A 72,089-nucleotide genomic window follows, 5' to 3' on the forward strand; every position below is an offset into this window, starting at 1 on the left:
AGTGAAGGGGACTGAAGGAGAGGCAGCTCCATGTGGAGCCACCTCTCGGGCTGGGAAGAAAGTTGGGGCTGCTCGCATGCTACGGTGCAAACAGTCCCTGAGTCTCCACTGGCATAATTCTGTTCGTTTCTGTGGCTGTGTGGAAACAGCCAAAGTGAGCAAGGCAACTGGTGCGGTGCCTCAAGAACACAGCAGAGGCAGCCCTGTGAATCCAGGTGACAGGAGAAGCATGCAGCTGACAGACACATTTGCCACTGGTGCTTGGAAGGATCAGTGGCTTCCCTCCCTTGCCCTTGGGTGAGTGCTGGTGGCTGCTGAGGGGACACTTTGCATGGCGGAGAAGAAGCGGCCAGACAGAAGCTGACAGAGCAGCCTGCCGCCCCACAAAGGGAGGCCTCGACTGAGTGGGGAAGGAGGCAGGCGGCAGCAAAGACAGGAGGCAGCGCTGGGTTTGCCTCCTTTTTTCCCTCTTGCACAAAACTGAGCGGGTCCCTCCTCAGCACTGCACAAAGTGTCCCTTCAGCAGCTTCTAGCACGACAAGGACAAGGGAGGGAAGCTGAGGCAGCTGCCAAGTGGCACTCACATCCATTTGAAATGAAAGCTAGAATCAAATTGTTTAATTGATTTTCAACTCTAATCATTTCATTAAGTGGAAAATAATGATATGTACAAAAATTTGACTGAAAGCACAATGACATTTTTCTCAAATTTGTAAAACATGCATTGTCTTTGATAGTACTGCACAAGCAGTCTAAAAGGCCAGGATCAATTAATGTATCTCTCATTTGTGCTTAGGCTACTAAACTGCACTGGATTAGAACAGCATTTTTATTTGTTTGCTTCTTGTATAGACACAAGAGCCCAGCTGCCATCTTCTTAAATAACAGCTCTTCATGTCACTATTGTTCTTTTTTGACTTGTGAATAAAACATTTGTTACTGGAAGAAAAAGAAAGCAAATGTTCTGGTGAGACTTTTCAAGCCACTCAATACATTTCAAAACAACCCAGGAAAATAAAAACAAAACTGATAAAAGGAGAATCCAAAGTTAAAAGGCCATTGAATGTACCAGGGGGAAAGCCTGATGTTCCCAAGTTGCACATGCTCCAGATTTGTTAACACTGTTTTTCCTGCTCTGTTAAGGAAACAAGTAATAGAAAATGATAGATGGCTATTCTCAAAGTACTTATAGGGCCATCCTATTCACAGAATTTCAGAACATAGCAACATTTTTACTTAAGGGTAAACTTAAACTATTGTGTTATATGTGATTGCCCCAGGATGCATAAATGGGAAAATAATATGTATTTTATTTTATTAGATTTATGCCCTGCCCATTTCTGGCCAGGGTCAATTTACAGTAAATGAAAACACAATATCAATAGCATAAAACAAATTTAGCACTAAAACCTAACGTCTGTGATGGCACACTGTTTAGTAAAAATCCAACCTAAAAATTTATTCTATTCTCTATACTGGCATCAGATATTCTCTATTTGCCAGGAGGGGGGAAAGGGAGGGGGCATGCAAGATGAAAGTACACGAGGTCAGGGAGACTGTTAAACTAAGTTCTATTAAAAAGATTGGTCTGAAGTAACTTATTAAATATCAAATTACTTCAGTGCATCCAGTGTGGAATATTTCTAATGAACTGCCCATTAAGGCTGCCTGTGTATGGCAACCTGGCCCAAAAAGTTAGAACACATAGTGTTGTCATGTCCCATTTTTTCAAACATCCTATAAACACTCACTTTGCCCCCAAGCCAAACAGCCACCAGGGTTCATCTGATGCTTCCTGGCACAAAGAACCTCCCCCCCTCAGACTTTTCTGACCCCAACAGATGACAAACTTGGCTGAAATTCAATCACCACTAACTGTCTCAAGGAGTTTGCCAGAGTTCCCTACCTAATTACATTGTACCTGCCAGCCCTGGTCTTATGACCAGATTTGTTTAATGAACAACTCAGAAAAGACAGTATCAGGTGCATGTGTGTGTGGAGGGGAACCCATCCCAGCCTAGCTGAGGAAATTCCAGAGCATTCATCCTCAGCCCAGCCAATTCCACACAGGCTGGAAGGCAAACATCAAGAGAAAGACTAGGCTTGAGAAACAGAGCCAATTTAAATACTGACTCCAGTATCTCTTCCTTATTATGAGATAATTAAAAACCCATCTTTGACTCATTTCAGATCTCAACTTCATATAAGCCATGTTCACAAGGTACAGTGAAGAAGAAGAGTTTGGATTTATACCCTGCTTGTCTCAACCATAAGGTGTCTCAAAGCAGTTTACAAACTCCTCCCCTTCCTCTCCCCACAACAAACACCCTGTGAGATAGGCAGGTCTGATAGAGTTCTGAGAGAACTGTGAGGGACCCAAGATCATTCAGCAGGCTTCATGTGTAGGAGTGGAGAAACAAAGGTCCTTTCTGCACAGCACAAAATATAAATTAAAAAAAATTAAGTCAGGCAGGAAAAATAACACACGTGGACTGTTTCTGCACAGCCAGAGGCAGCGGCTTCCCACCAACATAAATGAAGTCAGTGGAGCATCGGGACTGTTCACATGGTCTCATGCGGGGCAGTCCCAATGCCGATGCTGCCTGCAGGGGCAGCTCCACACTGAGCCGCCCAGGGTGTCTGCGAGGGACTTACCTTGCCTTCATCTGCAGCTCCGGGCAGCTGGAAAGGCACACCCATGCTGGCCTCCTGCAGGGGAAGGCAAGGTAAGTCCCTTGCAGATACTGGAGGGGCCAAAACCTCACGCCAGTTATTGGTTCGGCAGATCTACAATAAGCCCGTGAGGAAGAGACGCCCACTTTTTTAAAACCTGCAGCTCAGGGAGCTGTAGGGTTTAAAAGTGGCATCTTTGCTCCACTTGGCCGAGCCCAGAATGATGTTTTGACCATTCCTAGGGCGCTGTTTTCCACCCATGTGGAAACAGTCATGGAATGGGGCTGTCTCATCAAACTCTTTATTTTTGTCTGTGCAGTGTGGACAAAAAAAATGAGAAGATGTGTTTGTTTAAGACCTCCTCAGGACGTCTTGTTTTGGTTGTGCAGAAAATATCAAACACATTTCACCAGATTAGAGACCGCAGCAGGAGTGGGGAATCAAACCTGGTGCTCTAGATTACAGTCTACCATTTTTAACCACTTTTTTTCTTACTTCGAACATAATTAACCTCCCTTTTTTTCGTGTGTTCAACATCATACTGAACATTAGATTTTCTAACACTTTCCCTACAAGCACCGGTTATTTGTTTACATTCCTCCTTAGTTACAAAGTCCTCCTCCTATTTTCTAAATGAGGCCTTTTAAAAAATCTTTAAAAAGCTGTTCATGGAACTGCCTCGGCTCCTCCTGTTTTTCCTTCTCGTTGAAATAGTTTGTGATTGTGCCTTCGATACATTGCTTTTAAGAAACTCCACTGTTCTTGAACTCCTTCCTCCTGAAATATACTTAAGTATCCATGGGAGACCAGAACCCCAGGAGGAAATGACAACTTCAGAGTAGACTGTTCGGCATCATATCTCGTTGAAGTCCCTCCCTTCTCATACCCTCCTCCTCTGGCTCCACCACCAAATCTCCAGTCATTTCCCAACCTGGAGTTGATAACCCCAGTCTACCACATGAGAAGCTTGTGCCCAAATCGTTTCTACATGGATAGTTCTAAGAGATGGCACCACAATGAGGATATAGTTCTGAAGGATATAGTTGGTGCCTAGGAGTATACAGAACAAAAAAAGAGGGGTTTTATATATCCTCTAGACCAGTGGTGGCGAATCTATGGCACAGGTGCCAGAGGTGGCACTCAGAGTCCTCTCTGTGGGCACACGCAGGGTCGCCCCCACCCCCACCCCACACATACATCTAGGCTGGCCTGGGCCTCTGGGCTCAATTATTAGCATCAAACCTTAGACCTAGTTTTGGGGAAGCAGTGTAGGTGACCCTGTTAAGCGCTGTTAAACCCCACTGATTTTTCTGCGAAGAACTAAAGTGCGATCCTTTATCTGGGAGTAAGCTTGGTTGCTGGCAATGGGGCTTGCTTCTGAGTAAACCCTCCTAGGGTCATGATTCACCCGTTGGAAGAGTTGCACGGTTGCTTCAGAGCAAAGCCACTGACTGTCACCAAGCTTACTCCCAAGTGACGCACATATCGGAGCCAACCGTTTTTTCTAAACTAAAACCTCAGTATTCAGGTTAAATTGCCGTGTTGGCACTTTGCGATAAATAAGTGGGTTTTGGGTTGCAATTTGGGCACTTGGTCTCGAAAAGGTTCGCCATCACTGCTCTAGACCACCACATGTGGCTAATGACCTGATTTTGGCATAGCATTGTCCACTGATTTATCAATACACTTTGGCATTTACCAGTAGCTGATTTTCCAAACAAACAGATGAAGGGTCTTTTTTTAATGGCATGGATAAAAGAATTCTCACCTGTAATGTCTGCAGCAGCCGCTGTTTAAGGCACAGGAACAGAGGCCACTACAAAATTGGCAGCCCTAACTCTCCTCAGCAAATTCCAAGCTGTGATCATCTGTCCAAATTTTATATATTGCATTGTTCTTGTGCTTTTTTTTAAAAAAAGTTGGCAATTGACCTCTTTCTTTCATCAATAATGTTTCTTTATTGATTCCCTTTTCCCACCTCAGAGGTAGAAATGCAGCTTCCAAGTAATAGCAGGCATGCCATTTGCAGGCACAGTTGCTGCCCTTTGGATCTTGTTTACCGAAACACTGTGTGACTGTCACACTCTCCCCCTCATCCCAAAATCAAATATAATCAGCAGTTTTAATAATGCTCTCGTGTTAAAAGTGATTCATTGCTTTGAATACTATAATGGCTTTATTGCTGTTGATTATGATGCATTAGCCCAACGCGTAATGTAACAAAGCTGGCTTTATCCTTCTATTCTTTTTTTTCTTGCCTTTTAAAACAATGTCATCATTATTAGTGATAGACAAAGCAAAGTCAGCTATAGCCAGGCTTAACTTGGGACAATAAAAACTTCCTGAATGTGTCACCAGATGTCCAATGATAACAAACATGTTTTTAAACCTTGAAATGAAGGGTTAGGAATACAGGTCAGAAAATGCAAGTTTTTAAAATTAAATGTAGTGAAAGTCAAAATATGCTAACAATTTCCCACTCAGTAATGGTTCCAAAATACTTTGTGGAAACTACAGATAGTTCTTTAATCATCAATAAAGGAATAGAAATAGCTTAGAAGTCACACGGAGGTGAGGTTTTAGTAAATAATGTCATGGCAAAAATAGCAGTTACTTCTTTGGAGATTTTTCATATGCAAGTCTGTTTGAGTCAATGATATCACTTCACCAGATTAATTACATATAATGAGGCAAAACTAACTTACTATAACAAAGGTACCCAGTTCCTATACCATAACAAAGACACTTAGTGCCTCACATTGTCAAATTGGAAAGGACTTGAACATCTTCATCAGCTCATATCATTCACTATAAATCAGAGAGCAAGAAGGACTGACATGAACAACTGACAGAGAGGCCGGTGAGGCAAGAAATATGTTTCAGTGAAACTAATCCAGGAAACGCAGGCAAGCAGGTAACAACCCAATCCCATGCAGAGTTAGGCGTGCCTAACAGTGTTACATCTCTAAATCCCTGATTATGTGTCATTGAGTTTCAAGCAGTGTTTTCATAACTTGACCCAGCTTGCATTGAAATCTACAATGCAATTTCTACAGGCTTCAACAGCAGAGAATCAGGTGCATCATGCTGGCATGCAGCCAGCCCGGAAGATGAAACAAAATTGTTCTCACCAGCTATAGAGTCACAGTCATACATCTAAGGAATTCTAAAGGAGCATAGGTTTACCAACAGCAAACCCTACTCAAGTGTTTTGCCCCCACTTGGAGCTTAAGCTGCTTAAAATCAAAGCAACCATGAAACTATTTTATTAAAAATTATTAGCTAGAAGAAGACTGCTTCAAGTACACATAGGGTTGCCAGCTTCAGGTTGGGAAATATCTGGAGATTTTGAAGGTGGGACCTGAGGAGGACAAGAATTGGGGATGTAGGACATTAATGGGATATAATGTCATAGAATTTACTTTCTGAAGTGTTCGTTTCCTCCAAGTAAACTGATCTCTGTTACCTGTAGTTTAGTTGTAATCCCAGAAGATCTTCAGCTACCACCTGGAAGTTGGCAACTCTAAGTAACATATTGGCCCCCAGTTAACAGTTGGCTATGAGTTGCATTCTTCCCTCAGTTTCCATGGAATTCCACATCTGGAACATGAATGCATCATAGAGAAAGAAGAGACTTCAGTCTGCCAAACACCATTTCCCAAACCTAAAGCAGTCCCTTGGAGATGATGTTTAGTTCCTTGCAGAAATCTATGTGTTGCCTAGAATACAAAAGGGTTGTTTAGAGGGTCACATAGTTCTTACATGGGACTATTCTTGATTAGGAAAATGGCACAGGGTAAACCCTGAAGCCCATTCTCCACATGCCATATGGTCCTGATCTGAATCAGGCACTGCACATATGGGAAGTGAGAAGAATCAGCAGTTCACATCTGACTGTTATACTGGGTGGGGAACCCAGATGCAACCCGTGTAGGTCAACATAATGCCAACTGTCTTGTTAATCCTTTAGAAACCAAGCAGGGAGAGTAAGGTAATATCCTTATGAAGACCAATAGTTCCCTTTTCTAACCTGGTAAATTGAATTTTAGGTTAAATTTAGAATTATTCCTCAGGCTTTCTGTTTAAAAAGTTGAATAAAGAAGGGGGGGGGGGCAAAACATGAAAAATATTGCTGGTCAGTGGCAAGGCAGAAACCCAGTCTTCAAAATGCTACAGGTGAACCAGGATATTTTTAACCAACGGGACAATAATAAACAAGATTATAGCAAAGTGGAAAGAGCAACATAGTTGTCTTGGCATAAAGCAGCATCACAAGTTGTATCAAGGTAAGTGGAGGAACAGAAGTTCAACATGTTACTTAAACTAGTTATTAATTTTAGATGATATGATAGGGTCAGAATTAGGTAAAGGTAAAGTTTCCACTTCAGTTGTGTCTGACCCTGGGGTACAACTGCAGGCAGTGATTTCACAGGCAAGCCATTTTTGTGGGGTCAGAATTAACAGAAGCCAAATTAATAACAGGGTCAGAATTAACAGAAGCCAAATTAATAACATCTGCTTATGGTTAGTACTTTACTTTATTACAGTCAAAGACCAGCAAATTACAGTCAGGGACCGACAAATTCTATACAGCAAATTGTAGTCGCGAATCAACAAATTCTATACACACACTCAACCTTAATTCCCTGTGTAATTGTAATATATAAATACCCTAAAATCAACACTGAGGCCTAATTTGTTTCACTTGTCCCATACATACCGTAACTTAGTGTTAAAATACATTCAGTCCATAACTTAGCGTTAAAATGAATCCAATCTATAACGGCATTAAAAATAAATCCAATCCATAACTTAACGTTAAAATAAGTCCAATCCATAACTTAGCATTAAAATATATTCAATCTATAACTTAGTGTTAAAATGAATTCATTCCATAACTTAGCATTAAAATGAGTCACTTAAGTTAAAATTATTCATATAGGCTTGCCTACTTGTTGTCTTTCGGCCTGTTTGCACTCCCATTAACTCAATCCTAGATTAAAATAGTAATAATATTATTAATAATTAATAATGATTATGAGCCATATATATATATATCTGTATCTCTAATACAATATCAGTTGCCTACTCACTGGTCTGCGTTTCTTTATAACAAATGTATAAAATTTGGCAACCAATCTAGACCAGTTTGGATTTTTGTCTTCCAGGAGCTTCCTTATACATACATTTTCTGGATAGCCCCTGAAGTTAATTAATATTCGGTCTAGTATTTTGGCTCTTATTTCTCTAAAGTGCGGGCAACGGAGGAGGATGTGGCCTGTAGTGTCCATTTCTTCTAAATTACAGGAACAGATCCTCCTTTCTTTAGGTATCTTCTTATATCTCCCTTCTAGGTTAGTAGGAAAATCTTTTCCCTTTGACAAAGTTCCATTGTCGAATGGTAAATGATAGTTTTCACTGAAAAGTTCATAGGAAATGGTGGACATTTCCTCCAGAGCATGCTGAATCATTTATCTTCAAACCATTTTACACTGTGTGCCTCTCAGCAGTATGCAGCACAAACTCTAGGAAATCTATGTGGCAATATTATGCTTTCCTGTCGGTCAGCTGCGGTTACATATATATGCGCTACCTGTGTATGGAATTTTAATCTGGCCATGTGGGAGAAAGTTTAAACAGCATCAATTGCTGGCCTTGCTCCAGTGCCCTAGGGAGAGACAATTTATTGTTCATATTCTGTTTGAATGTACCTTTTCTCTCCACTTACAAAGGCTGCATTTGTCAATAGGAATCATGGCACACAATCTTCACAAGCATTCCAGTTATCATACAGTTTAGTTATCAACCCCACACTATGGCTGTTTCCGCATGGGTGGAATACAGCATCCCAGGGACACTAAAAAACAGCATCTCTGGGGAGGGGTTCGCATGGCCACCGCCGCTGCATCACAGCAGCAGTGGCCTTGCAGCCCCTGAGTCACTCGGGGAAAGAGGGGTTGTCTAAAAACCCAGGTTCCTGCAGGAGGTCCCCTCCTTCCCCAACTCATTTGGCAACTACCCCTTCCCCTCTAGTCACTGCTGCAGAAGGTTTGAGACTGGAGGCAGCAAAAATCTGGAAATCCTGGATGCTTTTGGGAAATTTGGTCATAAGGTTTGTGAAAATGCCACAGCGGTTGCAGGATGCCTGACCGTTGATGCTGTAGAAGTGATGGTGGTTCCAATACACCTATGGGTCCTAATGATAGGCCATGATGGCAATGTGGGCGTAGTCCACTGTACCCATAATGTTGGGGAAGCCACTGACAGCTTTGAATCTAGCCTGAGATCCACCCTGGTTCTGCGGTTACTCAGCATTACTGGGTCAACAAGGGCCACTGAGGAACCCAATCCATCCCTAGGGCCGACTTCATATCATCTAATGCTGGCATGGCTCCTGCCTCAGTATCTGCTGGGAAGGGGCAGGTGCCCATCAATACTGCTCAGCTAAAGTATGCAAAAACCATGGAAGAAGTATTGTAAATTTATTTTCTGAGGCAGCCATGCTACTTATATTAAATATATTATCCCCTCTCTTTAATAAACTTCTACAGTGTTAAATTCCTCTAAATAAAAACAGTCTAATTTTACCTAGTCACAAACGGTTGAAGTCAAGCATATTACTATTAAAAGTCCATTTCACACGTAAAAAAAACACAAAACTTTAAAAGCCTGTTTTTAGATTTTTGTAGATTTTTCTGTTGATAATTAAATCAATGAAATGTTGTGAATACTATGTAACACTTGAAATCAAAGCAGATTTCATGCACCTTAGAAACATCAATGCAGTGCAAAGAAGAATACATCCAGAGTCCAAATGAAGGATATAAATCTACCCCTAATGACTTGGTATCACATCTTTCATAAAACAGTTTGAAGGGATAATGGAACCACTCAGCACAAGTGGTCACTGAGCTTCCCTCTTGAAAGTATTTTGAAGCCAAACTGGCTATTTCAAAGGAAAACACCAAGCTGGCATACTTTCATTCAGCCCTTCTACTGGAACAGTTGTTTTGAACTATTTCTCCTGATGTCCAGTGATTTACTTGACAATGAAACAATGTATTCTGAATGCGAGGTGGTCCAGTAATTACAAAAGCTTTTACTAAACACTGTACTCAATGTTCATTTATCCAGGGTATAAAATGACTTCCAACTGCAGTGTGGTGATGAATCCACACTAAAAAGTGCAATCACTATGAATAACCTATAAATGGAAAATTGCTGGGGGACGTGGTGATTGAGTATATTATACTATTGTGAGAAGTTTAAAGGGGGGAAAAATAGTCCAATCAAACTTAGTGCTTATCGACTTTCTTTTGCAAAAGGAAGGGAGGGGGAAGACTACTGACTTCCTCTTCTAGCTGCATAAAGGGAAATGTTCTTCTATAGGAAATATTAAAATGCATTGTTAAAGAAGAGAAGTATTCCAATTGTAACACGATCACTTTTTATTTCTCCTTGGAAAAGTTTCTGGGAAAAGTTAATATATAAAGGAAAGTCAAAAAGTGCAATCATTCTGTACCAAAATTTTGATCTAATTCCATGCTGAACACTAATGGAACAATAAATAGAATGATGACCTTTGTTTCTATGCTAACTGCTAGGCACAGCTCTCTCCTTGCCTGCTGGCTCTATAGGCCTGTTGTGTTATTTGGACTATGAGTGAATCAATGGCTGCCAGATATGTGGGTAACAACTTTCTGAAATCTTTAGAAAGAAAAAAAAATCTTTATTTACTAATATACACTCTATTCTCAAGTAGCACAGGAGCTTAAGAACTTTATTTACTTACATACGGTTTTGTTCTTTAGTAGTGCAGCAGTACAGGATATTAGCATGTTACAGAAGCATAATAAAAAGTAATCAAACCAAGCTAACAAAGCTAACAAAGGTTGATTCCACCCAGGGCAAATATAACAAATAGGATGCTATATAAACCATCAAAGGGCGGGTGGGGGGGGGGGAAGACTTCTCACAGGTTCTACTCCCAAAATGTTTCTGCCCCATTCTATTTCCCTCAACCTGAAATTTTCAAAAATCATTAAGCCAGCGATCCTTTTGAAATATCCTACGTTGGAACCACTCCCACATGAATGGCCAGGCAGGAGCACTTTATTTCCCTCCCTTCCACCATGCCATCCATGGTCAAGGAGACTCCACCTGCCAGTGCCCTGCCATTCCAGAGAGGCCCCTTTTTATTTTTAATTTGCATGTTGCACAAGCATAGCTACACAGGTGCAGCCGATTGTATTGTGGGAAGATCAGCATGGCTGTGGGAGTTCATTTCTGTATGACACATTGATCTTGGACCCATTCCAGTCTGGCTTCCAGCCTGGTCACAGGACAGAGACTGTGCCAGTCACCATCATGGATGAGTTCCGTCTCCAGCTGGACCAAGGTGGGTCAGCACTGCTGGTGTTTCTAGGCCTCACCACAGAAATTGACATCGTCGATTACAATATTTTGACCCACCAACTTGCTGTTACTGGAGTGTGGGGTACGGTCTTGAACAGGCTGGCCTCATTTCTCCTAGTACAGAGATAGCAGGTAGCACTGGGGGATGGAACATCTCAATGGCATCCACTTGTTTGTGGAGTGCCACAGGGAGCTATTCTTTCCCCAATATTATTTAACATCTATATGTAACCCCTGGCACAGATGGTTCTGAACATGAGGCTGGGTTGTCATCAATATGCACCCAGCTTCTTCTGTTGATGGGTGTTCTGGCTCAGTGCCTGGAGGCTGTGGCAAAATGGTTATGGCAGAGCAGGTTGCAATGAAATCTAGAAAAGTCCAACTGGCATATTACTTTGGAGAAAGGTTATTTCAGGAAGAAGAAAATGGGCTCTAGGAAACATATTGGCAGGCACCAGGAAACATATCAGCAGGCACCATAGAACCCAAAGGCACCATGCTGGGGATTACAGCTATCCACAGATATTATAGTGTTCTGCTCTAAGCCATTTTCAATCATCGTTTTAACTGTTTGAAATGAGTTACCATGAAAGGAAAGAACTGGCTCTCCTCTGTCTGTTTAGGAGACTATATAAGACTACAGTATTCTGGAGGGGCTTTTGCTGAGTTTTCAGCTCTTTATATTGAATATGGGCGCAGGCTGCTGTAGTGATAATCATGTGGATCTTGGTTTTATGTTTTATAACTTACATTATCATGCATGTGTTTCAGAATACTTTTGTCAATCACTGCGAGTTGCTATGTAAGAGAATGTAGTTAATAAATATTTTAATAAAAGAATAAATACAAGTGCAATTTAATAAAAGTTAAATAACAGAAACAGAGGCCTTTAGTAGCATTTAAAACAAGTGGTGGAGGAGGAGGAGCTTGGATTTATATCCCCCCTTTCTCTCCTGTAGGAGACTCAAAGGGGCTTACAATCTCCTTTCCCTTCCCCCCTCACAACAAACACCCTGTGAGGTAGGTGGGGCTGAGAGAGCTCCAAGAAGCTGTGACTGGCACAAGGTCACCCAGCTGGCATGTGTGGGAGTGCACAGGCTAATCTGAATTCCCCAGATAAGCCTCCACAATTCAAGCGGCAGAGCTGGGAATCTAGAATAGTTAAACCATCAGAAGGGCGTCCATATTTTTTTACTGTAGAAGCGCTAAGGCAGTGTGAGCGATAACCATTAAGGGTTATATCAGTAGATGCCCAAGTTTCTTGAAGTAGGCAGAGCTGGGAATCAAACCCGGTTCCTCCAGATCAGAGTCCACCTGCTCTTAGCCACTGTGCCAGCCCAAATGGACCTCCTACATTTAAAACAGTCGCATGTCAAGTTACTGTCGTTATAACCAAGCTGTAACTGCTGCTTTAGCTGATCATCCTTTTACTAATTATCTGTTGGTTTCAAAATATCGCAGATGAGCTCTTTCAAACAGTACAGTGGCCAAAAAAGAACCTCTGAGGCTGTCGTCTTCTCATTCTGATCAAACAGAACAATTTGAACAAGTGATCTGTCTAAACTAAAAGCTGAATAAAACCTATGGCAGTAAACAGCATCAGAACAATAGAAATGTCAGCAGCTTGAAATTAGTTCCATTTTGTGGTATAAAACAATCTGGATAAAAGTGCATATTGCACTGGAACACCTTAAGTGAGAAAGCAAAACCATAAAGGTTCCCCCAGGACTGGAAAAATAAAAATGTGTGAACTGACCCTCAGCAGCACAACATCTCCTTGTAGCTGGGGTGTGAGGACAGCAAATACATCATCATCTAAGCCCAAGAAAACACATTCTAAGAAATGTGCAGTCAAAGTCTATGATGGGGCAAATGCCTGAGCATGTCTAGTGAATAACTCAAGATGCAAGAGTGATATTTGCTGTATAATTCTCATGCTCTTTCTGTGCTCATCAAATCTAACTGACAGAGTCTTTCCTGGCTCAGTGAATTCTTTTTGTTAGCAAAAAGAATGCAGGAGCTTAAGTGATATTGAGCATGTAAAGAACACCTCTGTGATTGAACTCACATAAAAGAATGATATATTATATTAGCTACTGTAGGAAGGTGAGCTTAAACATTTAAAGTGACACTGTTTCTGTAATTTGTATTCCTCTTGATTTGTCATAAATACCACAACCAACACTTGTGTCTGAAGCATCTAATTTTTTGAGGTAACCTTTTCCATGTACCACATCAGAAATGCATATCAACTTTTTAATTCCTTTATCAGTAAACTGCAAAAACTTGAAAGTATGTTGTCTTAACCTAATGTTGATTTTAGCAGGTGGATTTCTTGCTGTAATACTACCGGCCATATTTTAATTAGTAGAATTCAGATACTGATCTGAGCAAGAGACAATTTTGATATAATTTTCATAAAGGCAGGGTGTTCACAAACTCTCAGGTGATAATTTAGAAAGGAGAAAATATGTTAGATTCTATCTATTTTTAAGGTGGTAGAACTGTGCTTGCACAGCCACCCACACGACCAGGAGTTCGAACCCCCTGTGGGTCAGATATCCTGGCAGCTGCCTCATGGTCAACTCAGCCAGCCAGCCATTCCTTGGTCTGTAAATGAGTACCTAGTACATAGCTAGGGGGTAAAGAAGGCCGGGGAAAGTAAATGCTAAACCACCTCACAAAAACAGCTTGTTTTAAGTGAAATCACTTATTGCCTTTTGAAGTGGTATTCCAGGGTCGGACATGACTGACTAGCAAACTTTAATTTCTTTAGGAACTCATAAACATTTTAGAGGTGTGGAATAGCATGGTATATAGGCTGATCTCATCAGATATCAGAAGCTAGGTAGTGTTGGTACTTGGAAGGGAGGCCATCAAGGAAGACTCTGGAGATACGGGCAAACATGTCAACAATTTCACCTCTCACTCTGGGCTCAGAAAGCCCTTTGTTTGTGTGTCTAAGAATGAAGTCAGTTGTAACCTAAGAGGCCATACATGCATACATATATCTACATTTTAGAGGCTTACATTAGGAAAGATACACAGAATTTCTTCAGGTAAATTAACCTTTTTTTAGCAGTGGGGATGCTTCAACTTCTTTAAATCTGCTTACACAGTATATATTGTGTGTAAAGTGCTGTCAAGACACAGCTGACTTATGGAAATACAGTAAGGGTTTCAAGGCAAGAGACTAACAGAGGTGGTTTGCCATTGTCTTCCTCTGCACAGTGAATCTAGTATTCCTTGGTGGTCTCACATCCAAATATTAGCCAGAATCAACCTTGCTTAGCTTCTGATATCTGAGAAGATCTTTCCAGCCTGGGCCATCCAGGTCAGGTTCAGTGTATATTACAGGTCAGAGGCTCATTCCGCACATGCAGAATAATGCACTTTCAAACTGCTTTCAATGCTCTTTGAAGCTGTGCAGAATGGCAAAATCCACTTGCAAACAGTTGTGAAAGTGGTTTGAAAACGCATTATTTTGTGTGTGCGGAAGGGGCCTAAGTTTTACTTCTGATTTACTAGAGTTATTTTAAGTGATCAACTGGAAAAGATACTGAAGGGATCCAGGCCTGCAGTAGCTGCCTCTGCCCTCAGTGGCATAGTGGCTGCACATCCTGGGTCTGGTTGGGTCACTGATGGGAGGTAATCTTTCCGAAAGAGAGTCAGCAGCAGTTGTCAGTGGGTAAAGGAGGAAAGCTTCCAGAGTGGGGAAAAGAGGGATCAGCTAAAGTAAGGGAAAGTGGATGATTCCTTCCTGTAATCTCGTGTGTATCTCCGGTCAGGCTACTAATATCCACTGGCCCTCAACAATACATCCCATCTTTGAACTGTTGCATTATTTTTGTATTTTATTGGAGATTCTTGTCATTCTTAGATGCTTCCCATGCATGGGCCCCAACACCTATTATCTATTGATATAGGCTACACTGTTAATGATCTACAAAAATACACGTTACTCTGTTATTCCTTTGTTCCTTACTCCTCTCCAATATCACATTGTTCTGGGCTTTTGTACTCCTTATTCAGCAAGTGTAGCTAAGAGATCATGTCAGCTATGTTTTTTGCCTGCAGAGAAATCCTTTTTTTTTTTTGGTCAAGAGCAGCCACTGCCCCCTTATGTTCCTTGCTATATACATAGGGTTCTGCCCTCTGAGGCTATCCAAGCCACATCTTTGCTTAAGGCTAAAATCTTGTCCTCATGTTTTCAAGTGAGATTGCTTAGAAAAAAAAATCACAAGAAAATAACACTTGAAAATTGCAAGGATTTTTTATTTAACAAAATCTGAACATTTTGCACAATAATTTTGAATGCTGAGAATGACAATGTCCGTGTTCTTCATCTTTTAGTAGTCAAAACTTTCACTCTTTCTCACATGCAGTGCAAGTATTGATTCCAACAAAGGGAATGCCATTTAAGGCACCGAGTGAAAGATCCATTCATGCAGTTTCACATAAATTCAATATGTCTCCCAGCTGTGCTTGGCATACAAAGGTTTAATGCAAATGTTATGCCGCTAATGTGATTCATGTATGAGAATAAAATTGGGTCACAATACTTTTTACTAGGCTGCTCTCAATATCAAGCATACTTACTATTGTTGTATCTAGGAAGCGAGTAGACTTTTTAATGTGCATTAGGAGAAATACAGCATGCAATTTGTAGTTGTGATTCCTCACTGCCACAAGGGGAGGCTCTCATAGATGGCCAGATTAATAGCATACAAATCTCAATTTATTATAAATTTGGTCTGTGATCATTTGTTCCTCCGGTTGGTTCCACACAGGATGCTGCTGCTGTGTTCACAGCAGTAGAAATTTGTCATAATGTGTATGATCATGGTTTTATACCCAGTTTAAGAAAAGATTAATTATCTGTGCAAACGTTGGGCATGGTGGTGGTAGGGAACTCCCTGCTAAGGGGAACAGAAGCAGCAATTTGCAGGCCTGACAAGATATATTGAGAGGTACGCTGTCTCCCTGGGGCAAAAATCTGTGATGTCACAGAGACCATTTTCCCTTCCTTTTAATCCACGTTGGAACAAATGACACTGCTAGACGTAGCTTTCGAACATCAGAAGGATTTTGAGGCTCTCAGAAGGAAGCTGAAGGAACTGGATGCACAAGTTGTCATTTCATCTCTACTTCCAGTTGAAGGACATGGGCCCAGGCAAGAAAGAAGAATAATGGAGGTGAATAACTGGTTTAGCAGGTGGTGCCACCAGGAATGTTTTGGCTTCTTGGACCATGGCCTGCGGTTTTATTAAGAGGGACTACTGGCAAGGGATGGGATACATCCAGGAGTGGAGAGAGGGGGAACTGCGCCCGGTGCATGCTCATGCCTTCACCCCTGCCATGCCATGGCCTGCCATGCCTCAGAAGGCTCCCGCCATGCCTCTGGAATGCCCTTGTCACACCCCTGCAGGGGTGCATGCCTCGTGCATCACCCCCCTGTCCCCTTGGCGCTACACCACTGGATACACCTCACAGCTGTAGGGAAGAGCATTTTTCTAGGAGATTGACAAACCTTATCAGGAGGGCTTTAAACTGAGTGAAGTGGGGGAGGGAGACACTATACAAGTGAGAAGGAGTTCACCTAGTAGTATAGCGAAGGCTGAAGGTTATAGAGAGAACTGAGCAAATCGTTCAAAAACCCAGCAATGAGAGGGGGGTTACACCAAGAACAAGCACCCACAGGGCATGAACCAAAACCTTAGACATCTCTACACTAATGCAAAGCATAGATAATAAACAGGATGAACTGGAACTCTTAACATGGTATAATAAATATGATATAATAAGCATCACTGAAACCTGGTGGGATGAATCTCATGACTGGAATGTAATAATTGAGAGGTACAACCTATTCCAGATAAATAGATCAACTAGGAAAGGTGGAGGAGTAGCACTATATGTCAGGGATGATTACACCTGTGAGCTGGCCCTGACTTAGATCCTGGGAACCATGTTGAGAGCATCTGGGTAAAAATTAAGGGGGAGAAAAACAACAGTGATCTCATTTTGGGGATCAATAACAGACCCCCAAGCCAGACTGAAGAGTTGGATGTATTGGGATTAAGTTTATGTTGTTTGATCGCTGTCCTGTAAGAACAGCCATGTTGTGAGCTGCCTCGAGCCCTTTGAGGATGAGGTGGTTTATAAGTCTAATGAATAAATGCCTTCCTGGAGCAGGTGACCAAACTTTCACAAAGAAGAGAAATAGTAGTAATGGGAGATTTGGTTGATTGGCTGAACACAGAGTGCTCATCAATGGCTCATTTTCATCCTGGAGAGAAGTGAGTAGTGGAGTGCCACAGGGTTCTGTCCTGGGCCCCATGCTATTCAATATTTTTTTATCAATGTCTTGGATAATGAAATAGAGTGCATGTTAATCAAATTTACTGATGATACCAAATTATGAGGGATAGCTAATACCCTGGAGGGCAGGGGTAGGATTCAAAATGATTCAGACAGATTAGAAGGCTGGGTCAAAACTAACAAAATGAATTTCAACAGAGATAAATATAAAATTCTTCACTTAGGCTAATTTTTTTGAAATGCGCAGATATCGGATGGGTTACACATGGCTTGACAACAGTACATGTGAAAGGGGTCTTAGTAGACCACAAACTGAACATGAGTCAGCAGAGTGATGTGGCAGCAAAGAAAGCCAATGCAATTCTGGGATACATCAATAAGAGTATCATGTCTAGATCGAGGGAAGTAATTGTACCACTCTACTCTGCATTGGTCAGACCTCATCTAGGTCGATTCCGCACTTGCGTTATCGACCTAAGTTCGAGCTGCGTGCGACCTAAGTGCTCCGCACAACCACTGGGATCGACATGGTTTTGTACTGAAGCCATTTCGCCTTCGTAACGGTGTCAATTCTCCGACTGAAGCTGGGAACTACTACTTTTTTCATAGGGAACCAATACTAACCTCAGCTCGATTCCAGTAAAGTGCAGAATCTCTGGTGCCAGGAGTCCCCCATTCAGCCAATCACAGCTGAGTGTTTCGGCATGCGTACAGCCAGAACCCACCAAGCATAAAAAATGCCGCCTAATTTTTTTTCCCCTCTTCTTTCTTGCGTTTGAAGTGATGGCTGGTCACACAAACAGCGCACAATTTCCGCGTACCAATGTAAGCAGCCAATCAAACAACGCCACCTTCATCCCTCCATTCCTGTGCCAGTTTTTTTTATAATGTGTGTGGGGATAGACGGAAGATGGCCATAGAACAGTAGCCAATCGGAATGGAGCGGCAAAGAGGCACAGGATGATTCTGCCCTCCGAGCTGGGATCAAGCTGGTTGCAGTGGGGAACAACAATGGCTTCGACCTAGGTTAGTACCCTTCTCATGGAACTGGGTCGAACCTATTTTATTCATGTGTGGAATTGCCCCTAGAGTACTGTGTTCAGTTCTGGGCACCGCAATTCAAGAAGGATATTTATAAGCTGGAACATGTCCAGAGGAGGGCAACCAAAATGGTAAAAGGTCTGGAATCCATGCCCTTACGAAGAGAGACTTAGGGAGCTGGGGATGTTTAGTCTGGAGAAGTGAAGGTTGGGGGGGGGGGTGGTACATGATAGCTAATCAAACAACCCAGAAGCAAAACAAACCAGAATTGACCATTTTATGCCAAAAAACACAGGGACTGACCACTGTGAAGATTTGGAACAATCAAACAGATTTGCAGCCTTTGAACAAGCTTTACCCGATGTTGCAGTCCCTTTAACAAACAATAACTTATCTCTTCTGGCAAGCCAACAACCGAGGGATGAGCAACTGAACCTTGAGCTTGTAACACAACTGGATAGCTATGTTTAAGTATTTGAAGGGATGTCATGTTAAAGAAGGAGCAAGCTTGTTTTCTGCTGCCTCAGAGCCTAGGACATGGAGTAATGGATTCAAGGTGCAGGAAAAGAGATTCCACCTAAACAGTAGGAAGAACTTTCTGTCAGGACTGTTTAGGTGGAATTCACTGCCTCGGAGAGTGGTGGAGTCTCCTTCTTTGGAGGTTTTTAAACAGAGGCTGGATGATCATATGCCTGGAGTGCTTTGATTGTTTGTTCCTGCATGGCAGGGGGCTGGATTTGATGGCCCTTGTGATCTCTTTCAACTTTATGATTCTATGATTTTAATACTGAATGTATATTTTATTGTTATGTTGTTGATCTCATTTACAACATTTTTCATACACCTTAATATACTGACAGCTGATCTCTGGATAAAAGCTACTAAGTGAAGATTCAAAGAAGGATTATTGATTGTTGCCCCCCGTGGATTCCTCCCACAAGTCACTTATATGGATATAAATGGCTGATCTCCATGCAGTAAACAGTCCTTGCAATTTAATGCAGAATGTCCTGGTTTTGGAAGACTGAGAACTACCAGCAAATTGAACAGATCCACCAAGGCTCAAAACTTATTTATTTATTTGTCTGTTTATAAATCGCCCTCCCGCAAAGGGCTCAGGGTGGTGGACAACAACAATATAAATACAACTTTAAACTTTAAAAACAATCTAAAACAGCACAGTGTCGCTCAGGAAAAACAAGAACCATATAGCAACAGATGGCATCATCCTCCCCCCCTTGTGCCCATGGGAGGCCAGATGGAGTAGAAGCGATGGACTAACCAGGCTGGCCAAATGTCTGGCAGAACAGGTCCATCTTACAGGCCCTGCAGAAACTGCAGGTCTCGTAGGGCCCTGATCTCCCGTGGAAGTTTGTTCCACCAGGTTGGGGCCAGGGATGTAAAAGCCCTGGCTCTTGTAGAGGCCAGCCTAACAAGGCTACCATGACTTGCCTTTGGCTTGCATGTCAACTATTTGCTGAAAGAAGCTAAGTTTTCTATTTCTCCCATGTCAGCCAGCATTAGGGTTGAACTGATACTATCCAGCACCAGGGAGAACCCAATGGTCAGTAGCATTGATTCCCTTTTCTCATGAATGACAGGCTTGAGAAACCACCTTTTATCTTTCAATGTCTCAATGCTCTTTACGTGTGTTATATTTGTACCCCATTTTTCTTCTTGCCTAATGGTGGCTTCTGTAATAATTAAAACATTACAAATTGAAGTAAAAATCTCAGTATCTTTCTCTCCCCTCCTCCACCAAAAAAAGGCGCCCTGGCAAATAGACCAGGCTTGTAGCATTTCCTGCAATTTTCAACAAGTGGACTCCTCTCACCTGATTATGGACCCCATTTCACAGAGTGGGAGCTGCTAAGAGAAAATCCTGGGCTCTGGTTAGTTTCAAGTGGGCCGCCCAAAGTGTGGGAGCAAATCACCAGATAACAGCTTGAAGGTAATTTTCTCATCCCTTCTAATTCAAATCAAAATCTACTATTCTGATTTCTACTATTTCTGACATGTCTTATTTCATCTTGACACTTTTGTTGGAGAAAAGTGGACTACAAAAATCACAAATTAATTTACAAGCTGACATATAAAATTGCCAGCCTCCAGAAGGAACCTACAAAACTGATCTCCAGGATTTTTTTTTTTTCTGTCAAGTCAAAGCTCATTTACGGTGACCCCATAGGGTTTTCAAGGCAAGATACATTCACAGGTGGTTTGTCATTGCCTCCCTCTGTGTAATGACCCTGATGTCCCTTGGTGGTCTCCCATGTAAGCACTAACCCTTCTTAGCTTCTGAGATTTGACAAAACCAGGATAGCCTGGACCATCCAGATAGTATACTGCAGAATATCAGGCTGTTTCCGCACAGGGGGAATACAGCGACCCAGGGATGCTAAAAACAGCGTCCCTGGGGAGGAGTTTGCAAGGCCGCTGCTGCTGCATAGCAGCAGCAGTGGCCTCACAACCCCCGAGTGATGCAAAGCTGCTGTTTTCAAACCTCGCTCCCTGAGTGAGGTATTTCGGAAACAGCGGCTTCCAACCGCTGCCGTGCGAACGGCAGCAGCTGGAAGGCACCATTCCCCCCTTTCCTGAATGCCTACCTTGTCTCCTGGCTTCCGACTTGTGGCAGAGGCCAGGGGACTCGCCCCCCTGGCCTGCTACTCCAGAGCCGTCGCTCCAGGCTGTAGGGGCGTGTCCCCTGGCTTCTGCGACAAGCTGGAAGCCAGGAGACAAGGTAGGCATTCGGCGATGGCGCAGCCTGTGTGAAGGCTGTGCCGCCGCCTGCCACCCTCCTGGGACTGTCCATGCGAATGGTTCCAGGGGTGTGTGTCGGCATTATGCCGACGCACCCCCGCACCGTTGCGGTGCGGAAAAGGCCTCAGTTCCTCTGAAGGAAATGATAACTTCAGAAGGCGGACTGTATGGTATGCTACAAAAAGTCCACTGCTTTTAAACACTACACCATGCTGGACCAGGAAGAACGTCCAAACATGACAAGAAATTGTGCTTGTGCCTGATCACAAATTAATTTTATCTGGTTGTGATGTCTGAATGACATTTGTTTCGTTACTCCATTTATGCCCCACTTTTTCACCAACAAAGATGAACGTAAAATAATATCACATCATTTCTCTGCTGAACTTTCTCCTGTTGCCAGATTCTGTCCTTCCAAGACATCGTTCTCATATCTCCAGGAATTTCTCAAGCAGCAGTTAGTAATGCTACCCTACACATTTTAATTTTCACACTAGTGTTCTGTTCCTGTTTGGCAAATCTTCCACCTAAACGTTTGCATTTTGCAACACAGTAAAAGGCATATCAATAGCTGGTAAATGGCATATGAACAGAATTAACCAAAAGATTTGGGAACACTAGCAACAAAAATGAATGTCATGAAAAGCATAACATGAAACAAAAAACCCTGACAAAATGGCATATTTGATTATTTCTATATCTCTTTAGTCTCCTGCGTAGGAAGAGCAACAGAGGCAATTCCAGAGATAACTATGTAAACAGCAAAAACAACCAAGTGTTTGGTGATATTTTAAGATTCAACATATTTAAGGTGGCACAAGATTTTGTGGCATGGAACCCGCTCCCAGCACTATAAACCTGCTGTAAAAGGCCACAAGATTGTTTGTTGTTCTGATAAAGCAATGGAGTTCCCTAAGAGGTAGCTGGGAAACTGCCTTTTCATAAGCCAGCAGCCATCCATTCTGATTTTGGAAACACTGTCCAAATTTCATACAATCTGTTCAGATTTACAGACTTAGCATAAATGTTACCCTGAATTTGGCAGATGACAAAAAACAGATATTCTACCATTGGGGAAATATAAAGCACAGTGATTGATAGGGAATGTGAATTTTATCCATAATTTTATTTTTCTGTACAACGCATCCTTAATTCTTTTCAATTGACATGTTTAGTCATAATGATAATGTCATTTTTATTATCTATTTTCAAATGTTTGCCATCATGCTGTCTGAAGATTATAAATTAGACAAGGATGTAGTAGCACATTAGTACACTGTTTGGTGTCTACGATGCCAGCAAGGATTAGATAGTAAATTGCTCCACTATGGGAATACATCGGCCCACATAATGACTTGGTTGTGCTGACCAGGATAAACAGTTCTAAATGGGAGCTATTCAAATATATGTTTTGCAAAAATAGATAAGTTATCAAACGAACCTTATCAGAAAGTAAATGTAAAAATATTTTCTGTGTTTATGCTGCTTATCTAAAAAATGTTATATGACTATATCACATGCTAGCAAAAAAAAGGTACAATGACAAATACCCTCAAGTTTTAAATAACTGAACTCTTGGAAATGTTGCTGTTAATTTTAATGGCATTTCTGTTAAACTTGCAGAAATGTCTGGTTTGAAAAATAAGGAAATCTGATTCTCCAGAAAGAAAAAAAAGGAGAAGGTGAATAAGAAAGTAGGGAGGATCTCTTCTTATATCAATGGAAACATACTTATTTATTGGCTTAAAATCCAAGGCAAGTTTGTCTCACGTTTGCATCCTTTCTTGTCTTCAGCAATTTTCTCTGGTGCTGACTTGCTCACTGGTTGTGCATGAATGGAAGTTCCTAGCATCTCAGAAAAGAGTTCTTCAAGGGAGGACTACCTCTGCTGCAGAAACAGTAGCAAGGTGGGCAGCGCAATCCGGATGGGGGGAGAACTCTGCCACAGCTGGGGATGGTATGAGGGAGTTGGCACTGCACCACCTCTAATTTAGCTCCTGGTGGCACAGCAGCAATCGGGCAGAAAAACTCTGCTGCCACCCAGAAATCTCCATTGAGTCTAATGACTTATGTGACATCACTGACGTCCTTCCACAGTGTAAGTTGGAAAGATGCACTGAGGCATTCCTGGGCTAAAAGCTTGGTGGAAGCTGACCAATGTCAGCTCCAGCCCTGGGAACAGCTGCAGTAGTCTACCCCTCAATGTATTGGTGTGCTCTTGGATGCTGGCACAGCATTCAAGTGTCAAGCCCTCCTGGATTTGTGTGCAGCCCAGCTCTGCAATGCCCACCTACCAGTGCACTTGCTCTCCCCACCGGCGAGCAGCACAGCAATGAAGCTGTTCCCTGCCAGTGGAGAAATTTGGATTGGGATGCTAAACTGAGGGCTACATTACACATCTGACTCACCTTAAACATTTGTTGAGTGCTTCATACAACTCCATAAAGTTGTGTGACATGGGGAAGGGCTTTCCCATTCTTTTTTCACCTGCTTTTTCCAGGAGCAAAAAAATGCCAGAGGGGCTGTTTGTCTCATTGCTTAACAATGAGACAATTGCCTCTTGGCTGTAATTCACTACCCAAAATGGTGCAGGATAAAAGGGGGAAGGGCTGAAGCCCGCCTCCAAACACACCATGCCCTTCACATGATTCAGCCCTCCAACCCATTTTTAGGATGAGTTCCATCAGACATAAACATGAGTCAGGTTGAGGAAACCATGTTACATATATAACCAGGCCCAGAAAATCCCCAGAATCTTTAACACATAATCCAAAAATGTGACAATTATATACCATTATGTAATATAGTCTCTTACATATAAAATCAATGTTCTTAGTCCTTTGTCCTTGGGGGGGCAGTAATCCTCCTCCAGTTGAGTATTATTTCTGCAGTCTTTTGATAATGAAAAGCACATAAATTGTAACAAAGGCAAATCACCATCATTGAGAATTAGATTATTACATCAAGCACATCTCAATTTTAAACCATACCTCTACATCAAGCTCAGCACCAGCTCTACAAGTCACTCATCTGCTGGTCCTTTTCATCTTCACAATATTATTCATGAATATCTTGAAACTAATGTTGCCTTCAAGCATCCATTTTCTTGCCCTTCATTCCCCCACACTCCATCCTGAGGATTAGCTTCTGCCTGCTAATCAAGAAAGTCCCAGAGTTTCTGTCATTAACATCACAAAAGGCCCCAAACTAGAAGAAGGAATGGGCCTCCACCTTAATTTCCTCAAACAATTTGAGGATAAAAGCAGCTCAAGAGAAAAAATCAAGCCTTCCTGGCTATCAAAGCATTTCATCAGTACCCCCTTTTTTTGTAATTTATCAGAATATGTTTAAGGCAAAGGAAATCCTGCTACACTGCACTTACCTTAGATAGAGTAATACACAAATTAGGATATTCTGCTAAAAGATTATTTGTCCAAAGTAACCTGATTTGGACTGCTGAATCTTTTGCCTAACCAATGACATCTCCACTCCAGCTAAAGACTCTGCTTCTCTTGCCTCATTGAGAAAAATTCCCAGGAGCTGGAGTCACCTCCTTCCTCCCATTCAAACCAATGGCAAAACTGCATGCTTATCTGGTATCCTTCTATTTCAAAACTTGGCAAAAAAATAATATATTGTTTCTAGCTCAGACTTCTACAACTGGAAAGATAATCTGTTCCTCAAAGTGTTTTTCCTCCAAACTGTTCATGTCTGTGCAGCATCTTAAGGTTCTCTCTGCAGCAATAGTACAAGGATCTTGTTTATATCTTGGATTATTAGCTGTCTGAATGTTTTGTCCTTTGTTTAAGAAACTATATCTCTGCTTGCAAAATAAGCACTTGGGTTGCTATTTTATTGTTCCTCTTTAGTCTCTTGGCATCTTTTCTTGCATGGAAAATGTTGCACAGTTAGGGTTGCCAGAATGAGGCTGGAAACCACAAGGAAACCTCCTGGCTGGTGATGCATAAATGGTAATATTTAACCATGCACTTTGGGCTGAAAGCTAGAGAATTGCTACCAACAAAATGGCACCATTTCCAGTCATGCCAGAAATGCTGTCAAAATGCTGCTGATGGGCATTTCATTCTATTTAGATTCTCAGTATTCCTTTCAAGGTTTGTGAAGGAGATATATTATTTTGTCCACTATGTCATTTGTGTTTGTTACTTTTCAGATAGAACTCTCTGAGGCTTAACTCTGAAACAAACTTCCCTTCTAAAGGAGAGTAGGAGATCTGGGAAATGACACCATCTTTAAAGATGAAGAAGATTACAAGAGCCCTAATGCTGCCAGAGGTCTTCCTGATCATATATTCAGGCAATCAGTCTTGGGAGAAACCTATAATAGAAAGCTTGGACAATTGTTTACTCCCAGGGTCAGCCATCCCTTTATTACATAGAGCCAGGCTTCAAACTGGCAGCTCCCAAACTCTCCTCCAAACTGACAACACTGTCTGAAATACAGACTGATGAGGACACAGTTCTGTGGAAGAAAAGTCCTGGGCTTGCATTGTATACTGCTGACATAACTCTGTGAAGGATCATAGCCCAGTTAAGTCCTTGAAGGATGAAGTGCCAAAACCTGTGGGACAATTACTTCTGAGATTATTTAAACCTCAACCTTTGTTGGTTGAATTGCTTCATATTAATCAACTCACGAGTAACTAATGTTTGCTAGGTTTCTTGAGCTAGTGGGCTGACTGAATTCTATCCTGCTGACCTTCAGTGAGTCTGTTGTTTCAGATGGTTCCTGCTCGTTGTTCTTGAGGAACCTTGCTCTTGCATCCTGCTAAGAACAGAACTCTGAGAACAGAAGATTCCCTTATTTAGGTGTACAACCCAATGCATGGAAGCTAGAAATGGCAGAGGTAGAATTTTCTTTCTTGTGCTTTGGACTAAGAACCCTTTGGCACAAAGCGGTGAGCTGCAATACTGCACTCCAAGGTCTGCTCATGACCTCAGTTCAATCCTAATGGAGGTCAGTTTCAGGTAGCCAGCTCAAGATTGAGTCATCCTTCCATCCTTTCAAGGTTAGTAAAATGAGTACCCAGTTCACTGGGGATAAAGTGTAGATGATCGAGGAAGGCAATGACAAACCACCCCATAAATATTGTCTGCCTAGCAAACATGGGAACAAATGTCTGTCACAGCAAGATTTCTTCTACGCATGTATTTCCTCATGCTGCGCTTTCACTTTCTAGTCTCACCTCAGAAAGCTAGGCCACTTGTAGCACAAACTTAATTTTGCTTTGCTGCCAGAGCAACACCTCGAGCAAACTTATCCCCCCTTTTGGCCAGGGTTTTTGTGCTGCTCATTTCATTGTAGCATTTGTGCAGAGAAGCACATCTTTAAGGGGAGGCTGAACTTGTGCGCCGTCCTCCCCATGGTTGGGGGCCTTCATAAGAGGCTTGGGGTGGGGCTGGCTCATGGCGCATGCTGCGGAGGCCTCTGCAATGCGAGCCTGACACCCCAGCAGGCAGGAGGCCATGGCGGGCGGGCGAGCGCCCAGGTGGTCCAGTACATCTTGTCCTCCCCAATATTGATTGGGATGTGGTGCTGGGGTCAGCCAGGGGTGTTGACTGGCCACAAAACAGATGCACTCCTCTTGCTCGCCCAGCTTCTGCCTCAATAAAGGGCTGTGGCCCAATTTAATTCCAAGATGTGTCCTGTAGTTATTCACCAGAAGGAACCTCTGCACATATGGGCGCAATACTAAATGCAATATTTTCATTCTTTGAACTTCATTATTTCTGAGTAGTATCTCTGTGATCATCTCACAAGAGGCTGCCAAACCTCCCAGTAAATGCCTGATTCAAAAAAGTCACAAATTGGATTGTAAATAAGTTTCATACCAGGTCTACTGTTAGTTTATCATGAGATAATTTCCTGACAGCTCCTTGAAATTTCACTAATTTAAAGCCAGTCCAGCTGACTTGGCCACAGGCAAGAAAATTCATTTTTATGCCAAAATGCAAATATTGCTTTATGACAGAGTTAATGCCAACCTCCCTGCCCCAATTATCCCCTGAAGTTGTGAAATTATATTTTCAGTGTCTACTTAAATATGCACTTAGAAGAGATGATGACTGACCTTGTCAACGTCTTGCTCACAAGGTTTTTAGTAAACTCCTAATTTTAAAGTTATATATTATCAATGTGAGTTTGTTTTCACTCTATTACAAATGTTTTGTCCTTCCTGCAAAGTGAGGAAGCCTTCCTCTGAAGGAACAAGTCATCTTCTGCCACCGCAAGGCATCCAGCAACTTTCTTCTTTTGCTTACATGCTCTGAGATGGAACTAGATTTATGACCTTAGGAGCAAGGTTTTTTTCTTCTGTTACCCACACCATCTCCAGACCCACAACAGGAATTATCTTCTTTGTTTACACTATGCTTGTAAGAAGTGGCATTAAAAAAGAAGAGTATCCCCCATCTCGAGATTCCCTCAGAATGTATATCACAGGATGGCAAAGATGATTACTAATTATTGCTTTCTCAGACCAAGCTTCCCTCAGCAGCCAAACAATGGAGGGAAATGTACATAGTTTTTCTGTCTTCCCTTTCTTAAACTTTGTCCTTGTGTTTTGAGTAAGAACCAACCTTCCACCTCTTAAGAAAGAAATTTTGAGGAGCTTGTTGATTGCTTTTATTGTTCATTTTAGGGCCTATTCCGCAAATTACTTTTTGTCAATTTTGGTCCTGAACTATTTTGCTTCTCTCCATATTCCACATGTTTTGCCACTTAGAGAAGAAGCTTTTTTCCCCCTTCAGCCCTCTCTGCCAGAGCAAGGGACAATTTCACCAGTTCCTGGGGGCAGAACCAAGGTTAGTCAGCTTCAACCCCAGGTTTGCAGTTAGCTGTTCAGTAGCCCTGGTCCTGGACTTACACCACACTTTTAGGTGGTGTAAGTACATTACCCCATGGAGGGATTTCTGGCGGCAGGGAGGGTTTTTGTTTTTTTGTTCCTCCCCATGCCTCAGGAAAGCCTGTTGGAGGTGGCATGGCACCCCCTTTGCTGTGCTGTCTCTAGCTGCTCAGCACAGTCTAGGGATCTGGATTGCTCTCCAAATACTGAGTCTGTTGGCATACTGCCAAGCTCGTCTGGTCAGCCTCACTGCTGTGGAATTGACCAGATAGCATAGGTTGTTATTAGGGATTTTTAAAAAAACAACAATAACAACAACAATCTCCCCTTTGATCTGGTGAGTTTCATGGTTGCATCACCTTTTAGTCAGTTATTTTAAAGGCAAAAAATGTCACTAGAGAGCAATAGTCTCAGTCAGTTCTCTGAATTTCCAGCATTATTTTATTTTTAAAAAGTAAGGCTCTAACCTCCCCTCTCATGGAGATATTAGAAAAAGGTATTTAGCTCTGTGAAGGAAGTTGCTAGAGACTTACTTACTTAACCCCCCCTCCCCGAAAGCTAAACATTAGGAGAACCCGCTGAGACTCATTGCTTCAATCCTTCAGTGATCTAGTGATATTTCATTGCCTTTTGAGGAAAAAAAGGGAAAATAAATCACTCATTTGGAGGGGGGTGGAGGAGGTGCTGATCATTCTCATAGTATTTAAAATGGCACCAGTTAATGCTGGCTCAGGCACCATTTTCTTTAACATTCTGTTCCCCAACAATTCCAATGTGTGCTTGCCTTCCCTCAGAGTTCTATCACCAAACATGACTTCAGAACAAAAGGTATTCAGAGGAAAGGGTATGTGTGTGCAATATTTTTTCAAAGCTGATTTAAATTGCTGGCGGATTGACTGCTGAGGAAATCAGAAGTAAGCTGTGCATGCATGTAACCCCTTTATCTTTACAAATGAGACACCAGCTACAACTCTGTCTGTGTTAGAAGTTCTTACCAGCAGAACTTCTTTTCCAAATAAACATAATTCAGTCCTACTGCATGTGGTTGCTGGACTCTCTCCAACCCTCACCTTCTCATTTCTCTGCAAGAGATCAACAATTTGCACTGTGGGTGCTGTGTGGTTTCCGGGCTGTATGGGCGTGTTCTAGCAGCATTCTCTCCTGACGTTTTGCCTGCATCTGTGGCTGGCATCTTCAGAGGATCTCTGCCCCCCCCCCCACCCCCCCCCCCCCCCCCCCCCCCCCCCCCCACCCCCCACCCCCCCCCCCCCCCCCCCCCCCCCCCCCCCCCCCCCCCCCCCCCCCCCCCCCACCCCCCCCCCCCACCACCCCCCCCCCCCCCACCACCCCCACCACCCCCCCCCCCCCCACCCCCCCCCCCTCCCCCCCCCCCCCCCCCCCCCCCCCCCCCCCACCCCCCCCCCCCCCCCCCCCCCCCCCCCCCCACCCCCCCCCCCCCCCACCCCCCCCCCCCCCCCCCCCCCCCCCCCCCCACTCCCCCTCCCCCCCCCCCCCCCCCCCCCCCACACCCCCCCCCCCCCCAACCCCCCCCCCCCCCCCCCCCCCCCCCCCCCACCCCCCCCCCCCCCCACCCCCCCCCCCCCCCACCCCACACAGCACCCCAGTGATTCCGGCCGTGAAAGCCTTCGACAATACAGAGAATCTATTTGTCTTGCCTACAGGTGTCCATAGAGAGCACCCCAAAGAGGTATGCAGGAAGCAGAGAAATGTAAAGGCACAAAGGTGAAAAATGGCGCAGTTGGTACGTGTCTCCACCAGGCTGCGCGTTGCTGTGCTCAGCTCCATCATTTTCATGACGTTTGAGGAGAAACGCAAATTCTATTACAAGTTGTCTGTTGTGTTTTGTATTATTGCATCACAGGAAGCAGTGGTAAGAGAATGTCTTCCGGCTCTCGGCTGAAAGAGAAGACAGAAGAGACACAGAAGAGAAAGGCACCCTCTACTTCACCTACTTCTCCTGATCCTGTAGTTAAGCCACAGCCCCGGCCCAGCGACCGGCTTAATCCAAAGACAATTGATCCCGTATGTACAGGTGTCGCTGTGGGAGACTACATAGTACTGAAACAGTGAAAATGATGGGGTGCTGTGTGGTTTCCGGGCTGTATGGCCGTGTTCTAGCAGCATTCTCTCCTGATGTTTCGCCTGCATCTGTGGCTGGCATCTTCAGAGGATCTCTGAAGATGCCAGCCACAGATGCAGGCGAAACGTCAGGAGAGAATGCTGCTAGAACACGGCCATACAGCCCGGAAACCACACAGCACCCAAGTGATTCCGGCTGTGAAAGCCTTCGACAATTTGCACTGTTCTAGTTGGGACCAGGGTTCTTAAATATAAGAGAAATTTTAAAGCACTTTGGGCAACCCTTTCCACCTGGCTGGAAATCTCCTTTAGCCAGGATATGTGGTAAACACTGAAGGAGCTGGGAGTTTTAGAGACTGGCAGGCAGGGCCAGAGCGAGGGGGAAGTGCGCCCAGGGCACACATGCCCTGGTACACCCCTGGAATGCTTGACAATGCCCCTGCCATGCCCCCTCCATGTCCCTGCCCGTTACATGTGTGTGCCTGTTACATCATGCACATCCACAATCCCCTCGGCATTACGCCACTGCTGGCAAGAGAACCAGATTTACAGATTTGAACAAGGTCAATGGGATAAGGAGAGCTCTTCTTGAAGGTCATAATCTACGGGACCCACTTTTTCATTCTGCTTCCCCCCTCTTTGGGAGGGTTTTAATTGGGGTTTATTGCGTGATGCCATCGTTGTTAATTTTACCACTGTGTTTTAATTTTAATGGGGTTTTGTTTGTATGTGCTGTTAGAGGAAACTATGTTGTGCACCGCCCAGAGCCCTTCGGGGGTAGGGCGGTATACAAAATCCATAAATAAATAAAAATAAAAAATCTGGATGAATGAATCTGGATAGAATAAAGACAGCTTGAGATCAGACTGTCCTCCTAATGCAGAAGATAACTACAGAAACAAATGATGAGGAAGCATATCATATGTGATGTTGGTGTGCTATGGGTAAAAAAAGAACAGTATAGCCAAAATAAAGTAAGCTTTTGTATTAGAGTAGATACATATCTGCAACCTTAAGAAATGAGTTTTGAAGCAGACTGATTTCCTGGCACAGCAGCTTATTCTCTGTTTCCATATCAGTATATAGCAACTTGCTCCTGTAGAAATGAGCCATGAGTATGCTTAGCTAAGAAAGGCCTAGCTTTGAGTTGAGCAAGTCTAGTCAAAGTTTTTTCCCCCTGTATTTCATTTCCAGTCTAAACTGATGATAGAGCTTTCAGCCTAGTTTTCCAAGCTGGTTTCCAAATAAAACACCTAAGTCTACAATTCATCAGCACTAGTCATACCACTAAGAATGACCCTACAGGTTACCCAAAACCATCTGGATTAGTGAGGCCGTCTCCAAGTTGGAAAATTATTGGAGAGATGGGGTGTGGAGCCTTGGGAAGGGGGTTGTGGAAAAAAAGGGACCTCAGCAAGGTATTATGCCATAGAATCCACCTTCCAAAGGAGTCATTTTCTCAAAGGGAACTGATCTCTATAGTGTGGAGATCAGTTGTAATTCTGAGAGATTTCCAGGACCCACATGGAGGTTTGCAAACCTAATCTGGATCTATCCACCTCTAAGATTACCCCCGCCCCCACGCCCCTGCAGAGTTGGAGGCTAAAGATAGAACGCAGAAAATTACAGCTGCTTCTCAGCTTCCTGTTTCTTGGTGATTGTTACTGGGTGGCAATGAATCCAGACTGAACACAGAACACAGACACAAACACAAACATTCATTAGAGGTTCCGAGGTCACAACCAACAACCCCTGGGGGAAACTGCAGGTGTGGGGTTGAAGTCTTGTGCTTAGCTTCACACCAACACATGCTCCATCCTACCCCTTTCCTCCTGATTGGAGTTTCAGCAGGTTTTCCCCTATAGCAGGAACACTGGCATCCCCACTGCTAGTCAATATACGGAAATGCTAATGTTAATGCAAGGATCTCTCTCCCCAAGTCACTGTTTTTTGGGGATGACCATTTACTACTTTGCATTCCATTAGACTCAATTTTTTTGACAATCACACAGAAAAAAAGTGATTCAAATTACCCAAAGGAGCAAAATACTTTAAGGAGCAAACAGGGAGGGGACAGATCTGTGATTTTTTTAAAAAAACCCAGTCTATCTTCCCATTTCAGTAATGTGCAATCTATGTAGTCATTAAGGAAATGCAAAGTTTTGCAAACCATACATAAATATGTTCCATATAGCCATGTCCCATTTATGGCTTCCTTGTCAACTTTGAGATGGCAAAATTCCATAGGGGCAGGAAGACATGAAAATGAATGGCATATAGAAGAAAATCATATAAATAACAAAGCACTTCATGTTAAAACAGGCTCTCTGGCCGTTTCCGCATGGGCCAAAAACGGTGGCCTGGGGGCAGTAAAAACGCTGCCCCCAGGCAGCCGTTCGCACAGGCGGCGCTGCTGAAACGCAGCAGCGCCAACCTGGCTGCCCTTCCCCTCCCTCAGGGCGGCGTCAGGCCGCCCTAAAAAACAACCTTTTAAAGGGTTGTTTTTGAGGGAACAGCGTCTTCCCGGCGGCGCGGTGCGAACAGCACCGCCGGGAACACGCTGTTTCCCTTCCCTTTCCCACTCACCTTGTCCCCGTTGTTGGCCTGCTGGCCTCCGATTCCCCCTCCTCACTGTCCTCCGACCCCTGGAGGTCGGAGGGCAGCGTAAGCGAAGACGAGGAGAATAACAGGCTGACGCCGGGGACAAGGTGAGTGGGAAAAAGAAGGGAACAGAAAGCGGCTCCATCGCGGAGCAGCCTGTAGATCCGCCCGGCATCTCCTGAGGGCGCACGCATGGCGGCGCTTGCGTGCGAGAAGCGACCTTATCCCGCCCGCCGGCAAGAGATTCTTGCCGGCGTGGGCACTTCCTGAAACGTCGTGCGGAAACGGCCTCTATCATTTTTTATAACTAGCATTTGAAGAAAAGGGAACAGTTGGTGAAAGGATATTTAACTGATTCACTTCTTGGGCATTGTGGAGGATGGGCATGCTATAGTTCTGAGAATTACAAAGTCTATTTAAAAGAACCTATATGGTATGACATGTACTTGGAGGGGATGCATGGGTGTCCATTTTGTTGCTTGCAAGCTCAACAAAAAACAGATCTTGATATTTCATCCAGGACCTTATTTTTGGTGAGGCTTTGCTGTAAGCTCAGCTCCACAATAATCACTTGGACTCTGCAAAACAAACGTACAGCATTTCCCCTTTCTGTGCAGCCCAGTTCTGCAGTCTCAGCGAACTCATAGATACAGCTGAGTGGGGAAAATGCTGGTACCACTAAATATGCAGGGAAAAAAAAGAAAATTGCTTGGATTTATTTTCAGCTGGACTAGCCCTTTGTACTCTTTGCAGCAGACTTCCTACCTGGAAGCAGGCAGTGAATAAACATGGGGTAAATCTTTGCCAGCCTACAGTAAGCAGAAAGTAATTATAGCAACAAAATAGCCCTAGCACTAGCAGATGTGACTTTTTAGTATCCTTTCTAAGATTCCTGCAGCATTTGAGGTAGCATGCAGCAGCAGTATGCAGTATTGGTGGATGGGCTCAGAATTCAATAGCATATAAGCTATTTTCTATTGTCACTCATCCTTTCCATTTATTTGTTTATCATCATCGCACAGTTTGAGTTTGGAGAAATCCCACTCTCCTCTTGCAGTTTTGTTTGTTTTGAAGAGTTCGAAATCAGTCACAATTTACCCCCCCTTGCCTCACAGTTTTCTTAAAATGTAATAAAGATAGCAGAAGTAACCCAGTGTGACTTTCTTGCTTACTCCTTTAAACTGTTTAGACGCCTGTCACAGAGTTTTTAGCAATTAGCACATCACCTTTTCTATCTGAAGAGCTTCATTTTGACTTGGAGGTTGTAGAGTGTGCCATGATTGCTAAATCTTATCAATTATTTTTCTTCTATTTTCTTGTTGCTGTCAATTGGCTCATTTTCATTTTCACATGGGTAGCTTAGAACTGCAATCAAAGCTTCTTTTTAAGTTAAAGTCCTGTTGTGGATAATTGCTCTTACTCTCACCCTTCATTTATCTCTGTTCTTTGCAAAGGTGCACCGTTCTGCTTTTGACTGTATCATTTCCATATTTTTTTTCTTGCTGCTTTCCACTGTGCTTTCTGTCCTCCCCCCAACCCATAAAGTACAGTCATCATTATTCCTGCTTAATGAGCTGCAAAATTAATAGGAATGGACCATATTTTTGATAAGGTCCATGAGGCCTGATCATTGCTTTCATTTGACTTCCCATTTTTATTTGTGTTTTCACTGGCATATGTAGTTAGGATTTTAATATTTTACAATACTGAGAACATTTCTGAGATGGTAGTAAAGTGCAGAGAATTTATCTAAATAAATAAATAAAGTTCACCTTGGATGATATAGCACATCAGCATTCAAGCTCACTTCAACTACCAGAAACATGCTAAAAATTGGCCTAAGATGGAATCTCTCTGCATTGTCTCTCTGGCTGATTCCTGAATGACCCAAAAAAACAGTGGTGTGGCCAGCTGTGTGAGAGCGGTATCAACCGCGCACCAGGTTTTAAACCGTTTTACAACGTTTTCCCGCACTGTTTTTGACTTGCCACTGTTTTTTTGTTTTTGGTCCATGCAAAATCAGCCTCTGATTGAATCTGTTTCTAATGGAAGAATTTTATTTAAGTCAATGCTATCATGTTTATTTTACACGCACATATACAAGCCAACCCACATCTTGGTTATGGCAAGCATGACCAAGAAACAGAAGACACCATTGTTAAGATATCTCTGTTTGTCCCATACACAGTGAGTGACCTGTTAGCTAAAGTCTCCCTCTTAAGGATTAGGTCACAACTACTGCCACTTCATGAATCCAAGAAGAAGCTTTCATAAGCTTGCTCATTACATTGATTGTAGCGTTATTGCTATTGATTGTAGCATTATTGCTATTGCTATAGGAGTACAGGAACACATCTGATTCACCAGATAAGCTTCTGCCACTCAGGTGGAGGAGTAGGGAATCAGGTTCTCCAGATTAGAATTCACCTGCTCTTAACCACTACCCCACACTGGCTCTTCAGCAGTCTACAAGCAGCAGCAACAGGATGCTCTCTTATGTACCTCCTGGAACATACTTTTTTATTGCCAAAACATCTCTTCCCCAAAGCAAAGAGCCAGACCTCGCTTCCCTTTACCTGAGAGGATACTTCAGAACACCCCAGGGAACATCACCTTTGAGAGATGGAAATATTTGCTCCTATCATAGGCAGGTAGTTGACTTAAAATCTACGACTGTTTCTAAACATAGCAACCATTTTGTAAATATGCAGTCTCCCGTTATAGCCATTTTGTGGTGTCCTCTACTAACCTGTTCAACTGTAATTATTCAATATTACAAAACTGTCCACAGTTTCAACAACATTGAGTGCTATGGCCTGGAATGTCCCTACTGTCAGTTGTCATACATGTTCTTAGCAATGGGTTTCATATAGCCTAGAGTAGTCTAGTTGGTAGCAACACTAGAGTAGTCTAGTCAGTAGCAACACTGTAGTCACCACTCCTGAGTGAATGAGTTAAGAGGGGAATGCCTCCTTCTCTTTCATTTGTTCGGTGATGGCAATAATATAAGTCAACAGATCAATGAATCCTGTGACATCATGGGAATTCCACTCAGCATTGTTCAGGGAGAATACAGACCCAAATAGATGCCATGGGTGTGGATTTTTCTGAGGCTGACTGTCTTAAAGTAACCAGAATAAAGCCTGTGAGTGCCCCATGAAAAAGCAGTCATGTTGCCTGCTTCTCTGGTCATTCCCTTGGCTGACTTCTAGCAACAGCCAAAGCATCAGCCATGACTCTGCTCTGTCATACCGGAATGTGTGGTGAGGGAGCTGGAGTCTGTGGAATGCGATATAGATATAGATATAGAATGGGATATAGAGAGGAATTAATCTCTTTCCCAAAATGTACTTCTGTAGCTGCTTTGGTTGTCTTTACATATCTCCCACCCATTTGGGTGACTTGTTATGATACTACAGGTGAGTGTAAAGAAAAGATTAGTGTGAATAGGGGAAAGAATCAGGTAACAGCGACAAGCTGTAATTACTATGAAATATTTTTAAGAACAATTCATTTTGGACTTTCAGTTGGAATAAGTCGCTTTTGGTGATTTGTATAGCCAGTAATAAATATATGGAAAATGTTAATGGTCTAGTTAAGACTATAACCATTGAGAATTTTCCATCAGTTTACTGACTGCTGATTCTTTGGACCAAGTGCATTCAAAGGCTTGCCAAGAAAGCAGTATTGAATGATTAGAAGACTATGGGTCATGAACCAATTACCCTTAAATGTAATTTTGCAGTATGATTACTGTATGCGTTAATTTGTATTTGAAAAGTTATCGATTGCATTATAACCTTCCATTTCTATAAGAATGTTAACTACCATTGATTTTTTAAAAAACTGAGGCACTATTTTATTTGGAAGTTTCTTTTCAAGGGGCTCAGATTTACCCTGATTGTGGCTACCGGGGAGGGCAGTGGGATGATCCCTGGTTTTTCCACATTCTGGCAAATAGCTGGGGAGGCCTTTGCACAGGAAGGAGCTGTCCCTGGCCTTCCTAGGCCTCCAATTACCCTTAAATGTAATTTTGCAGTATGATTACTGTATGCGTTAATTTGTATTTGAAAAGTTATGGATTGCATTATAACCTTCCATTTCTATAAGAATGTTAACTACCATTGATTTTTTAAAAAACTGAGGCACTATTTTATTTGGAAGTTTCTTTTCAAAAGAGAGGGCTCCAGATTTACCTGGGGCCCATTTGCTGGCCTGCCGGGGGGGGGGAGGGCAGTGGGATGATCCCTGGTTTTTCCACATTCTGGCAAATAGCTGGGGAGGCCTTTGCACAGGAAGGAGCTGTCCCTGGCCTTCCTAGGCCTCCCTTTACCTTCTTCCTCTGGCCAATCCAATGGGACTTAGTCTTGTCTTGGTCAAGGGGGAGACCTCACTGGTAAGGGTTTGCCCCGGTCCTATCTGGACCTTGCTTTTAAGCCACCATTGCACTCTGAGGCCTCAGTCAGCATTGTGGATTTGCACACTCTTTGTTTTATGCTTCATTGGTATGTTACATCAGGTTAAGGTTAACTTTGAAATGTTCTTTCATGTCACAATTGTGGTGGTGATATCAGTATGGATCTGAATTCATTTGGGGAGAAAAGTGGCCTGCATGCCTTTTCCCTCACCTTCAGGGATTCCCTTCAGAGATTTTGGGTGAGTGCTTTGGGGATATGCCCAGATCAGTGGCTGTCATGGTGCCCTTACCACAAGTGGCATGAGACACCACATAGTGGCTAGATCCCATGTGGAATCCATCTACCGGCCATCCTACATGATCTCTTGCTTGCCCAGTAGGCCAGCTGGGATAGGGCAGAGAAGTGCATCGGTTGACAAGGTGGTCATCTGATAACTGGATCCACTGTTCCATACTGTGCCAGGGCTCTGACAACTGGTGTCTAATTTTTCTGGGGAATTGTTGGTGTAGGTTGGCATCCCCCCTTAAGCATTGGCCCTGCAACAGCAATACCTTAAGCCAAAGGCACAATAATATTTTTATATGTTTTGCATCTATATGTGGAACTCAGAAGGTGACAAACTTAGCACTCATACAGCATTGGTGTCTTCTCCCACAGTGGTTACACTCTGTTCTCCTGCCTGACTGATTTTTGAGCAGTGAAACAGAACTCCCTTCAGTGGAGGATAAAGCTCTACATTTCTTTCTTGCAAACTCTCCTTTTTACCAAGGGTCAGTGGTTGGTAAAGTGGATTTTCAACCCATGCATAACCAACGTTTATATATCCTCCATCTATCCCAATTCATCCAGGACAGCCATTATTTTCAGAACCCTGTGTGGGAAAAATTTCATTCTCCCAAATACTGAATACAAAGAAGCACCTATACTTATATACTGTGATTATACGTTTATAATTTCTGAATCCATTGCAAACTGAGCATCCAACCACAAAATAGCACCCCATCAAAGTTAGACATATGGTTTATTTAAAAAAGTTACACTAAAAGGTATAATTGTTGATCACCTAGGTATCAGTTCTAGCATAACATTTTTTAAAAGCAGGGATCGACCCGCGTCACAGGTGTACACACATGCACAAATGCATGATAGAAGGGAAGTGCTCCCTCATTTTAGATGGTGCAAATGCATTTGGCAATCTGTGGCAGCTGTTGTATGTGGAAACATGCCACATTGTTGGAATGGAAGATGTGTAGCAGCAGTTAAGGTTAGTGTCTGGTGTAGAGCCCAAACATCCTGACCTTTTAGTAGAAGCTTAATGTTTAGAAATGGACTGTTGTAGCTTTTTGTGGCTTGGAGGTAAACAAAGTCACCTGACATATAACTAGGGTTGCCAGCTCTGCACTGTGAAACACCAGGGGTTTTTGGGGGTGGTGCATAGGAAACAGGGGCGAATCTAGGCAAACTGGAGCCCGGGGACAAAATCTGAGTTTGGTGCCCCCCCACCCCCACCCCAGGTATGGACGACCACCCTCCCCCACAATGACCAAACAATGATTTTTTGCACCAGCTCACAAAACACGTCCCACCACCAAGACTAAAGAAACATACATGGCTTTCTCCCCACCAACTCTCTTTCCTAATTGTGTCCTCACACCAACCCTATGAGGGGTGAGTTCTTTAGCCCCGCGAGAAGCAGCTCCAAGCGAGATTACCAAGGTGGGAATTAACTTTTAGCGTAGTAAAAGTCCTGCACTCACAAGTCACCCCCCATCTGAAGGTTTTACCAGGCGAGGCGTGGGCATCATCTCTCACCGAGATGCCTCCTACCGCGGCAGGAGAACAGGCATGAAACCTCTCACCGCCACTTTCCTAATTGTGTGCTCCGCACCAGCCCTGTGAGGGGTGGGCTGCTAGCCTGACAGAGAGCGGCAAGCCAGTGCAGGGTGAATTAACTTTTAAGCATGCAAGATACTATGCGCAGGAGTGCTGCCCCCCCATCTGAAGGTTTGCCAGAAGCAAACATCAGCATCATCTCGCCACAGATGCACCTCCTACCACTTTTGACAAAGCAGGGCATTGGCTCTCTCCCCACCACTTTCCTAATGGTGTCCTCACACCAACCCTGTGAGGTATGCTGCTAGCCTACCGAGAAACAGCTCCAAACCAGTGCAAAGGGAATTAGCACCCAAACATTATAAATCTCTCTGAAGTCACCCCCCATCCCGAAGGTTTACCAAGCAAGCGTCCAGCATCATCTCCTCACAAAATCCCCTCCTACCCCCCGCAGCAGCAGGCATGGCTCTCTCCCCACCACTTTTCCCTGACATTGACCCTCCACACCAACCCACCAGCCAGTGAGGCTGCTTCCAGCCTGAGTAGCTCCAAGCCAGTGCAAGGGGAATTAACTTTTAAGCATGGAAATCTCTCACAAGCCACCCCCCCATCTGAAGATTTACCAAAAAAAGGTCAGCATCATCTTCAGTTCTGCTGCTGCTGCTTGGCTCCCTGCTCAACTTGCCTTTTCCTGTGCCTGACGGCGCCCGGGGAGAGGGCTTCTGAGTAATGCCACACTTAAGGCGAATAAGGCATGCTGGGTTAGAGGGAGGGGAGGCGGAGCTCTCCAGTCCTGCTCCTGGGAGCCCAGTGGGACTTCTCCCCCGACCCCTGGACACTCCGAGGCCACTGTACAGAGTGGGGCGGGGCCTCTGACGAGCACTGGGAGCAGTCGGCTGCTTCAGTGCCTGCTTTCTAGGGCTTGCTCAATCCCTCGCTCTGTAGGAGGATGTTTTGGCACCCCCCACGTGACCTCAATCGATGCGCCCCGGGACAAGGGGTACCCCATGTCTCTAGGCAGGAACGCCAGTGATGGGAAGGGCAGGGGGGCAGCTTCACTTGGGGTAGGCGGAAAACTCAGTTCTTGCCCTGGGCTCCATTTTCTGTCCATATACCACTGATCAGGTATGTTCATTTTGGCAGTGAATGACTCCAGTGTCTACTGAAGAGGTTTGCCTCAGGTTTCTTCCAAAACCGCACCTGCATAAAAACAGTATCAATCCAAACAGAACAGCAGCAGTTATCACTGTTAAAGACTGTTTAACACTGATATAGCCTTTATTTATGACTGATGATATGATTTGTGACTGATATATCTGTCTACTTAATATATATCTGTCTACTTAATATATATCTGTCTACTTAATTGCCTGCCCAGTAGATCATGGGTGTAGCAAGGGATAGTGGGTATAAGAACTCATTTGGCTGCAGAAGAACATGCATCCAAGGAAAAGTAAATAGGAAGAAGATCCAACCATCAGTTGGAGTCTATCTTCCCTCTTCTCCATGTTTTTCAGTGACTGATAGGCCGCTATGAACTTTTTTGCTTTGCAAATGTTTAAGCTATGGAAACTTAGCTTTAATTAAGAAGTGCTGCAGCCTGTAAGGGTGGCACATGTAATTTGCAGATAGGATGCCTTCAGCATCAACACATTAAATTTGTACTGTTGCTATTTAAGCTTCTTAGGTTTTCCTTGCAATGCATAATCCTGCACAGACTACCCTACCCTCTACTGAGGGATGACAAATAATGTTTAAGTATAGATGCATATATTACTTGTTCCTCAATTATCTTTTCTCGTATGCCATCCTGCTTTCACTATTCTGCCTTTACTATTTATTAATGTAATCATTATGCATAGTGCCTTAACAAACCATTTAATTTGTATCAGTTAAACTCCGGCAATAGAGTTTCTACTTGCAAGAGTCTGGGGTGTGGATCTGTGGTATGGAATGGAGAAAGTGCAGTTTGAATCCTGCATCTCAAGTTAAACGGATCAGGTGGCATGTGATGTGAAAGACTCGGCCTGAGACCCTGGAGAGCTGTTACCAGTCTGAATAGACAATTCTGACTTTGATTGTCTAATCAGTATAGGGTGGCTTCATGTATTCATGTGTAAACCTGGTGGGGTGAGAACGAATGTTAATAAGCTGGTTGCAACTATGGCAAGCATCTTCAGAGGAATATCACAATAAGATGTGTTTATCTCCATGGCACAGAGTGAAGTTACTGTGTGGTGGGATATGTGTTTTGCATGTGTCCAAGTGGAGTTGCAGTTAAATTTGAATGTATCTGGCTTGGGGTTTTGGTTTTTTTCAGTACCAGTACCCAGGGTTTTTTTGATTTGCAGACTCTCTTCCTTTTTGTTGTCCTGGGTTTTGTGAATTTCAGTGAATTACGAAGTCTGACACAGGGTGAGCCCCGGTAATTTTTATCGGTAAATTTTGGGTTAATGTTTGAAAAACCCGGAAATTTTCAGTAAAGCCGAATATAGTTGAATTTTTTATGAAAGCCAGACCCAAAATTTACTAATGAAAATGATTGGTGCTCACCTCTATGCCAGACTACACAGGAAAGCCAAGACTTCCCAAGTCCATGTAGAGGACTTGGGAGGTGGCAGCAGTGAGGAGAACTGTACACTGCACTGGGCTGAGCCTTTCACAGCATTCAGTCCCCTCACCCCCCAAAAGTCGATAAAGTCACATCATGTTGACTTTATCACCAAATAGCCTTGGGGTTTTTTTGGGGGGGGGGATTAAAAACCCAATAAGAGGTTTTTTTTGGGAGGGATTGGATGATTCTCCCCACCCCTAGTCTGACATAATAGTGGTCAGAACTGTCAAGAATGTCTGTGTTTTTAAATAAGATGATATGCCCAGCTTGGTTTAGAGCATGTTCAGCCACTGCTGATTTCTCAAGTTGGATTAGTTGGCAGAGCCTTTCATGTTCTTTAATTCTTGTCAGAATGCTGCATTTTATAGTCCCTTCATGTACTTGTCAACAGCTGCAAGGTATGCAGTAGACTTCTGTACATCAAGGGAATCACTAATCCAATGGAAAAACACAACTTTTGAACACTCTTCAGACTCATCAGAAAATATAACAAATATTGTGGTCAGCAAAGGACAAGAGAGACCCTCTTTCTTCCACAGAAGTTTCCATAGGTACAGGCAAAATGTTAGGATCAAAAACTACAAGACCATGGCCACACCTGAGAAAACCACAACAACCAGTTGTTTCCAGCTGTGAAAGCCTTCAACAATACAAATCAACATTAATAAACGATGATTGCTCAGGGGAACCTAATTAAAAACAAGTGGATAAAGAAAATTTAGATAGAAACAAACAAATACTCCTTTACATGACAACATCTCTGTTTATCCTGCATCTTATTTCCAGAAAGAGACTTTCAACTCCAGGAAGCTTTATCTTCAACCAACTCACGCATTGCTTGCTCTCTCCCTCTTTATTTATGCTTCTTATTCCCACAGTCCTATCCTTTTCCCCTTAGTTAGTGTCATGGCTGACCCTGACTTGATGTGGTAATCTTACCAATCTTAGGTCCAAGTAAGTTCAAGTTACTCCCTAGTAATTCACACAAAGTGAACCAAAAAAAAAACTTTATGGAATAAATTCATACACATTCTTAAAAGGGAAGCAAATAGTGTGGTGGAGTCATAATGCACAGATAATAACAAAGACTACCTGACTGTTCTACATACTTATTCTTAGTATCAGCAATTCTGGTTCTTACAACTGAAGCATGATGTTCCAGAGCTTAAATCTTCAGGTAGCAAGGGTGGGTAGGTCGAGGAAAGGGCATAAGCAATTGAATGTCATCTCTACCATAATGTTTATTAAATAGACATTGCCAGCCATAACCTCTTGACCTTCCCAACCAATTACAGGACTGTCTCCATAGTACATTTTGGGGTAAGGGCCCCCCCTCCCATACTAGATTCACTGCTAAACTGTCTGTACTAATAAACAACCTCTTGAGATGAGTAACCACAAGTTGGGGGGGAGGGTCTCCTGACATCTCCAAAACAGTCTGGGTGCCAAAAGATGAAAGTTTTCTGTGGAATTTTCCCCTATTGACAGTTAAGAAGGGTCACCCATCTCTCAGCTCCCATTCATGAACAGCATTATCAGAAAATGATCTCTTAACAATTAGTTCCCATCCGTGACTATTAAAAAATGTCAGAGAAATAAGGAAATGTAAATACAAATAGTTAAGTTGTTCAATTATATATAAGATTAATATATAAGATTAGACACAGCCAGAGTGCAACGTGTGTATTTTTGAGTTTATTTGGGCTATTAAAAAATGTTAACATTTTTTTGTTCTAGGCCCTAGTTCCAATTATAGAATCAGTCATAGCTATCAGATAACAACCTCACAACAATATTATAAAATATGAAAAAGACACAGTTTTGTTTCTGAAAGCTAATAGTGATCTCTTTAATTGGTTGTGAGAGTAGTCATTTTACATGTCCTGTCTTCCTGTGGTTTAGACATCTCAATGGGTGTTTTAGCAAGAGTAGACTAATTATGATCTATATATAGTAAACTCACAATGAATAAGGATAGCATATTTTACTGAGGTGAATGTAAAACCACATTGGGAAGTAGTCATACTAATGTCCATTTACATGATGAGAAGCATTTTACCATGCAGTCATAATTCTTCAGAAATTCAGGGAAAAGGAGGAAAGTTATTCACAGTTTCTAAATGGAGAAGGTAATCTAGCAGTTACGTTCTTGATAGTCACTTTCTTCTAATCATGCCCAAGTTCCAACAGATTCAACCTTGCTTTGCTTTCAGTCAGACTTGAACTGAAGCTCATTTGGGGCAGCACATTCCATATTGTGACATATCTGTTCCCTTGAACATCTTAATGGGTTAAGGCTGAACTTATTCACTGGATTTTTGAGGAAAATTTTCAGTTGATTATTTTTTTCAGCAAGGCCTCCAAAATGAATTAGCTTCACTTTTCTCTCAGCCTGTGTCACATTTGGCCATATCTGCTCATTGTCAAATCTCATTGATGATACATTATACTGATATACATTTTGTTCACTGCATGTTCTCACTGTGATCACTTGTGTGACTCAACTTGGAACTGCTGGTTTCTAAGGCCCTTTCCGCATGGGCCAAAAACGACGGCCTGGGGGTGGTAAAAACGCCGCCCCCAGGCTGCCGTTCGCACAGGCGGCGCTGCTGCAACGCAGCAGCGCCGACCTAACTGCGCTCCCCCTCCCCCAGGGCGGCATCAGGCCGCCCTAAACAACAACCCTTTAAAGGGTTGTTGTTGGGGGGAAAGCGTCTTCCCGGCGGCGTGGTGCAAACCGCACCGCCGGGAACACGCTGTCTCCCTGCCCCGTCCCATTCACCTTGTCTCCGTCATCGCCTGCTGGCCATTGGAGCCCCGCCCACGCTGTCCTCTGACCCCTGGAGGTCGGAGGGCAGCGTGGGCGGGGCTTCGAAGGCCAGCAGGCGACGACGGGGACAAGGTGAGTGGGACGGGGCAGGGGGAAGAGGCGGCTCCGTGCGGAAGTCACTTCGCCGCTTGTCAAGTCTTTCTACTGAGGGGTCACTGATGCGCAGCATGTGAACGGCCTTCGCCTCCACGCCAGCGGAATTCTTGCCGGCATGGGAGGCGACAGGGAGGCCGTGCGGAAACGGCCTAAGTTTGTTTTATCTTTTCTGGCTATTATCATAGGGAAAAACCGGCCTGTGTGTAAAAGCTTGTGATGTCACTTGTTGTAAGGTTTCTGAGGGGCTAAAATCACCCATATGACAAATCCAGGAAAAAGAAACAAGAAGGAAATTTTTGGTACAGAAGCAGTCAATAGGGAAAAAAAAGCATGGCAGTAAGTAGGATCAAAGAAAGATAAATATCTGTACTATTTTTGCAGTAAATATTTTTATCCTCTACCCCCAAATTCTACAAATATCAAAAGAGGACATTCGGTGCTGCCCTCTTAGCAAAGGAACTGAACAATATGCTGTTCTATTTATGTGGTGCCAGTTCTATTTTTAAACCTTGGCTTGCAATGTTCACCTTTCAGTCTGATTCATAAGCTTGTGAGTACATTTAAATATTCAGCTGCTTAAGCCTGCTGTATGTTCCCAGCTCAAGTGACTGCTTCATAAATTATCAATAACAAATCTAAAATGTCCAAAGAGGGGGGAAAGCAGTGAGTCTTTGGAAGAGAGATTTTATTTTGTTGAGCTTGAAAACACTAGCTTTTTGAGTTGGATATATTTTATGGGCATGAGACACCTTATCTGGAAGTTTATATCACATTCTGGAGAGAGATTTTTCATTTTTGTCAGGAGAACTGGATGCAGATGAGAAAGCAAAAGAAATGTGTGGGAAGGAAAGCTGAACTAGGATGTGGGAGCAGCCAAGGCAAAAATAAATGCATTTTCAAAGTACAGTATATGAAAATCCACCTTCTTTCCTTTCTTCTGTTTCCTTAACAGCTGGAGGAACAAAGGTGCACAGCATCAAAGTTTGCAAGACACTTATATAACAATCTGCAGCTAATTACAAAAGATGCAAAATCAAACAGATAATGTGAACATTAAAATTTCCAAATGAATACCAAAAAATGCAAAAGCACATAGTATAAACTGTTATCTTTAGCAAGAACACTTATAAACTTTATAACATAGTATCTTTTGGGGAAGGGGGGGGGGTTTGAGAATTTTATAATAGAGAACTTTCTTGGGTAGGTTTTTTTAAAAAAATCTGTTTACAGAAAAAAAAGGTCCAGAACTGAGTTTCAAAAAAGATCAAGAACATTATAATTGAAGTCCTCTCTTTATTCTGATAATTAGGCAGTAATGGCCTTTCACTCTAAGGTAGTGAGTTCTGCCTTTGGCTTTTAGAAGGGGTAAGCTAATAGAAAGAAACACAAACAAAATAATGAGACACCCCTGAAATTTCTTCACTCTCTAATATGAGTCTCTTCTTCTTTCAAGGAGTTCAGAACAGGGCCAGAGCTAGGGGGAACTGCAAGCATGCGCCCTGCACCCTTGCCACACCCCCAGCCATGCCCCTGAACCCCTCCACCATGCCCCCGCACCAGCACGCACCTGCTGCATCATGCCCCCCTGCCCATTTGGTGCTACACCACTGGTCCAGAATATCTCTCTCTCCAGACAAATCCTGTAGAATTTCAAAGGCTGGTTCTGGAATGATGCTAATTTGCATGTGACATACTAGATAGGGCTATTTGTGAAACCCAGTGTAGAAATGCCATTTGCAAATATAATTTAAATATTTTTAAAAGAGAGTGGGGCTGATTATCCACTTGTGTTCTGCCCCACACTGATTCTCTTTAGAGCAGAGCTTCTGTTATGGATACCTCACCCCACCCCCACCCCCACACACACTCACTGTGCAGCAGATCCCATAATCTCCGCAGTTTCTGAGAGTGGACAAAGAGCAACCTTTTCCCCTGCTTCTCAAAGAAAATGAAATAAATGGCCCTGTTTTATACTTTGCTTCAGGCTTTTTTGATTCATCACATCTCCCCCGTTGTACTTCTGCCCTCCCTGATAATTTGGACAGCTTTTAAAAACTTTATTTCAACTTCAAGCAATTGTATTATATTAGATCCGTGGTGGCGAACCTTTGGCACTCCAGATGTTATGGACTACATTTCCCATCAGCCCCTGCCAGCATGGCCAATTGGGGCTGATGGGAATTGTAGTCCATAACATCTGGAGTGCCAAAGGTTCGCCACCACTGTATTAGATCTATCAAAACAATGGTAGATCTAAGATAGGGATATTGAAGTAACAAGCCTGTCTCTCTTCTGGTGGCAGCAGCAGGAAGCATGTGTGTATGTGTATGTGTGTATGAGGGAGAAAATATTAGTTCTAGGACATGGTGTCAAAGACCCATCAGGCCTTGTGGTGGTGGCAATGCCAAGCTTTGGGTTCTGAACCAGTACTGAAAAACACAAAGCAAAAATGGTATATTTTTATTTGTTTAATTAAATGCCTGGTAATAAAGGAATCAGGACACCTTAGGTATACCTCTGAAAATCCTAATCTAGCCATTAAAGGCAACACTGGGGAGTGCCATAACTTGCCTTTTGTCTCTTCATAGGTCAAAGTTACAACAGGTCACAACAGGGAGAAGATCTTCAGCAAAAAGTTAGCAGCACTTTTATGAACTAATATCACCATTGGGGGTTAAAATAACTTTGATCTGACATTAACTGATAGAGTAGCATCTGTGTAAATTTATTCCATATGGCTTCTAGTAAGTATAAATCCCCAAACTGGAGCACCATATAACATTTGAGAGAGTACTTTTGATTTTAAAAAAATTCCAGTGTGGGGACACTAGTAAATCTCCTCTTGCTGTATAAAATCTGAGTCACCACACTTGCAGGTTTTTGCTTGATGCATTCAATATGTCCCAAACAATATGTAGTGATCAGGAGCCTGATTGGAAAAAGAAGCATCTAAATATTTAAAAGAAGTCTTCTGATCCAAAAAATTCCCATCCATCGTCCATTTGTGCTGTGACCGCTTACTGAAGACCATGATCTTTGTTTTATAGTAACTGACATGGAGTAAATTCCTTTTACAATGTAAACTGAATCGATTTAACAGTCTTCTAAGGCCAATTTGTGTCTGAGCTATAAGTGATGCATCATCTGTGTAGAGGAGAACAGAAACAGCCTTACCACCAAGCCTAGCTGGAAAAAAATGTGCTCCTGTGAGAAATTCAACTGTACCATTTATATAAAGATTAAATAGCTGTGGGGTGAATATACAACCCTGGCATGCCCCTTTTGAAGTTATAACTGAGTCAGACAACTGCTCATACAATCCTAATTTAACCTTTAACTAAGTGTTAGTATAGAGTCCTTTAATGTCTATGCTCAACCTTCATAGCTTTCTCCAGAGATGGTACCTTTAGATTAAATCAAAAGCCAACATATCACTGCCTAGATTGCTCATTTACATATGTATTTATAAAACTGTTGAGATCAGGTGCCTGACTTATCAGGGGGCAGCTTGCTGGGCCACACACATTCTTCAGCCCACGACCATATATAAAGTATAAATATAAGCAATAATACTGGTTCACTTGCAATTTTACTACTTAAAGTTTATGTTCCTGCTTAGGAAAATTGTTGGTGTGATTTGGAAAATTACCTTTTGCAATTGAAATATCCTAAGGCAAAAATCACATTATTAGGAGATTTTAATGCTGGTATTGGAAATACTGATACAAGAGACTGGAATGATGATAGTAATGTTGACCTTTTGTATTGTGTTAAGGAGATCAAAAGATATTTTTAACAAATCTGGAAGAGACTTTCAGAAGCTAATTAGAACATTTAATTTAGTAATATTAAATGGTAACATGGAAGCCCATATTTCCTTAGAGAAACTTGTAACAGTAAGCTCATAGAGAATGAGAGCAGTAGTGGCATAGTGGTTAAGAGCAGGTGCACTCAAATCTGGAGAACTGGTTTTGATTTCCTGCTTTGCCACTTGAGCTGTGGAGGCTTATTTGGGGAACTAGATTAGCCTGTGCACTCCAACACATGCCAGCTGGGTGACCTTGGGCTAGATACTGCTCTACGGAGCTCTCTCAGCCCCATCCACATCACAGGGTGTTTGTGGGGGGGGGAGGGAAAGGAGATCATAAGCCCCTTTGAATCTCCTACATGAGAGAAAGGGAGATTATAAATCCAAACTCTTCATCGTCTCATCTTCTCTCAACCTCCTCAGCAAAAGACTCTGTCGCTTCCCTGTCATGACATTCTGGTAATTTATGCATGCAGTGCTTACCCTGTGGCTGTTTGCTTTGTAAAGGGTGTTCTTCTGCTACAAAGTGTCCCTATCTTCCATTTTGCCTTCTCCCTTCCACTTCCTTGTTCTGTAACCTCCAGTTTAGGAGGTTGCCTGTCGCCCCCCCCCCCGGCCTTTGGTAGACCATGTAAGTTTTAGGTAAATTTCAAGGGTCTGTTGCCCAGCAATACATTTTAAGCACGATTTAAAAACAAAAAACCCAGTCCTTTCTATCCAGAAGAGCAGGAAGAACTCCAGATGGGTGGTCCAGAAAAGCTGAAACAAGAAAACCCAAGAAAGTGAAATGCATAAGAACATAAGAACATAAGAACATAAGAACATAAGAACAAGCCAGCTGGATCAGACCAAAGTCCATCTAGTCCAGCTCTCTGCTACTCGCAGTGGCCCACCAGGTGCCTTTGGGAGCTCACATGTAGGATGTGAACGCAATGGCCTTCTGCGGCTGTTGCTCCCGATCACCTGGTCTGTTAAGGCATTTGCAATCTCAGATCAAAGAGGATCAAGATTGGTAGCCATAAATCGACTTCTCCTCCATAAATCTGTCCGGGCTCCTTTTTAAAGCTATCCAGGTTAGTGGCCATCACCACCTCCTGTGGCAGCATATTCCAAACACCAATCACACGTTGCATGAAGAAGTGTTTCCTTTTATTAGTCCTAATTCTCCCCCCCCAGCATTTTCAATGAATGCCCCCTGGTTCTAGTACTGTGAGAAAGAGAGAAAAATTTCGCTCTGTCAACATTTTCTACCCCATGCATAATTTTGTAGACTTCAATCATATCCCCCCTCAGCCGCCTCCTCTCCAAACTAAAGAGTCCCAAACGCTGCAGCCTCTCCTCATAGGGAAGGTGCTCCAGTCCCTCAATCATCCTTGTTGCCAGTTCTCTCTCTGCACCCTTTTTCTATCTCCTCAATATCCTTTTTGAGATGCGGCGACTAGAACTTTTCGGACATAGTACTCCTAAGTGCGGTCGCATCTAAAGGCTTCTTTATATAATGTTACGACAATCTTTGCAGTGCCTTTATTATCAATTCCTTTTCTAGACGATCCCCAGCATAGAGTTTGCCTTTTTTCATAGCTGCCATGCATTGAGCTGACATTCCCATGGAACTATCAACCAAGACGCTTAAATCCCTTTCCTGGTTCAGTGATCAGATAGCACTGACCCCCCCTGTATGTGAAGCTTGGATTTTTTGCCCCTATGTGCATCACTTTACATTTTGCTACATTGAACTGCATTTGCCATTTCTGAGCCCACTCACCTAATTTATCAAGGTCCGTTCGGAGCTTTTCGCAATCCTTTGTGGTTCTCACCTGTTCTCACATAATTTGGTATCATCTGCAAACTTGGCCACCACGCTACCCACCCCTACTTCAAGGTCACTTATGAATAGGTTAAAGAGCACTGGTCCCCAAACGGATCCTTCTTGGGGGACACCACTCCTGACATCTCTCCATTGTGAGAACTTCCCATTTACACCCACTCTTTGTTTCCTGTTTCTCAACCAGTTTTTAATCCATAGGAGGACTTCCCCTCTTATTCCTTCATTGCTGAGTTTTCTCAACAGTGTCTGGTGAGGAACTTTGTCAAAAGCCTTTTGGAAATCCAAGTAGACAATGTCCACCGTTCTCACCTCTGTCCATACATGCCTAATTACACCCTCAAAGGAAACTCTAGTAAGTTTGTAGCACAGGAGATTGTTTTCTGCAAAAGCCATGCTGGACTCTTTTCTCAGCAGGTCTTGCTTTTCTACATGTTTTATACTTGTCTTTAACGATAGATTCTAACAATTTACTCAGGAAAGATGTCAAACTGACTGGCCTGTAATTTCCCGGGTCCCCCCTAGATCCTTTCTTAAAGATTGGTGTGACATTGGCCATCTTCCAGTCTTCAGGGATGGAGCCTGATTTCAGGGATAAGTTGCATATTAAGGTGAGAAGATCAGCAATTTCATGCTTGAGCTCTTTAAGAACTCTTGGGTGAATGCAATCTGGGCCAGGGGATTTGGTAACATGTTGATTCCCTTTGCTCTTCTCACAAAGAGAGAGGAAAAGTCATGCTTTCAGAGGTTTCAGAAACTGCAGAGATTCTCTCAACTGAGTTGCGGTGAATTCAGAAGCGGGGGAAAATGCGTGCATATCCGAGAATCTGACCCCAAGGGAATAAACAGGCAATGCGAAGGAAACCACAGATGCAGAAATATTCTTTGTTATCAGAAATCAAATAGCCAGCTGATACTGATCTGAAATCATGGTTTCAAACTCATCTTCCTGGGATCCTGATGTCAGTTAACCCCTTTCCAATTTTTCTGCTGGAGGTTTTGTCACTAGGCTGGGATGGGTCTGAAACAAAAAAAAACAGGATTTCATCAGGATATGAAATACAAAATTTGTCCTATGGCCTTATTTACTGCATATAAATTCCATTTCGTAGACTTGTAATAAACACATCAGAAAATAAACTTTGCAAGAGCTTATTTAAGTTGTCACAGCACATCAATTGGAAATAATGGGAATGGGGGCACCCCTTTTGGGGGTCCATGACTTTGGAGCCCCTAAACCAGACTTCAGCAAATTTGGTTGGTATCATTAAGACAGTCTCCAGATGAGACCCTCAAATTTTGGTGCTGCTAGTTTTAAAAATGAACCCCTTGCAGGCACAAATGTTAAAAAACACCAAAAATACCAAACAAATCAGACAGACCCAAATTGTTCGGGTGTACACAAATATTCGGGTAAATCCGAATATGTTATTTGTCTTATTCTCACATACAGATAATTTTATGCCTGAATAAATCCAAATCCGAATTTTACCAAATTTCTAGGATACTGACCAATCCTAGATTAGACTAACTCTGCATAGGATTGCAATGCAGTGTAAGTAAAATACACTTTGTTTTTACTATCTTTGATTTTGTAAACTGATATTTGACCTTTGTTATGGTTTCACTCTTCTTAAAAACTTACATAGTTATCATCAGCAAATAATGTTAGCTTTAAATTTTGTTGTCATATTTTAAGTGTTTTCATTTTTAATATTTGTTACAGGATCAACTATGCTTTCAATAATAACAAACCATGATGCTGATAAAGAGTAACCTTGATGGACACCATATTCTAACTAACTCTCTCTCTCTCTGTCCCTTTCCGCACACCAAATATACAGCGGATTGTAGATGGGATAAATGAACCTGTCATAGCCCTGGGCCATTCGCATGTCTGGGTGTCTTATAGTCAGTGAGCACGCTGGCTGGGGCATGCACCATCCCCCCCATTCACCTCTCTCCACTGCATAACTACGAAGCCTGGTAGGCATGGACCTCCACAGCCATGCTGTCATCCCTGTGCCCCTCCATAGATATGCAGCACAGAGGCAGGGACTGAAAAAAGAGAAGCATGTCCAAGTAACGTGTTTCCCGGGGCAGCCATTCACTTGACCGTGGCTGCAATCCATGTTAAAACAAAAAAAATCACAGAAAGTGTGATTCTTGAAAAACCTGGGTTGGCATGGGGGGGAAACATGGAGTGGACTCGCATGAGAAGCAGGATCCATTAGAAGTTCCCCCCAACGCAGGTTTTATACTGTGGTTAGCCCGTGTTTATTGGCCCATGTGGAAAGGGCCTCTCTATCTCTCTCAGATGCAATTGATGTTTAATTTAGCTTTTGCTCCTTTACAGCGGCTTATGACCCATGATCAACAGCTGTCATCAACCCCAGTTTTATTTTGCAGCATGTTGTGACCCATGGCTAAAAGGTTTTGCCAACTCCAGTTGGCTTGCAGATACGATGTAGCTTTTAGTAGCTTGCAGATACGATGTCTCAATGCTGTCAAAAGCCTTTCCCACATTTAAAAAGATAAGCATTAGAGGTAATCATCCATATATCAATAAATTTAAAGCTCTTCTAATAATTTCATGTAATTGTTGAACGGTTATAAATTCTGGTTCACTATATACTTCAGTAAAATTGTATTAAAATTGTATATTCATCATATGGGATGTCCTTCATAATCTTGAGGTCCTAGTTCATCAGGACTATCAGACAATGATCAAAATTTAATGGATTTTTACCATTTTATATTAATACAATTTTGCAAGTGCCCATGAAAAAAGGAATGCTGATTTTGTTCTCAAATAACTCTTATTTCAATTTGTAAACTTGAAATTGTAAATTTTTTAAAGTTATATGCATTATATACTGGAACATTCGAAAGCCTTTTAAAAATAAGCCATGATAGCGCCTATGTAAATAAACAAAGAGATTAAAAATGGATAAAAGTATGAATCACCATATAGTAAGGAAAAAATATGGTGGCTGGGAAACAATATTCTGAGGATTAATGTTCATAAATCATTTAAAATTATTTATTGTATGTAAGATGTATGGTAAAGTTTTCATTCTCTTTGCAAATTATGAGACATTCACTGATTTCAAAGCTAGAAATGACATGGCATTTCTTAAGTAAAGAAATAATCTTTTTCACTCACTCCAGTCCTTTGCTTTGTAGCTACATAGTATAGGAAATGAAGTCATATTCTCAAATGAATTAGCTGACAGCATTAAAAACTGCCGTTTAAAAACAAGTATTATATTCCCCTTAATAGAACACACACCTTTTTCATTTTCAATGCCCATTTCATATTAACTAGATCCTGAGAAAATCGCCCCACAAATAAATTATCCTTGGTAGGCAAGTCATTTTTCATCTAATAATGAGGTCCATTCTGTGCAGTTGCAAAACTGAAGCAGAGCGCTTTTTCAGAAAAAGAAGGAAAAAAAGCAATTGTTAGAGCTATACAAGTTAACAATTGGTGCTAGATTAACAGATCTCCTATGATATTAGAAAGTAATCAGCTGATTCACTTTTACATCTCAGGACTCTTTTGCATGAAAAACAAGAAAAATAGCGTGGAATACCTCCAGGGGAGTCTTATTTAGTGACTCGCTCAACCAATTTTCTCTATTAGTTCTGATGAAATAATGTCTCTCCTCCTCTACAAATGTAAAACCATTCTGTTGAAAGAGATGCTGCATGCACAGAATGGCACCACTGGATCCAAGCCACAATGAGGTGGTGCACACAGCCACTTGTCTGTTTTATGCAGAGAGTAGCTGAGATAGCCCTCCAGCTCAGATAGTAGAGCATTATGAATAAAGTTATTGATATGGGCCACTCAGCCTATGAAGTCTCAACTGCTAAATTTGCTTTCAAATAACATACCTAAGATAAAGAGGCGCATTGGTTATTGATTCTTTATAACAAACAAAAGACAGTTTGCTTATCATCTGTATATCTATTAGTGAAGGGGCCATCTGTGGATACTAAATCTGCAGATCAGGCATTTTTATATATGAAAAAAGATTTTTCAATCAACTTGGGGTTCCCCCTGGCTTGCAGAAAAATCTGAGAACTTCAAATAAATGCAATACATGTAAAATACAATTTTTTTGTAATTATAATTAATAATGAAAGAATTGTACAAGTTTAACAGTCATTTGAGCAGAAACCATGTTTTCAGTATTAGTTTGATAGCTGCTATATTTAAATGAAGCACACAGGAGAAGTGACTAATGCACACTCTTTGTGACCATGGGTGAAGAGTATAAATAGGGGAACTTATACCACAGCTCTGTTAAATTAGCACAATTTAAGAGCAGTAAATATTTCAGTTTTGAATGGGAAAAAAACACTGAAGTATGTACCAGGCAGTAATGCATCAATCTCTCAGACTAATATTTTAAATTGATGTTAAAAAACACTTCAGTGTTAGAGGTGATATGATGCATGCAGTTCAAATACTTCCTATTTCTCAGGCTGAGCCAGCCGTATGGAGAGTCTCTGTTTTATTTACTCTTTTTTATTATCTTTTTAAACAGCTCTGCAATCTTATGTAACTTTTCTCCAGTTGATAGGGCCGTCACATCTCATTTCCAAGTTTACAAAAGCAAGACCACAGAACCCTGCAATGTGATCATTGCTTCTGAATTGCAGAATGTAACGGGTAGCAATGGGCAGACTGCCCTAGAGAAATATTTTCACACCATTCCTAGTATTCCACCATAAATTTCCTCAGACTATTTTGATATCTAGGCAAAGGCAGGCATATTTTTTGGAAACTGATGGAAAAAGAATTCCTTTTGGAGACAGTTTTTTTGTGGAATGAACAGAACTCATAACTTGATGGTTGTAGGACACACAGATGTTAATCTCTTACCAATACCTCAGCTCTAATAATGTGATGTGAGAGTGTAAGTAATCAAAATCTGAGCCAGCTATGCCCTGTTTGTAAACCTGAGATGGGTGACAAAAGTTTATCACATGAACAATGCAGGATTTGGGCCTGTCATCTGTAAATATAGAGTCAAGCATATTAGTCCCTCGCACAAAGAAGAATGCTGGTCTTTGTTGCTGAATGTGCTGCCAGGAGATGCAACAAAAACATTCTATATACATAAACAATTCCAGTTTTTATTAAGGAGCTGTGAAATCCCTCCTCTTGCTATGGGTGCCATGAAGGTATGTGGGCCAAAGATTGACATAAGAGCAAGCCAATGCTTACTGCAAAATGGATGCCTCAGAAAGTTTTGGGATTCATCTTGTGTGTGAAGCCTGGACAGAAACATGGTTGGCCACTGAGCTTTCCCCCTGGCCCTAAGGCATGCCTGGCTGTACAATGGGGCTAGCTAATCCCTGTTGTGTCACTCTAAAATGTTTCAATCAGTCGTCCAGGCAGACCATTACTTACCTCTTTGCACACATTTCAGCAGTCAGTGTTCAGGAGAACAGGCCAGGCATTCTCTTTGGTCCTGATGACTCATCCTATCCTACTGTTGGAACCTCAGAAAAGCAATAAATTCTTTGTATTGTTGAAGTTTTTCTTGACTGGCATTAATTGGGTGTTGTGGGTTTTCTGGGCTATGTGGCCCTGGTCTAGTAGTTTTTGCTCCTAATGTTTTGTCTACATCTATGGCTGACATCTTCAGAGGCATGTCATGGTAAGAAGCACTTCTCTCTGTGGCACAATTCTTTGTCTGTGGAAATGCTAGTCATTTTCCTCTTTAGCACTGCCTTCTTTGGATGCTGCTTGAAGACTGGTAACTATTGCCCATCCCTGAATCCCTTTCCAACTTGCTTCCTTTTCTCTTTGTCAGTTCTTGTATGCTTTGTGTTTTTGTGCTCATTAGTTGAAATATATGTCTTGTTTTCCTACACTTGGCTTAGAGGAACGGGGAGTGCTCCAAGAGTCTAATCCAAATTCCCATAAACATGCCATAAGAACACAATAGAATATTTCTTTTTCCTAGTGTGGAGAATGACACTATATAGGGAAAAGAAATAATAAGTAATGCTTGGAAATGGAAGCAATCCCATTTTCTTCAAGAAGCAGGACTGGGATGGATATATATCTGGGTTATGCTGACAAGTATGCATTTAAGGTATCATGTTTTCTTCTGTTGAGTCTGGTGAGATTGGTTCTCAAGGTTTGCCTGAAATTTCTACTGTCTCTAAAAGCAGCATAAACAAATGATAAATCACTTTACTTTTCCTGATGTGAAGAATAAAATGGGGATGATGGTATAAAAGCCTTCAAGATTCCCAGATAATGCTTCATTGTTTGCTTCTTTAATCTTCCTTTGAAATGGAGAAAAAAAGGATGAAATATATTTAGTGAATCTTCATAAGTAGGCATGGTTTTTAGATATACTTTCCTACGAAAAAGGCAGGTAGTATTCCAAGTATATGATCAGAGCATTCTTTATTTTCTAGTTGAACAAGTGCATCATGTGTCTTGACCTTTTATAAACTTTTGGCCATTTCCTGGAGCAGAGCCCAACCAATCTGACACTGAGACCCCATTATATCCCATGTGTTTTTCAGAATAATATTAGTTCTGTTTCCAAGTTTATACATGAGAATTATATCAACATAAAAAGTTCTTACAATGAAATCCTAAGAACCCTTTCTTGAGAGTAGCAGCCAGTGGTGGGATCCAAAAATTTTAATAACAGGTTCCGATGGTGGTGGGATTCAAACAGTGGCACCGCCGCACACACGCATGTTACTTGTCTAACAGGGGTAAGGGCTTTATTAAAGGGAATCGCCACCAGCTGCTAAGAGTGTAACAGCACACATATGGTTTTAAAAGTAGCAAAGGGGAATGAGCACTCACGTTGGCAGCAAGAGGGGCCAAGAGGAGATCTTTTAGGCTGTATAATACAGGGAAGGAATTCTGGCAATGAATATTCCACAGAGTAATGCAAGAGTCCAAATTGAGTTTTAAATGTTTATATAAATTTGGTTCAAAATGCATACATACAGTAAGGCACAAGAACACATACACACAAGTTCCTAGTATATAGAAAGGTTTGAAAGGTAGGTGGGAAGATAGAGAGGGAATGGGAATTTGCAGGGTAATACATTACCTAAATTCAGCTGAAAAAGATCTTGTAGAAGGCAAGGATTCAAATGCCCAGCATCTGAATCCAGGCGAAGGACGATATCATGTCTCAACCCAACCAGACCAAGAGAGGTACAGGCCAGTATTGAGCACTTTGTTGCAGGTGAACTAAACTTTTATACCCTTTTGCCCAGGTAGGGGTGGGAGCAAGTGAGTTTTAAGTTTCTTTTTTCCTAAATTTTTTGGAATTTCCCATACTGGACTTGCTGGGCTTGCTAATTAGCAACTCTTCTTTTGTTCTACACCCCGGGACAATGGGAGTCAATTGGCCCTAGATTATATCAGTGATACCATGAATGGTTTATGCAGAGATACTTCTTACAGTCTTTGCCTTCAGTATTCAGATTTGAATGAGGCTTGATTGATTCAGGATGGGATCTTGTTGTTAGGGAGATCATATCTAGAGGTTGGGGAAATGCCAGGAAGCAACCATCTGTTGCTAGAAGAGATAGTGAAAATGCAGCATCTGATGCTAAAGTGGCTTTCCATATTCTTTGTCTTAACAGCATCTTTGCAAGGTGTGGTAATCAGGATCATGTCCACAAACAAAATGAGACCTCCAGGTAATGCTGGAGTAACTCATTCATTGATTTAATCTTGCTAAACAGACCTTTTGCCTGGGGCCTGCTTTCAGCTTGGACACTCTGCTAACCACCCATACAAACAAGGAAGCTGGCATTTTTCAGCACATAGCATAAGAAACTATATGAAATCCAATATTTCATAAGGCAGGGTATACAGGGCAGGGTTACTCGCACCTCCAGTCCCTATTGGGCAGGGAGGTTGCTTTAGTATCCCCTTCTCGGCACTCAGAAAAAAATAGTAACCACTTCTAGAGAAGTGGTGAGAACTTTTTGGATCCAACCTGTGGTAGTAGCCCAGTCTGGGAGGGGGTGCAAATCCCTACCTGGAGCTGGTGCAGCCCAGCACCAGTGTGGATGCTCATCCTACCAGCATAAAGGGCAAATGTGTTGGTGAGAGAGTATTTACCCTGGCAATGGGTGCCATGTAACTCTGCAGTGACTGACCTGGAAGTTGTTGCCATCGCCCAGGCCTGCCATTGCAAAATATTGTGCCGGAATGGCCCAGACACTGGGAGCATTGCTGATAGAGATACATCATGTTTTCAGTGGCATGTCTCTGTTCTCTCCTATTGGGAATTTGTGGGGGGCGGGGTTTCTTTCTTGTTTTTTACATTTTGGAGCAGGTGGGGCAGTGCCTGGGCTTGGGTTTGGGGAGAGAACAGACTTCATTGGGTTAAAATGTCATAAAATCAAATCTCCAAACCAGTCACTTTCTCCAGGGAAACTGATCTCTGTAGTTTGGAGATCAGTTGTAACTCACTGAGATCTTCAGGTCCCATTTGGAGGCTGACTACCTTGCAGAGACACTGCTACCTTCCTTTCCAGGAAGAACACCATGGCAAAGGGGAGACCAGCCTGGCCTGAACCATTCATGAAAGAAGCCCTCACCCTGTCAGAAAGAGCTCTGTTCCAACTATGAAGGCAAGGAATGCCTCTGTCACTGGCCATTGGGGGCAAAAGAGCAATCCTAAACAGAGTTATTCCTTCTAAGCCCATTGACTTAATGGGTCTAGAAGGTGTAACAAAAGTTGCCTCACACCCTACATTGCCTGCAATCAATCCAATGCACAGTGGAATGGAAGATGGAGGAAAACAATGTCATGCAGACCCTGGAGCTGCTAAAAAAAATTATCCCTCCCTTGCAGTCTAATGTGATGCAGTTTACTTTAACTCTCTGATTTTGCTTCACAGGCTAGTAGCAAGGGAAGATCAGCCTGGTCCCTTTCAGTTCTGTCAAACTGATTTTCTTCCCTCCGCTTTTCCATGTTAACTTTTCTCTTTTATGTTTAGTCTTTCTGGATCGTAATTCAGAGGGCAGGGCATGTCTCTCTGTTGTTGTAAACTGCCTTAGGAGAAGGTTGTAAGAAAAGAAAAATAAATATCTCTGTGGGTTACCTGTTGTTTGGTCACATGCTCAGTCTAACGTCCTTTGTTGCTTTGGGGGCTGTTATGAGGATAAAATATGGGAGAAAACCATGTATTTCCTTGGAAGATGGGTAGAGTGAAAATAGGGTAGAGCAATGGAGTTTGCTTCATGGAGTGCAGACAATTTTACTTTCTATTTTGGTTTGGTATCAGTAGGTTGGACTTTCTAAATCTTACTGCAATCTCTTCTAGAGGTCACAGGTGACTGCGGAGGCCAATATGAACAAAGGGTTTTTATTTTTTGCCAGCATTTTCCAGACATCAGCATATCTTACAGCAGATGCCATTTGCATGCACAATTATCATTCTCGTTGTGACTCTAACCTCAGTAAATGATTTGGTGCTACATGCAAACACAAACAGTATTAATCAAAATGACAGATACACTTCCCCAACGTTCAAATTCCATTTAAAAAAGAAATGTCACTTCTGTTTCCCTCATCTCCCATCAGAAAAGAGTCTTTTTAGAAGAGAATTTTTACAATGAGCAAGATGCACCAAAATTTTTTTGCTTAAATGGCAGGCTCACTTGTTTGGTTAGATTCAGAACAAAGCATTGGTGATCCAAAGAATCTCCTCTCTTTGGCCCTTTCTGCATGGGTGGAATAGAGCACCCCAGGGACCGCAAAAATGCTTTAAATGTTTTTGAAAAGCAGCATCTTCCCACCGGGGCGAACCACACTGGCAGAATTCCACCACTTTTCCCTTCGCCTCCACTCACCTCTTCTTCCAGCGTTGCTCTGGAGGGCTGGAGGGACACTCCCACGCTGCCCTCCAATCCCTGGAGGTCAGAGGGTAGTGTGGGCATGTCCCTTCAGCCCTCCAGAGTGATGCTGGAAGAAGAGGTGAGTGGAGGGGACCGAAGGAGAGGCGGCTCCATGAGGAGCCTCTGGCTGGGGAGAAAGTTGGGGCTGCTCCCCAGGCCTTTTTTATTTTTTATAATTTTTAAATAATTTTTTAAATAATTTTTTATAATTTATGCCAGTGGAGGTTCATTTCCACCACCGTGCAGAAACAGACTCTGCTTTTATCCTACTCAGGAGGAAGACTAGCATGGGTACAGGAATGTGTAGAGGCATCTCTCCCCATTGTGAGTTTTCCTCATAGCTTCCATTATAAGAATTAAAAGTTTCTTTCTCCTTCCACACACATTGTCAGTAGCTGTTTGCCTGCAACAGGTACCAGAAACATACAGCAGAGGTATAGCTACTAAGAACAAGATGAAGGAAAGAACTTTCAAATGGAGAGGGATTTGCAACATATATTGACATCCTCCCTGTAGGAAGGGTAATATTTATATCTGTTCAGTGCTATTGGCTTCTGTGTGCATGTTTTTCCTAAATAATGATTTGGAGGTGAGCAGCAAATAAATATGATGGAGCACATTAGGGAGGATTCAGGACTTTGGTAGATAAGCAGACCTTCTCATTTCTGGTTGTACAAAAATAAAAGGTACCATTTTACCACCTGCCCCTGCCCTGTTGCTTCTTAAACTGCACAATGTAGCTTCATGGAAAATAATTGAGAATTCCTGAAGCATGTGTGTGTATATACACACACACATCACACACACATATATGCAAACACACATGATCACATATATATGTGTGCACACACACATATATGAATTGGACATTAAATACTTGTTAATTCACTATAAAAGATTCTAACTTCTTGACAGAAGAGGTGTTGCAATTGCTTTCCTTCCTTATAAACAAAAAAGGATTTTGTGGTATGTCAATGTAAAAGTACAGTATAATTTAACAACAGCAGTAATTATATTAACCGGGGCTTAATTTATTTATTTATTTATTTATTTATTAAACTTATAGGCCGCCTCATCCCCGAAGGGCTCGAGGCGGCTCACAACATGGCCGTTCCAATGAACAGCAAATCAGTAAATCAACAAACAGCAACGCAAAACTTAAACCCTTAAAACCTATGCAGCAATATTTAAAAACAACGAAAGTATTGTAAACAACATTATTTAAACGTTATTTAAAACGTTATTTAAAACGATATTTAAAACAACGTTATTTAAACGTTATTTAAAATGATATTGTTATTGCTGGTGTGGATGGCCACTGTTTTCATCCAGTATTTTTAAAGTTTTACAAAGAACACTTCTCAGATCTCATGGCCTTTTAACTCCAACTGTTTACAATTTACCATCTCTTTATTCAGTTGTGTGGTTATATCTTCTGACTGAGGATTCATCTCATTCATTGAATTGACTAGACTGTAACCATGAAAGCTTCCATTACAATAAATCTTTAATGGTGACATGATTCCTTTTCATTTTGCTACAACAGATGTATGATTTCAATGTTTTGTCTATAAATTAAAGGGTGTGTTAATTTGGTGGTGGGGGTTGGGGAGAGGATCCTCTCCTTTCCCGAAGCACCTAATTTCTTACATTTTCCATCCCCAGAAATTTCCATTGCAGCCTCTGGTGATCTTTCATAACATGATTGGCATAATTTGGAAGTGGTCAACAGCAAATTGAACTAATTTGCATTTAATGTTGAAGTATTTGGGAAGAAAGTTCAGAGGGGGCAAAGTCAGCAAATTTATATACAGTTATTTATTTAGGTAAGTTTCTTTGTATGGCTCCATCACTTATGTGCCCAACAGTTATGAGGAAGAAGGGAGAGCAATTCTTTTCCTATGAATATCAAGTCTTCAGATAAGAGTGCTGTACATACAATTTGGAAACTTTCAGTTTTGGCCATGTCCTGAGTTCTGTACAAGTACTCAGCTAGGTAGCTCCCAATGGGAAGGTGGAAGTAGGCAGAAGCAATATGTGGGAAGATACCTTTGCCTAAAAAGTGCAGCCTCAGCACTGCTAAGAGGCCACTTATGCACATAGTTCTCACTAATAAAAAATAATGCTTGGAGATACTATAAAGCAGAAATCCTTTCCCAGGGCAGCCTGAAAGCATATGGAGGATGAATCTCGTCTTTTATACATTTATTGGAAAGTGTTTGTAATTTCTACATGGATGGAACTGACTAAAGTCTAGGGTACTCACTCTGAGTGGAAATTTTAAGCATTGGCTTTGACATACTTAATAGGCCAAACAGAAGTCCCAAGTGATGGTGTGAAGTCTCTGAAAGCTTTTGCATCTGAACCCAAGAGATCTCATAACATTTTCCATAAGTGACCAGTATGGGTTATCATTTTGTTTCTAAGCCCATTTCAAAGCTTTGGTGTTGACCTTAAAACTCTAAACTGCTTGGGTTCAAGTTGCTGCTGTGACCATCTCCTGAACAATCCTTTCGAGCATCAGATAATACCCTTTAGATGGTCTTATCAGAAGTTTAGAGAATGTCAACTGGATTTCTTAAATAGTAACATGGAAGCTTCCCAGACCAGGTCACTCATAATCTTTAGAAGGTTTTCAGTACAATCCAATATAAAATTGTGTATTAAAGTGTAACCAAGTTGCAGCCGATTTGTAGCAAACTAGTAGGATTTTCAAGGCAAGAAACTAACAGAGATAGTTTACCATTGCTTTCCTCTGCATAACAATCATGGCATAAACCCACTGAAATCAGTAGTCTTAGGCTGGGGTTAAATTGCAAGAATTGCTGTGTATATTTAGTGTATTGAGTCCAATTATATTATTAGGTGTTTATGAATATCACCTGGTTACTTATTTTTATTAGTGTGATATTAATATTGCTGTTTTATTGCTGTTATCATTTTTAAGACTGTTGGTTGTGATAAGAGCCTTGTGGGCTAAATATGTGGGATATTCATTTTAGAAATGAATAAATAATTAGAAGTTACTGGGGCTTAGGTTGTAAATTATGTAATTTGTTCAGTGAAGTCTGATCAATTAAATTTAACTTATTTTGTTTCATTAAAAAAAGACCTTTTGCTGTCTGTGTCTGTTCAACCTGAAGCAAATAAGAAGCAGGCTACAAATATACCAGTCAAAAATGATTAATGGTTGAAGCCTAATAAGAAGCAAAACAGTGAGCGAAGCTGGATACCGTGTTGAGGAACATGGTTTTTTTCCTCCATTCCTCCTCAAGTATGGAGCTTTGTTGGCTTGCCTTAGAACTGGAAAAGGATGAGATTTGGAAATCTTGACTTGAACGTAATAGTAAATAGTTTAACTTTGGAGTGGGGAGGGAGATAGTCCCCATTACATTATTTTCTTATTTGGGAATTTTCATCTTGTAATATCCACCCTTTTCTTTAATTCTCATTCAAGGATAATTTTTTTTCAATATCAGCTTGAGAAGTAGAGCTTTATTTACTTCATTTGTATCTCACCTTTCTTCCCAATGAGAACCCAAAGTGGCTTACATGTTCTCTCTCCTACATTTTATCCTCCCATGAATCCTGTAAGTTGGTTAGGCTGAGAGAGTATGTCATCATCACTTCTGGATAGCATTAGTGATGTCATGTAAAGTCACTTCCTGTCCCTGCTTTTTGCTGGAGTGAAGATCCCAGTGGGCCTAGGGATGGAAGTTTGCATTCTGCCTCCAGGCAAATGGCAAGCCTAGGCAGTATAGGTGGTTGTCAACAGGAAGTGCTGTCAGACAGGCAGTCACTATATGGGGTTGTTGCCCTTCAAAATCTTCCACTTGAGGTGCCAGCCTCCATTAGCCTCATGATGACAATGGCCCAGCTTGGATTCAGTATCAGCTGCACAGCTGCCCTTGTGTTGAAAAGCAATCACAATTCCACACCTTTTTGGAGAAGTGGGGTTTTCTTGTTCAAGGGCAAATGCTACAAATGGTGGGATACTTCCTGTTTGGGGTTACTGATTGACTTGGCTGGCAATCCAGTTCAAATAATTTTGTCGAGAGGATTCTTTCTGTCTCCACCCACCCTTTTTTATTTTGTTTTCCATGATTTATTATCATATTGCTTCAGAAATCTTATCTCTGCTGTTTTCTCTGTGACATCTTAATATCTCTTTAAGCTGGTTTAATGCTCTGTCTACCAGATATTTTCAGTATTCTTATTATCAATGATAGCTTTAATAGAAACAGTATTACTTCTGAAAAATGGCCGGCTCTTTTCAAGCATTATATTTCAATGCATCACATAAATCTCGCACCACAAAGTTTGAATGTTTTTCTTGTTTTTTTCATGGTAGGAGAGAAAATGTGAGATGAAAAACCCTGTAATCTAATGTAATAATAGGAGAACAGTGTGACAATTGCTATCCATTCAGAAAAATGACCAGGAAGTGGGAAGCTGTCTTCGGCATTTCTGAGCGTGGAGAATAAATATTTTAAATAAATGTTTTAGGACCAAGGGAAAACTTTTGAGATAAGAGGGTATTGGTTGTAAATAAGGAAAGAATGTGGTCAGAGTGCAAGCTGCAACATGAAGGGTTAAACCTTGTCTGTTGGTTGGTCCTATCTGAAATAATTTTTATTTTTGTTTGGGGAATAGAGTCCGATAAGACATCCTACAGGCCCAGAGTAAAGAGTTAAGTCTTCCCTCTCCACACATGGTCCTGAGCTGAATCATGGGCCCATGTGATTTTATTTATATATTTGTTCCTTGTTATAAGGAACAAAATGATGGTCCGTTCCTAATAAACTAAGATATCATAAATGGGTTATCCATTATATCTGCGAAGAACAGATCAATCCAATGCCTTTCAATGGGCGGCAGACCTGCCTTCCAAGAGGCTAAGATCCTCATGTGTGTCTGTGTAGTTTTGAAGATGGCTCCTCCAATTTTTTTTAAAAAAATACGAAAATTATACATTGCCAAAATCAGCAGGACCCACGGAGGATAACTATTTACTGTTCAAGCTGAAAAGAATTCCAGGATCAGAGTCTACAGAGCGAACATCCTGGGGCAACCTTCAGCGAAGGTTTTTTAAAAGATGTACTGAGCAGAAATAAGGCATCCTAAGGACACCTTGGGAAAAAGACTGTGTAAAGTGCCTTCCCAGGACACCACTACTACTACCACCACCACCTCCTCCTCCTCCTCCCCCTCCTTCTTGCATCCTCTGGGCATCTTATTTCAGCTGTGTGGAATGGACCAGGATTATATTATAATCTTGGTAAGTGATTGAGAAATTTTAAAGATAACAGACTACAGGATTTAACAACCAGCCCATTTGTTGTGGATAGAAAAGGAGCAGATACAGGGGAGGAAGAGAAGAACTAAAAGAAAACATACATACACAATTGTCAATATTATTGCTAAAAACCATCTCAATGACACAAATTCTGCATCAAAATAACCCATTTATGATATCTTAAGTTTATTAGGAATGGACAATCATGATCTACTATTATCTCATTAGAATATTTATATATTGGATTTTCTTTGCAGCTCAAGGCAACTTATAATTCATTATATTTTAGAAAAACATAATCAATTGTGAACTATGAAAGAACTTTATAAGATTTTACATGTCGCCCTTATCACTGGTTCCAGTTTTTTTTAATTTTTGTTACTTTTGAATCTTTTGTTTCTTCAACCCCATTTTATGACATGTAAATGTAACATGCCCATTTTTGCAGAACTGGTGCAAAAATAACATTGAAAACTGCATTAATCTTACTGGGGAAAAATTAGGGAACTCACATGGCTGCAATTTAAAGGTTAAAAACAGCTGGAGATCCATGCAGGATCCATGCATGGATCTCCTGTTGTCACATGTAGTTTGGTCCCTGGGTAGTATATTTCCAAATGCAGGAAACCAAATTCCATGCTTGAATAAGTTAAAAAAACCTAAATATATCTCCATTACACATTCAAACAATGGACATCTAGAACAGCTCTAATAATGAGAATCATATTTTATTTAAAAAATACTCATTATCCTGTCAGCATGTAAGAAAGATTCCCCTTTCTGTAAGAGTATTTGGCCTAATAAAGGTTTAAACTGACCAGCAATATGCAAGAAAACTGTGTAAATTGAATGACATCGAAGGTACTTCATTCTACACTTATTCATCAGACCGTACCATTCTTCTCATTTTGCAGTAGCTTTGTAAATGTTCAGCCATTGGAAAAGGAGTTCTTTATAAAATGGCAACTTTCTGAATAATCACACTGATTAGTCAAGAGGTACTATTATAAACGTGTATCTAATCTCTTAATCATGCTAAAACTGGATAATGAAGGTGAATATTCTTCAGTAGAGTGCAAGCCATCACTTCAAAAAAATAAGATGACAAATTCTGATGACCTTGAAGGCTGGATGTATTAGAGACAATGAGGGTACCCCACTTTCAGGTGAGTGACAGGGCTTTTTCTGTTGTGGTACCGTGACTTTTTCTGTCGTGGCCAACAGAGGTTTTTCTGGCATCATACATATTGCCTTCAAGCAATGAGCAAATCCTTTAAAAATCTCCCATGCCTTTTGATAATTAGGTTCTCCATGCTTCATTTCCTCGGGATTTTTTAAAAGTTGTTTATGGCCTCTTCTGCATTTACAGCTTACCATAGATTTTTCCAAGAGGTCAAACTTTGTTTCTTGGAAATATTTTCTGTGAAGTCATTTCAACACCTCCTTTCCCCCTATCATTTTGGTCCCTCCTTCAGCTGCATTGATTCCACTCACTACTGCTCAAAACATATCCCTGATAGTGGTAAAATGTCATTTGTGATACAGAAGATCAGCTCTCCCCCTCCCCCTTTTTCTTTTGGGCAGGTGTTCTAGTGTTACTGCACAGTTACATTTGAAGCAGCAGTTCAAAAGTATCAAAGCCTCTGTTTCTACTAGGCTTGGTGATTCGGATTCAACAAATCACCTATTCGGGCCGAATCCAGGCCCATTCGGCTGCATTCGGGTCATATCCAGCCCGAATGCATCTTCCCTGAGTCAGAGCCAATCCGACTCGTCCATATTCGGGCTTCTGTGCACATGCGGGACTTCAAAAAGAAAAGAAAAAAAAACCTCCGAGATTTCCCTTCCCAGCAACTGCAGGCAACTTGCAAAACCTGGAGATTTCCCTTCCCTGGCTCTGTTGCACTTGGCCTGCAAAAGGCCAAAGGAGATTTCCCTCTCCCCTGGCTTTCAAAAGGACAGACAGGCAGAGATTTTCCCCTCCCCAGCCACCACACACAGTTTGCAAAAAAAAAAAACCCTCAGATTTAGCTTCCATGCCTCTGCTGCACTCAGCTTGCAAGAGGAGAAAGGGAGATATCCTTCTCCCCTGGTTTGCAAAAGGTCAAACAGAAAACCCGGAGATTTCCCATTCCCCAGGATTACAAAAGAATGGGTCTGGGTAAAATGAGAATCTAAACAGATCCTCCAGAATTCATATGATTTTTGAATTGTAATGAAAAAAACAACCATGAAACTACAAAGCATGGCCTACTCTACAGGCAGCACCAAAACAAATACGCAGCACATGCTCCCTGGCACACCAGTGGCGCAAAAACCTGTATGAAAAAATAGATGTTCAAGGATCCTCATGATTTCGGCACTGAGTCACCCCCCAACCACCATCACATCACAGCTCAAGCCCTTAGCCATATGTCTGACCAAAACAATCACGCAGCACATGCTCCCTGGCTCACCAGTGGCACAAAAACCTGCATGAAAAACATAGATGTTCAAGGATCCTCATGATTTTGGCACTGAGTCACCCCCCAACCACCATCACATCACAGCTCAAGCCCTTAGCCATATGTCTGACCACAACAATCACACATCACAGGCTCCATGGTGCATCAGTGGCACAACAACCTGCTTGAAAAACAGGGATCCTCAGCGATCCCCCACCTGCGGCAACCTGTTGAATCTGTGTACACAGATTGCCACCAAGAACAATCATCCACTGTTTTGCAGACTGCCATGGTTCCAAATGTTGAATCTGAAGCACAGTTACTCATGAATCCTCTGGCTTTTAGCAAATTTGCCTTGAACTCACGTTAAGTCTATTACCACAGATTCTACCACAGAAACACGCATCAGGGTTTTGTTTATTTACTGGTTACTGTGCTTTTCCGAAAAGGGTAAGAGTTTGGTGTGATGTTTTGAATAGTTTATATAGTAAAATGCATAGTATTGCACAGAATTTAAAGTGTTTCTCTTCAGCTGTATGGATTCTTGGGGGCGGGGAGTGCATGTACTCTCTTTGTGTGTGCGTTCGTAGCAGAAAGCAGAAGCAGAAAGAGAGAAAGTGTGATTGTTTGTGGTGTTATAGTCTATTCTGTGACTTGTTAAATTGCTCTCATTCAAGAGGGGTTTGGAATGGATGTATTGTATACCTGCTTTTCTTTACATTAATGAAGCAGATTCATTGAATCTCAAAGCAATTTACAAACTCCTTCCCCTTCCTCTCCCCACAAGAGACACCTTGTGAGTTGGGTGGATGGAGAGAGTTCTGAGACAACTGTGACTAGCCCAAGATTGCCCAGCAGGAATGTTGGAGACTCTTGTAGTGTAATATTTTCCCTAGAAGTGGTTTTCCATGGGACTTGCTTGGATTCTCTCTGTTTTGCTATTGTTTTTTTTGGGGGGGGGGTCTTGCTTGGATGCTCCCTGTTTTCCTAGTTGGTTTTTTTAGGGGGGTCTTTTTTTCCTAGTTGGTTTGGAGGGGGCTGTCTTTGTATTGCTGTGGCGTACTGCAGCTGTGTGTATTGTTTGGTAGGAGATTCAGTGGCTTTAGGACTTTGCTTTTGGGGATGGTGGGGGGTGAGAGAGTTATGAGAGAAGTCAGCGAGCAGGTGGTTGCTGTGAGCTTTCTGGGCTGTGTGGCCGTGGTCTGGTGGATCTTGTTCATAACATTTTGCCTGCATCTGTGACTGGCATTTTCAGAGCGAAGTCTGTTACACACTGTGTCCAGTGAGCAGGCTTCATGTCTAGGATCAGGGAAACAAAAGGAGCCTCTTCAAGTGTGAGTCTCCTGAAAGAAACCAGCCAGCTTGGGTAAAGTTTATGTGGGAGGGCAAATGCTGTGGGCATCCATTGGAATGTGAACCTGATGCACACAGAACTAATGCCCAACCACACAAAGTTCATCAAAGTTGGCTGGCTCTTTTCAGGAGACACATCAAGCCCCACTGAAGTCTATGGTGGGGGGAAAAGTTAATTTTTCCCACCATAGAACTTGCTGAAGACTAGAGAACTGTGAGATTCTGTGCTCTGAGTGACTTCACTCCATTGCAGCCAATGGGGAAATTCTGGGGGAGGGCTGTGGGGTGCACATTTCTCAAGGTAAAGCCACAAAACTTTCAGAGAATCTTCAGGAGAGTCTCTTGTTGACACCAGCCATTTTTGGTAAACTTTGCTTCAGGGGGCGGTGGGAGATGGGCCCTACCCTTTTGGGGGCCCATTACACTTAACCCCCTGAAGCAAAGTTTACCAAACCTGGCTGGTGTCATCAAGAGACTCTCCTGAAGATTCTCTGAAAGTTTTGTGGCTTTACCTTGAGAAATGTGCACCCAGAAATGTCCCATTGGCTGCAATGGAGTGAAGTCACTGCAGAGCACAGAATCTGGGGAAATTTCTTGGGCTGCCTGTCAGGGGCACATTTTTTGAGATAGTGGCACCAGAATTTTGGGGTATCATCTGGATACTGTTCTAATGATTCTAGCAAAGTTTGGTGAAGTTTGGTTCAGGGGGGCCAAAGTTATGGACCCTCAAATGGATAGCCCCCATCTCCTGTTAGTTCCCATTGGAAACAATAGGGGATGGGGCACCCCTTTTGGGGGTCAATAACTTTGCCCCCCCTGAACCAAACTTCACCAAACTTGGGGGGTATCATCAGGATAGTCTCTGAATGATATCCTGAAATTTTTGTAACTCTAGCTTTAAAATTGCGCTCCCTGCAGGCCAAAACGTGTAAAAACACCAAAAACCACAAAAAAACTTAAAATGGACCCCAATTTTTCGGATTTACCCGAATTTTCGGGCATATCCGAATTGGCTATGATTCTGATTCGGGCATACAGATCATTTTATACCCCAAAACATCCAAATCCGAATTTTACCGAATTTTTTGGGTATTGACCAACCCTAGTTTCTACTACTCGCATGTTAGTCAAATTTTTCAGCACATTTTTGTGCTGAAAAATCCCCCTCGACTTATACGTGAACAGGTGTATTGTAAAAAATATTTTGTCAGCCACCAGGGGCGCAGTTTTTAGGCTAGAGGCACCAAAATTGCAGGGTCTCATCCAGAGACTGTCCTGATGTTGTCATTGAGGTTTGGTAAAGTTTTGTTCAGGGGGTCCAAAGTTATGGACCCCAAAAGGGGTGCCCCATACCCTATTGTTTCCAATGGGAGCTAATAGAAGATGGGGTTACATTTTGAGGGTCCATAACTTTGGATCCCTTGAACCAAACTTCACCAAACCTGGGTGGTATCATCAGAATATTCTTATGCTGATACCAACCAGGTCTGGTGATGTTTGGTTTAGGGGGTCCAAAGTTATGGACCTCCAAAGTGGATGCTGCCATCCCCCATTGTTTCCAATGGGAGCTAATAGTAGATGGGGCTACCCTTTTGAGGGTTCATAACTTTGGACCCCTGAACCAAACTTCATGAAACCTGGCTGGTATCATCAGGAGGGTCTCCTAAAGATACTCTGAAATGTTGGTACTGCTAACATAAACATTCCTCCCCTGACCAAAAATCCAGTTTTGAAGGATCTTGTGTTTTAGCTTGGTTGCTGGTTAAGCTAAGGTTTTTGTACTTTAAAAGTTATTGTTGAGACCATATTGTTTTTGTTGACTCTCTTTTCCACTTACAGAGCTAGTTTACTGATTTTCTTTGAAATAAATATTCAAAAACATTTAACCTACTGATGCCTCAATTAATGTAATTTTATTGGTATCTATTTTTATTTTTGAAACTTACCAGTAGCTGCTGCATTTCCCACCCGTGAATCAATAAGTTTTCCCAGTTTTTGTAGCAAAATTAGCTGCCTTGACTTATATGCTGGCTGATTTATACATGAGTATATACGGTATTGAAAACTGCCACCCAATATGGAAGCCAAAACAAGACCATACACCATTATCTGAAGGCACAGAAACATATAGTCCCTGTACACAAAGAACCACACTTTCAGCCAAATTAGCGCTGCAGTAACACACAATTGTTACTGTAGCAGTCTTTTGTCAATTCTTTCTGCAAAAGCACCTTACCCTACCAATTTCACTTGCTACTAATTGTTGACACAGTGAATCTTTGCCTTAGCATTACAATGCTAATTCAAGATGAAATTGACAAGGGTGATACAATTGAACTGGTTGTGTCTGTGGCCTAACATTACATCACTAATATGATATGACAAGTGTGTGTGTGTGTCCTTTTGAAAATGGTAGATGAGGGAAAGAAAATAGCTAAAGAGGAGACTACATGGGGATGTAGATAAGCGCCATAATTTTTTTGGGGGGGGGGGCTGAGAAATAAAGACCCTTTCAAAATGAGCACGCACTGAAGGGAATCTGGCTCAGAAATAGATCAACAATACAGTGCTCAAGAAAAATGAAGGGAAAATGCTTTTACCAGAAATACTTTGTAAACAACTCATGTGAAAAGGTCTGTGATCGAAGCTTCAATTTATTTTTGCTGGATCTTAAATTTAGGAACTGACTTTTTAAGAATTGAGTTTTTACTTTTTAATAAAATTCTGTAATGCTTTTAATTATTTTCTTAATTTTATGCTACTGCTTTTTGCTGTTATACTATTTGCTTTATGGTTTTTAATATATTCCACTTTGTACCAGAAGTACTAGAAATATTCTAAATAAACATCTACAGCTGTCCACTCTTCAGCCCCAAATGTATC

The 72,089-nt window shown here is 42.0% G+C and overlaps 1 long non-coding RNA gene across 1 annotated transcript; it reads left to right on the forward strand.

Moving 5' to 3' along the window:
• The first annotated feature begins 29,756 nt into the window (after positions 1–29,756).
• LOC125439675 lies at positions 29,757–38,692 on the forward strand. Its single transcript, XR_007245560.1, has 3 exons — positions 29,757–29,837; positions 29,958–30,118; positions 38,682–38,692. It is a non-coding gene; the product is annotated as an uncharacterized LOC125439675 (long non-coding RNA).
• The last annotated feature ends 33,397 nt before the right edge of the window (positions 38,693–72,089 follow it).

Source organism: Sphaerodactylus townsendi, linkage group LG10 (genome assembly GCF_021028975.2).
Source record: "Sphaerodactylus townsendi isolate TG3544 linkage group LG10, MPM_Stown_v2.3, whole genome shotgun sequence".
NCBI classification, from domain to species: domain Eukaryota; kingdom Metazoa; phylum Chordata; class Lepidosauria; order Squamata; family Sphaerodactylidae; genus Sphaerodactylus; species Sphaerodactylus townsendi.